The 52,696-nt window shown below is 44.3% G+C and overlaps 2 protein-coding genes and 1 pseudogene across 3 annotated transcripts; 2 read left to right on the top strand and 1 right to left on the bottom strand.

Annotated features, from left to right (window-relative positions):
* Window positions 1–541: 541 nt before the first annotated feature.
* Window positions 542–17,000, top strand: LOC308610692 (BCL-6 corepressor-like). Its single transcript, XM_081259734.1, has 6 exons — window positions 542–1,110; window positions 2,285–2,471; window positions 8,135–8,289; window positions 10,178–10,411; window positions 15,302–15,468; window positions 16,619–17,000. Exons 1-6 carry the CDS (start codon window positions 631–633, stop codon window positions 16,803–16,805), a joined length of 1,410 nt encoding a protein of 469 aa, XP_081115860.1. The 5' UTR covers window positions 542–630; the 3' UTR covers window positions 16,806–17,000.
* A 2,693-nt stretch (window positions 17,001–19,693) lies between these two features.
* LOC308610703 (centrosomal protein of 78 kDa-like) lies at window positions 19,694–50,093 on the top strand (annotated as a pseudogene). The gene is made up of 14 exons: window positions 19,694–19,802; window positions 20,852–20,961; window positions 23,190–23,364; window positions 25,357–25,470; window positions 27,467–27,501; window positions 30,459–30,537; window positions 30,642–30,997; window positions 32,993–33,237; window positions 34,428–34,477; window positions 35,888–36,018; window positions 45,052–45,129; window positions 46,591–46,757; window positions 47,810–47,981; window positions 48,891–50,093. The product of its transcript is annotated as a centrosomal protein of 78 kDa-like (transcript).
* Window positions 28,278–30,364, bottom strand: LOC308610705 (transcription initiation factor TFIID subunit 7-like). Its single transcript, XM_081259745.1, has one exon. It carries the CDS (start codon window positions 30,191–30,193, stop codon window positions 29,144–29,146), a length of 1,050 nt encoding a protein of 349 aa, XP_081115871.1. The 5' UTR covers window positions 30,194–30,364; the 3' UTR covers window positions 28,278–29,143.
* Window positions 50,094–52,696: the final 2,603 nt, after the last annotated feature.

The following is a 52,696-nucleotide window of genomic DNA, read 5'->3' as shown; positions in this document are numbered from 1 at the left end:
GCACGTTCTGAGGACGCTCAACCAAAAGGTGAACTGCTCTTCCACAGCATCTTCCCTTGAACTTTTCACTGACATGCTCCTAGTCATATGACTTGCATTCAGTTGAGTAGCTTTTCACTACTTTTCTAAGTTCCATCTGGCTGCTAGGGTCAAAGGAGATACTTTTGCCACCTAGAAAATTTAGTATATGAAGAGGATTCCTGTAGGATTTTGCAGTCCCCTTCCCTAGGTGATGCCCCTTCTTTTGAGAATCAGGAAATGACTCTTATCTGTCTACTTGCCCTCCTTCACTTACCCTGTCATTTATAACCTTGCAACCAAGTGATGAGTAAAGACAACGATCATAGAGCTCTCTCAGGTTAATACTGCCACAGCTACATTCCCACTTGGTGCAATTTTAAGATTTGGACGTTTGGAAATGTGAGATCCTTTCCCAAATCTTTGGCTCACTCATTCTGTTATTCTCACCCCTTAAAAGGATGCAACCCATTTCCAGGATCATGATTTCCCTTTTTTTTTTTTTTTTTCCATGTTTTTTTAAAGCTAATATTGTGTGTCCTTACGTTATGGGCCACCTTGGATCCTTTATGGAAACATGTGAACATATATTAAAAAATAAAAAAGTAAAATATGGCCCTACAGCCACACCGGGATTTCATTGCCCTGAGAGAGGAGTTGGGGTGCATCAGTGACTTCCACGAAGCCTATACTTTCAAACAGGCTCCGGGCCAGCCAGTTTCCGGCTTAAGCAAGGAGAATGTTCCAGCGGTAACCAACAAGGAGAACCTGGTGACGCCGGTCTCGACTGCATTCCTGGAGCCGACCCTGGGGAGCGACGGCTCTGCGGTCACGTTCGGGAAAACCCAAGAGGATCCCAAACCATTTTGCGTGGGCAGTGCCCCACCGAGTGTGGACGTCACCCCCACCTACACCAAAGACGGAGCTGACGAGGCAGGATCAACCGATGGCAAAGTTCTGAAACCGAAGCCATCTAAGCTGGCAAAGAGAATCGCAAACTCCGCTGGTTACGTGGGTGACCAGTTCAAGTGTGTCGCTACCGGACTGTACGCAGACTCCCGTCAGCTCAGTCGGGAGGAGCGGGCATTGCAGGTGAGCCCCCACCACCCGAATTTCAGGAGCCTGACCAGTTGTCAGGTTTTTTTAATGTGTGAAGAGGAGGGGGCCGGGGGTATGATAGGGCAGGACACTGGGCTGATTTGGTTAATGAAGCTTAGGATAATTTAAATGTTTGAAATGTGTCCAGTAAGGGGACGTAAGTGGATACTTGAAGTTATTCTGTAGATTTTAAGCGAACTCCACTCGAATGCTGATAACGGAAGTTTTAATTATTGCGAAGGATGTCTAAAAGACTGCATGACATTTACCTATCAATCGCTTTGATTTCTCTGCTGTTACTGTACGTTAACAAATATACCTAAAAGCGCTGCTTAGAATGCCTTACGTGATACTTGGTGGAGGTGTGTAGCGGCCGCATGTCTGTGAGATTCGTGCAATTTTTTTTTCCACCCAAAAAACAAACAAACAAACACACAAACCTTGCTTAATGGGATAGAGTATGTATTTAACTTGCTAGTGAATGATAGATGTTGTATAGGAATTTCCTTAAGATATTTTACTTTTAATTAAAACACAAATAAAGCCAAATTGTTTTGCAATGTTAAGAAAAAAATTGGTTTATGCTTATAAAAATGGCTGAAGTTATCTAAATGATCCATTGAGTGCCCATTTTAATTACATAGATGGAAGGATTACAAGAGGACAGTATTTTATGTCTACCCGCTGCTTACTGTGAGGTCAATTCTTCAAATTTTTATTACTAGAATCTTCCATAAGCCTTTTGAGTTAAATTTCATTTCCAAATATACAAAGGGAAGTTTGTGGGCCATGGTCGTCTTTATTCACTGTGCATTTGTTTTCTTTTCTGTTGTGTTTTTGTTTCGCTTTCTTTGCGTTGTGTTTTTGTTTTGTTTTATTTACCTTCGAAAGAGAATGTCTGTCTGTATGCCACAGTGTATGTATGGCTATATATACACACCACATATATCTCTACATACGTATGGCTTTACGAATAAAGAGTGTGTGACTAGTTACACATAGACACTCTTACGTTTTATCGTTCAATTTTAAAATATCTCAGTTGTATCATAAATTGTGGTTGGTTTTGGGCAAACTTTTCTTTGAAGATACTTTCCTTTAAGGTAAGGGCAGTGAAATAGCTTTGGTGGTAAGGTGTGTCTTTTTTCCATCTCCGTTCTCTTTGTAGCGTGCAGTGATGCGCTTCTCAGAGTTGGAGATGAAAGAGCGAGAAGGTGGCCACCCCACGACCAAAGACTCCGAGGTGCGCAAATTCAGCCCCGCTGACTGGGAAAGGCTGAAAGGAAGTCAGGACAAAAAGCCAAAGTCGGTCACCCCGGAGGAGGCCATTGCCGACCAGAAGGACAGTGAGAGATGTAAGTGAACCCAGGCGGCTCGCGTGTGGTACCACGTCGGTGGGAACGGGGCGGTTCCGCTCCCAGTGCCGAGGGAGGTGAGAGGAAGCAGTACGCTTCCGACGGCCCAGCGTCTGGGTGCTGGCTGTTCGGAGAACGGGCTGCTCTGGCCACCCTTCCCAGCTGTGGATTGCAAGGCTGGCTGTCCTTTTGAGCGTTGCGGCATCCAGGAGTGAAGCACCTATGAAATGCTGTTTCCTGGCACGCGTCTCCTTTTTCCGGAGCAATGCTAGTCCTGTAGTTAGTCATAGTCTGATACAGTAGAGCAGAGGAATGGCAGTGCAGGACCTCCGGCGTAGCAGGTATGTGTTCTGTTGTGTAGCAGGTACGGACACGGGTTTTTGGTAGCAGTGGGATGACACTTGCAGCCAGAGCCAGACCCTCCAGAGTGACAGTGTCCTGTGGGAGGGAGTGGAGAGTACTCGGACTCTCCCTCCAGAGGCAGAGGTTTCGTTCACGTGCGATGAGGGCTGATGAAGGCCCCAGAGAGATGAGCATCATTGTGTTCTGTGGAGGCTCGTTTGCAGTCATGAGGAGCTGACACCACGCTCCCAGGCCGTGGGATCAGCGAGGCCGTTCTTCCCACCAGACGGCTGTGTTCTGTTCTGGAGGCTGAACTGGAGAGAAAGCTCGTGTTGGCCTCGAGTCACACTCTGCGGTCCCCTCGGCTGCTCCCCCACTGGGGTTGACTTCGGGCTTTGCCCTCGAGACTTCCTGGGCTAATGAGATGCGTTGGCAGCAAGTGGAGGTCTTTCTCCCACTTTCTTCAGTGTGCGTGCTTGTGGCCTGTGGCCTGCAGCCTGCTCCGGACCCCAGAAACCTCACCGGTGATGGTGAGTGAGGGCACCTAGGTGAACGTCGAGGACAGGGTGGGCGTGCAATCCTCCTGAGACGGGACAGTCGGGGGTGGTGGGCACGTTTGGGAGGCCCAGGCCCTTGGACCCAGTCGTAGGGTCGGCGTTGGCCCGCACGCTTAGGTCGTGGGTGCCTGATGCAGTTCGGGAAAATTGTGGTCAGCAGCAGCGTGTGCTTCTCTCTGCTGCTTGGAGCACTGCCCTCCCCCAGCTCATCTTTGGGGTCAGACAAAGGCCTGTGGCCAGGGTTCTGGGTAAGCCACACCGGGACCGGTGTGTCCCACGTGGCTCCCGTAGAAGGGGATTTCTGGGGCTAGTCAGTGGCGGCCTTACCCGAGGGATGGGGCTCTTGATGTGCCTGGAGTAGACGATTCCGAGCTCCTCCCCCTCGGGATTGGAATGAAAAACGGAGGGTCCAGGCCACCCTGGAGTGAAGCAGCAAGAAGGCCTCCCTCCTTGCCTGTGCTCACAGCTGACACGCAGCCCTTACCCTCCTGAGTGGCCTCATAACTCAGCTCCTAGGGAAGTTTCTCAGAGAGATGTGGTAAAAGTGGGCAAGGCCAAGTTCACGGGGATGCACTTTTCTGAGGAGGGAATCTGCCTGTTGCGGGTGGATGGTGAGGGAGGCTGGAGGAAGGGAGCGGGCAGTTAACCGGCCTCGAGTCTTCTCGCCCTTTTCTCCAGCAACGTGGCCAAACCCAGGGTGGCTGCTGCCCTTCATGTCTCAGTGGCCTCACCCACCCTTCTTCCCAGAGACGTTAATGTGCGTCCTTCCCAGTCTTTCCTGCTGACCGTGGAGACGAGAACTCGGTGTGGCTGATGGGGAGCAGGGCCTGAGCCCCAGATGATTCCGAAAGCCCCCTCCCCCCACCGCCTGCCTCCAATCTCAGACCGACCGACGGGTCTCTTCCTGGAGCACCCGGGACGTGGCCCAGTGAGCCATGAATCGCCACCATGGGAGGGCAGCAGAAGGGTTGGGGAAGGTGAGGGGCTGCGTTTGAAAGGTTGGGGCAATGGAGGTGGGTTCCCCACCCACCCTCTGTCTTGTAGAGACGTGGGGTTTGTAAATAGCTGGTCAGGAAAGGTCACCTGAAGGGGCCACTGTTCTTACTGCAGCCTCCACGTCCAAGGCCCAGCAGGTGTTCATTCCATTCAGCTGGATATGAACGGGCCTTCTTGTTCTTGGGCCATCACGTCTTCAGCTGATATGGGCTCAGGTCCTTCTCATGGGTGTCGGTGTGGCCGAGAGCCGAGCTGTGAGCACATGGGAGCTGGGACGGGGATTTGGGGCGGGCATGGGTCCCAGAGAGGGTCCAGGACGCCTTCAAGATGCCTTCCCCCTTCTGAGGCAGCCCCTACCCATGGAGGGCCCAGGAGCTTCTAAGGTGGTGGGTGCTGTTTGCAGGGCCCTGGTTGTCCTGGCGCGGGTGCATCTTGTTGCTAGGGGTTGTTTAAAAAAAGGAATTAACTTGAAAACACAGTGGCCGAGATACTCATTTATTCTTTATGATCACATGGGTGGCTGAGTGAAATTTTTATTTTGGAAGTTCACCAAATGAGTTTGGAGGTTCCTCAGACTTGGAAGTTCATCACTAGGAACCCTCAGTGGCATTTGAAGATGGGGCGGGGCAAGGAGGCATTGGTCCCTTCCTTCTCAAACTTGGAGTAACCATCTCCCTTGCGAACCACTTGGCTGGGACAGGCCTAGGTCCTGCTCAGTGGCAGTGCCTGGCCAGGAGCTGGAGGAAGGCTCAGTCAAGGGGCTTCATGAAACTTCTTTGCTCAGGGAACTTCTCTTCCAGCTGAGCACCTGCACGTTTGTAAACTACTTTGGAACAGAGATCCCCTGCACTCCTTCTGTAGCGGGTGTAACTTTGAACAAGGTTAGCCCTGACTGGAGGTGCTATTACAGTTAAGCTACAGAGAAGGGGATTTTAATCCTGGGGAGCCTTGCAGCGACTCAGAACCCTCTCACCTTGTTTAGGCCTCACTGGGCATGGCTCAACAGTGGTGAGGGTGCTTTGTTGCCACAGTGACTTGTAAATGTTGCTGTGGTGATGCTTCTGTGAGGTGATGCTATGGTACAACCATAATGAATTTGGGATATATGTGCTGTGAGTCATAGGACCATGCTGCAGGGACCACGTTCACATCTTGCTTAGACTGGGTGACCAAGGGCACATGGCTTCCCACTTTTAGAAGGGCCAAAAGTAGCAATGATGGCAAAGCCTGATGGTTAGGATCCCCGTGCATCTATTTATCTCCCCATCTCTTTTGCCCTCAAGGGTCATCCTCGTGTGGGTCGTGGTTAGAACAGTCTTTGAGAAGCTCCAAGTGACACGGAGCCTCTACCCCATAGCTGGTGGCCATGGGCATCTTGGGCAGTCGGGGTGGGTGTCCTTCAGGGTTATTACTGGCCTGGGTAAGGTCACACTAGCGTAAGGTCTTGGTGGGCCTTAGCTGAGGGGAATTGAGATCTTTGCCCTAAAAGGCTCTGGGGTTGGGGGAAGGGTGGATGGACCTAGTTTGGAAAAAGAAACTTTCAACTTGGACATGGGGGTTCTTAAGGTAGCCCTTCCATCCCTCCATGGATCCCCTCCCACAGAGCTTTTAGGGAAGGCTGATTGGACCAGAGAAGTCCAATGGTGTAACCAGCAGGGCTCACCTCTTAAAATTTCCTACATTTCAGGCCTGAGATTCAGGCTGGTCTGAAAGTCTTGGCATCTTTTGGTTAAAGGGATTTTTCCAGCCTTTCTCTGTGCTGAGCCCGGCCCGTGATTATGAAGCCCACCCTGGAGGGAGGCCAGCAGTAACATTCCCACTTTTTTTTTTTTTTGCGGTATGCGGGCCTCTCACTGTTGTGGCCTCTCCCGTTGCGGAGCACAGGCTCCGGATGCGCAGGCCCAGCGGCCATGGCTCACGGGCCCAGCCGCTCCGCGGCATGTGGGATCTTCCCAGACCGGGGCACGAACCCGTGTCCCCTGCATCGGCAGGCGGACTCTCAACCACTGCGCCACCAAGGAAACCCAACATTCCCACTTTACAAGTGAAGGGGGCCGAGTTGTAAAGCGGCGCCATTCCTGCCCGAGTGTTTAAGAGGGTCACAGAGCAGCCCGAGTGAGAGTTGCAGCACGCCGTCTTCACCGGGCCTGCGGTAGCCTGTGCTGCATCACCCGTAAGCACAGGCCAGGAGTTTGGTGTTTCTCCTGCTGCCATGGCAGGAGACCCTCGCGGTTGGGGTGATTCCACCATTCCGGCAAGACTAGATGGGGATCTCTCCCACCTTGGGATACCCTTGGAGAAAAGCTAAGTGTGTTCCACCCTTGAGAACACAGGTCAGGCTAGCCCAGGCCAGGGTGAGGTTCATCCCCACAACTGGCTGCCATTAAATGCTGGGAATGCTCCCAAGAGAGGCTGATCAGGGGACCAGCCTGCTGAGCAGAAGTGGGAGTGATACTTGAAGTGGTCTAGGGAGAGGAGGAGGAATGCGAGCAGCATGTGAGGGGTGTGTCCATGATTTCATCTAGAAAAACGGGCTGTGGGAGCTTAGCTCAGGTGTTAACGAAATACCAAACTCATACACCCACCCCCACCCCCGGCCGGTGATGGACACAGGGTCATCTTCGGGGAACTCTTTAACAGCACAGTGATCATTATGGAATTATTTGTGTGTTAGAAACAATGTGACTAGCAAAGCAGTTGAACTGTTTCTTTGGCTAGAGCAAAAGTGAGGAGCGATGTTAGGCTGGGGTGATTGGAGGAAAAGCCCTAAGTGGATGCTAGATTGAGCAGAGGGGCAGGAGCAACACAGGCGGAGCTGAGGTGTGAGTACTTCAGCCCTGCCCGCCGCACCCCCCCACCCCACCCCCACGAAGGGGGTTGGAGTCTTGTCTTTGAAATGTCCTTAGATGCTTGTTGCCTGGGAAGGAAGGCGTGGAGACGTGCCAGGTGGGTGACTGGTGTCACTGTGGGCCTTCTTCCTAGACAGGAAATAGGAGCAGCCCCTCGATGGCAGTGAAATGCTTTCCCCCCACGGGTGTGGAAAGAGGACAGACGGACTTGTAGCAATCTGGTTGAGTTCTTTGAAATTGCCCTTGACCCTTGTGTGTGCACCAGGAAGCCTTTCCTTTCCCTTTGCCAGGCTCCTCTTGCCTTGGTCTCCCCAGCTTCCCAGCTTCCCAGCCTCCCACCATTCTTTCCCTACCCTTTTTCTTCACCCTCGCCCCTGCTGACCCAAGTGAACATTGGTGCTATGTCTGTGTAGATGGCAGTTGGGGGCTATTTGGTCTCTTGATGACATCAGCCTTTTTTGTTGACTAGCAGCTGTTTCCATAGTCATTTGTAGCTCTGCCCTGATTGGTTGGATCTTACTGTGAGGTCACTCACCCCCCGTTGTAGCTCTGCCCTGATTGGTTGGATCTTACTGTGAGGTCACTCACCCCCCCTTTAAAAGTAAGCCACCTTGGAGAGTTAAGCAGTTAGGGAGTGATCTCACATGCCTATAGACGGATGGTGTAGATGCCTCACCTTGACCCTTGAAGGATGGATTGTGAGTGGGCTACGCACCTCATTTTCTGCTTTCTTTGCTGGTTGTGTTCAGCTGTCCTTCCTTTGGGACGTCTTTCTGAGGGTTTTGTGCTTGCGGCGTGTGAGGCCCCTGGTCTCCAAAGGGGGGTGGTCTGTTGGTAGCAGATTGCCTTGGGCGTGGGGGTCCTGCCTGCTCCTGGTGACCTTTGTTCCCTCCTTTCCGGGTTGTCTCCCCTCCCCTAGGGGAGTGTTATGATGGAAGCAAACCTGACCGCTTTGAAGCCCCAGAAGACAGTGATCTTCCTGAGGATATGGACACGGAGCCCCCCAGAGAGTCCCCCGCCGACCAGGCGGCCCCGGACGCGTCACGCAGCCCCACCCTCCGGCTGAACAGAAAGCGCAAGGTGTCTGGCAATAGAAACCACACTGAGACCACTGTGCTCCCGGAGGACTCTCTGCTGAAAGCCAAGCGGAGACGGGTCTCCAAAGGTGAGCTCGGTTTGGCTTCGGGCCCGCAGGGCACCCTACGGAAGTCCTGGAGCGGAGCAGTGGAAAGTTCCAGTCCCACCCTGGATCCCTGGGGGGAGCCACTCACACCTCCCCACCCCCCACCCCCATCCCACCCCCCACGCCCCCAAAGCCAGGTGGCGGGGCTGGAGCCCAAAGGTGGCCAAAGGCAAATAGACCCCCTCCCGAGACTTGGTGACAAGTTCCAGCCAACACAGTGACCACACCCCTCCCCTCCCCCACCCCTGTTAGTGATGTGTAAGACAGTTTGTTCCCCGCACCACCACCCCCGCCCCGGGGGGCTTCTTCATTAATTTGTAGTTATTTCTCCATTAGCTGACTGGCCTGAGAGGGAAATGACAAACAGTTCCTCTAACCACTTAGAAGAGCCACATTATAGTGAGCTGACCAACCTGAGGTGTGCATTGAATTAACAGGGCTCCATCCCAGAAAGCAGCGCCGCTTGCTGCACCTTAGAGAACGGCGGGAGCAGAGAGCAAACCTGGCCGGCAGGGCAGGAAGGAAGTGATCCAGGCGGTTCAGCCTGCGGTCACCCCCCAGGGCAATAGCATCTCCGAAGAGAAACCTGGCAGGAAAAGGGCAGAGGCCAAAAGCAACAGCAGCTGGTTGGAGGAGTCCCTTAAATGCAGTGACAATGAACAAGGATACGCACGGGGCGGGGGGCGCTCCTGGAGGGTGGATCACCCGCCCTCTGTGGGAAACGGCCCTGGAGGGGACCTGAGCGCCATCCAAGTTGACAAGAGTAGCGTGTGGCGAGCGGGGAGTTTTCTTCCTGAGGTCCTTTCAGCCTGCACACTTCCTTATGGAATGGACAGTGAGGCTGGAGCTCGACTTCCTGGGCTGCTCCTCATCACCCAGCCCGCGGCTGGGCAGGAAGGGAAATCTTGGGTGACCCCGGGCGCTTGTCAGTGCCGTCATTCGAGCCTCAGGCTGTCCCCAGTCGCCCTGTCCCGAGCACCCAGGCCCCCCACGGGTGGGGACGGGAGCGCACGAAGGGCTGGCTTCTGCCCTGTCTTGCGGCCCTTTGAAGCGACTTGCCATTTGGCGTTTCGTGGGTTAGCCTATTTGCCGGTTGAATGTGGGATGATTAACATATTAGCGCTTTGAAAACATAATTGGTATATCTTTAAAAACTGAAGCTGCTCCAACGATCAGTGCTAACAATGGGCTTTTCTTTCCTCACCGGCTACAACTGTGTAACGCCCGCTGCTTCTCCCCCTGACAGATGTGCTGTGCATGGACGAAGAAATGGATTGGCAGCCTTCGCCCCTGCCGCAGAAATACACCGACAACAGCGAGAAACCATCCGGGAAGCGACCGTGCAAAACCAAGCATTTGATCCCTCAGGAGCCCAGGCGGGGCTTGCCGCTGCCAGGGGACTCCTAGGTGGACAATGCGGATGGCAAGGTACCTCTTGCCCCTGGCTCTCCCCCGCCCCCCGGGCCCATGCAGGCACATCCCGCCTGCCTGCTTCTCTGCTTCTGGGGACAAAGCTTTCCTTTTCCTGAACCCCTCCCCCCAAAACGTCCCTGCCCCTTCCTAGGGGACGTGTCTCCTGGGTGGTGGTGAAGTTTCCAGCTAGTAAAAATGCAACCCCTTCCTCGCGCCCCGCCTCCCCCAGACTGAGAGGAGGAAAAGTGCTTTCCTCCACTCAGGTTTGTAACTCAGGGAGGAGGCGAACCAGGCGGGTGGAGGAAGGACAGCCTGAAATGTGTGCGCTGCCTGGTTTCGTGATAGGTGACCGTCCGGAGATTTTGAAAGCGGCCTGAGCCCAGTTCCGGCTATGATCTTTCGCCGGCCAAGCAGGACCAGAAGCCCTTGGACTGTTTGCAGCAATTGTTACCAGCTTCCCAGGCCTCGCAGCTGACATGGTCAAGCTCCCCTCCAGAGACCACCCAGTCCCGCCCGATGCCACCGGAAGCGCGGAGACTTATTGTCAATAAGAACGCGGGCGAGACCCTCCTACAGCAGGCCTCCCGGCTTGGCTACGAGGTGAGCATCCTTATGGGTGCCCCGGATCAGGATCCACCGGCTGCTGCTCCTTGGGTGGGGGACACACTGGCTGGGGATGGGGGGCGGGTCTCAGAGCCCAGCCCCCTCCACGTGGCGGGCTGGGCTGGGTGTTCCAGCAGGGTGTTTGCGTTGGCTCCCGCTCACACTGCGGGCTCTTTGGTGGCTTGTTCAGTCGTGGTGTGAAAAGAAAGGCAGGCCTCTCTGATGTTCCGTTCCCGTTCAGGCAGGCAGGCTGCTTCGGCCAGTCTGGCTCACTTATCTCTGATATAAAATCTGACCTAACCCAGGGCTTGGCGACCAGGGGAATTTTAATGAGCCCTTTTGGATTCTGAATAGCAAGAAGGAGAGTAGTTATTAGCTCTACTAACTTGTGCTGTTTGGGGCAGAGTGATGCCCCTGTGGGGTAGCGGGTGGGAAGTGTCTGTGCAGAGTAGGGGTGGGAGTGGGGCAGACCTGAGCAGTCTCTTTCTGAGAGGGCACGGGAGCCGAGGGCTGATGGGCGGGGAGCAGGGGTTGAGCCTTGCACAAAACTCCCTGTCCACACTGCTGTATCCCAACCCAGCACAGCTGATGACAGTGATGGCCTCTATTGCTAGAGCAACATAGAAAGATAGCTGATATCTGCCTAAGCCCGTGTGATCTGTAGTAACTCCTTTCACCCTGTTAACATCTTCACTTGGGAGTAACGCGTACTAGCCCACTCTCGGATGAGGAAACTGAGCCTCAGAGGGGTTAGCTGATACCCGTACAGGTAGCAATCCAGCAGTGCTCCACAGCCCACCACGCTCCTCAGCAAGACTGGCTCACACTGGAATTGCCCTTTTTACAGTTCAAAACCTCTGTGAGACAGATGACTCTCCATGCCGGGTGCAGTTCCCCCACCATACTTGTCAGTAGCAATTGTGATGTAATAGCCCACAGGGCAAAGGCATTTTTCTGTGCTGGCATCAGCCCTCTGGGAGTTGAATGGTGACAGTAAAACGCGGTTCAGCAGGCTGAGCGTGGAGGTGTGGATGAGCACTGGGGTGGCAGGACCCAGGCTGGCCCGGAGCCCTGGCGCCCACACCCTCAGCCAGCTCTGTGCCCCTGTCCCCCGTCTCCCGTCGTGTCCCCCCACCCCGGTCCATAGTGCCGTGAGCCCTTGGAAGTGTGCCTGCCTTGGCCTTAAGGCATGACTGTGGGTGGGAAGTTGGAAGCACTAGGGCTATGCTTAGTTTGGGGTGTTTTGTTGTTGTTGTTGTGGGTTGAATGTGCTGTTGTTTATATCTACACGTCTCTTGGAGACCTCTCCATTAGCTAGAGAGCACTTTCTGGTAGTTAGCGCAGTTACTTGCAGGTGAAGTCCAAGGAGCACCCAGTTGGTTTCCCAAGAGCTGAGAGCGGGCGCCTAGGAGGACAGAGCAGATGTTGCACATAGTGTTGAGCTAGACCCCCCCGTGGTTGAGAAGATAGTCTCCTTGCTTCCAGCAAACGCTGGAGGTGGGGGGGAGACCCCTAACCCCAACTTTTGGGTTAGGGTTGAGAAAGTAGACTCCCGCTTCCAGCAAATGCTGGAGATGGGGGGGCGGGGTGCTGCTGCACCCGCCGTGGAGGGCGGGGCTCCGAGCCCCACCTGTGAACTTGGCATCATTTCCAGCAGCCTCCCTTTGGGACCAGAGAGGTCAAAAGACCCTCGTTGGTCCTCTAAGACAGTTTCCATTTTGGTTTGGTGGCTCTGAGGCCTGGACCAAGGGGCACTTGATCCATCCTTTTTTAGGCTACCTGGCCTTTGATTGCACAGGAATCCTTGGGAATGTTTACGGTCGGATTTGTTTTTTTCTTCAAATGTAAATTTCAATATGTAGATTCCACACATCACCAGTGTTGATGCTGAACATTGTGACAAGTAGATGAACGCTTTCAACTTTGAATCCAACTTTCTGGGATTTCTCTGGGCAGAATTTTAAATGTTGGGATGATGGCCCATTTGGGAGATGTGGCAGCTTCAACCTTTTCAAATTGAAGGACAGTTTGCTTAAGCAGATAAGGGTGTGGTTTGGGAGGGTTTTCCTGAAGTTTTGTCTTCAGCATTCTTGGTTATTTTCTTCTGCTTAGCCAAAGATACCATGTGCAGTATAAAGGCTGTCTGAGCTTTATGTCATGATAATGTGGTTCTGGAAGTTTAGAAACACACTCTGGCTTCAGATCCGTGTTAAATAGATCACTTGCGTGGCCAAAGACCTCAAACCTTTCCCTCCTGGGAAAAAGGCTTCTATTTCTTAGGCTAAAACGCTAGTGTGCAACCACATGCTTGTGCCTTTAGCGGTGATGGTTAAATTTTCTATGAATTGAATAAGTCATGTTTTTAAAAAAGTTAATGAGGCATTTAATTAACTAACAACGTCGGGCTTATGGCCTTTATGGTTACATTTTGCGGGTAGTGGCATTCGGCTTATAGCCGCTGAACAGAGAGCTGTCCGACAAAAGCAGTTTGACTTTGCTCTGGAATGGCTGGGCTGCCCTTTAGACACTCCCGTTTATTTCTAGCGGAGAAAATAAACCAAGGAATGTGTTGCGTCGACAGACTCGCCCCGCCTCTTCACCTTTCAGTTAGAGAAAGTGCTGGTGGCGACGGTTGCCATCCATTTAGAGGCCATCACCCTCTTAGCTAGGAGAGTGTAGTTAGCCCACTTGACCCCCAACAGAGAAGGCCTGTGGGGTGCTCGTCACAGCTGGATTGCATCCCTCTAACTGGGGCCCTCTTGGGCCTTTTGAATCTTCCCAGCTGACCAGGTACCAAAGACCTGAGTTTTAGGTCTAGTACTTCATGTTAATTGAACTTGGGGTTTAATATCTCTGGGCCTCAGTTTCCAAGTGTTGAATGAGGATAGTACTACCTTCCTTTCCTGGTAGCTCCTGGGTTCCTGTGGGTGACAGAAGACGTCCTCATCTGGGGAATGAGAAGCACTGTGTAAACAGTGGGATCAACGTGGTTGAGTTAGGACAGCCCGTGGCAAAAAGTCTGACCTGGCCGTGGGGCTACTGCTGCCTTTGCTGCCATCTTCCAGGAGAAGAGAGTTGACTTACCCACCAGCTTGGACGGCCTTTCATTTCTAGGTACCCTTGAATCTGCCCTAGTAGTGATGAAGGTTTCCAGGTGAAGGCCATGATTGTCACAGCAAATAAACCCTGGGTTGAGTAAATGGATGTGTGCACAGCAGTTGGTGGCGTTCAGACCTGATCCCAGAGCCACGTGACAGGGCCTCTCCGTGGCTGGCGCACACAGCTCATTAGCTTGCAGCCGTCCACTCAAGTCTGGCTAGTGAGGGCCTGCTAAAAGAGCAGCAGCTTCATGCGGTATCCTGGATACCAGGGCTCGGGGCAGGTGGCCTGGGAGCCCAGAGGATTGTGGGCTTTCTGGCAGGTTGGGATGTAAACGGAGAAATGCATTCGTGGGCGTGCCTTTTCTCTTCCTCCTCTTGTTTTGGAAGGGAGCTGCTGCAGTGACCTGAAGTAACAGGGCACCAATGGCCAGGTTTACCAGCATGCCCCATTAGGTTCACGTGGTAAGCAAATGGAACATTCTAGTTCGCTCCCAAGTGAGTGGTCACCTTTGATTGGCGTGTCCTCCAAAGGGCATAAAAGGTTTTACAGAACCCATCTCGCACTTATGGGCGGCTAGAATGACCCCCGTTTTAGGTTTAACAGATGAGTTACCTGAGAGATGTCACAAGGAGGCCTGTTCTGACCCCATCCCATCCCCCCTTACCCAGCAGACCATGTGTTGGGCCACATGCACGTTCTGCCTACTCCCAGCTCTCAGAACCTGACGGCTCTCTGCTGGGCACGACTTACCCAGTATAAACAGTATAATGTGTTTTCTGGTGGCAAATGCTTTCGATGTGTCTGAAAACTTTCTTAAGGTAATAAAACATTGAATAAGTTCCTGCTCTGCTTACTGGGAGTGGTTCATATTAATATTTTAACAAGCCAAAGAAATAAGGTTAATAACAGTGATTCTAATGCACAGTGTTGACACAGAACATCTCCGGGGGCGGGGGTGAATGTTTTATTTGATTCTTGAAATGTGGAGGTTGCAGCCTGTGGTGTATCAGGTTCCTGTCATTAACTTGAGTAAATATGAGAATATTAGACTGATTCTGCCCCGAGAGGGTGGAGTGAGGCAAAATAGAGGGTGGGGTTATTGGAGGCATTTTGTGTCATTCCTCGAGGATGGAGGGAGAGAGCTTCTCTTTAACTCTACTTAACGTACAGACAAGAGCATCTGAGGCCCAGGTTCTGATTTGGGGTCTTAACAGGGGGCGCGAGGATGTAGCTGACCTGTGTGTCCCTGCTTCTCTAAGCTGGGGAGTGTTCTCTGGCTGATTTAAGCTCTCTTTAAGTGTTGGTCATCCATACTTTGATCTAAACTTGTGTTATCGTCCACTGCCACTGACTGAACAGACCCATCAAGTGAGAATGGTCTGTGCTTGGCAATGTGTCATCTAAGATGTTAGCAGCTGTGACACTTCTGTACTGGTCACGTCGGCCCCTGGGCTGAGGGCTTTCATCGCTATCCGAATGCGTCCTCTCAGCAGCCCTGTGGAAGCTTGGAGAAGTTCAAGGGTAACTTGCCCATGGCCAGGCCACTGGTGCAGCAGAGCCTTAGACAACACTGTCTGCATCTCCAAGCCCTTCTCACACACTCTCACCCCCGACCAGGATGCCTGCCGCCTGCCCGCGCTATGGTGGGCTTTTGGCCCCAAGGATGTATGCCTTTGAAAGTGGGCACCGCCAAGCTATGGGGAGGTCACCCTTACAAGGTTCACTGTATGGTTGTCTGATGGTATCTCCTCTCCTCTCCTCTCCTCTCCTCTCCTCTCCCCGTAGGAAGTGGTCTTGTACTGCCTGGAGAACAAGATTTGTGATGTGAACCACCGCGACAATGCGGGTTACTGTGCCCTGCACGAGGCTTGTGCAAGAGGTTGGCTCAACATCGTACGACACCTCCTTGAATATGGCGCCGATGTCAACTGCAGTGCCCAGGATGGAACCGGGTCAGTGGCGGTCTTGCTCTTGGCCTGGCCCTGCTGGGGCATAGGCAGTGGTTCTCAGGGTGTGCGGGGAACCCCAGAAGGAAAGATGGAGAGTGAGTGCCATGTAAGCACACTGGTGGTGGAGTCCTCTAGAATGGAATCGGACAGATCTTTCTGGCAAATTTACATAGAACTTTAAAACTCTGTGACACTCTTATGGACAGAGGTCCCTGAAAATGTTGAGCCTGCATGAATAATCAGGGGTGTTCTCTTTTAAGACCCTGGACTCTTCACCAGCCTCTGTTGAATCTCACTCTTGAACATATATGTGAGTTGAAAGTTGCAGGAGTACAGACAGGTCCAGTGGCAACTGGCTTGATAGGACCTGCCGTGTCCACCCACATCCCCGGGCCTGGCCCCCACTCTGTCCTTGACCTCGGTTTATTGGCCAGAGGCCCAGGTCTGAGTCAGCCCAAGCATCTTCCTGGTTGTACCTGGGATGCCACCACGAGGCAGGGCACTGGGGCTTTCCTGACGGTCATAAAATGAGCAAAACCGTAAGGTATTTGGTGGTTCGTGGTTTCCAAATCGCATCCTTTCTGGATGGGACTGCGGACAGTGTTCCTGACCCCAGCGGACACGGGCAGGAGGACTCTGTATCCTCCTGAGAACTCGCCCTGCCTGTCGACTGCTTCTGGGCGAGAGGGTTGATCACTCATCTCCAAGTTGGTTTCAGGAGAGGTTCCACTTTGCCCCCAGTTTCTTTGACAAACTGCACTTTTTGGGTTTTGTTTGTAATGGTATAACAATGGCTTGTCGTATCTGCTTCCGTGATGCTGGGATTCTTCCCCCCACCCCTCCGTACGTTACCTTCTTACAGTCTGTCACTATTTAAGTTCATTGGAAACGTTTTCATCGTGGCCTGAGTTCCTCCTTGGGCCATGCATTAAGAGAGATTTGCATTGAAGAATTAGGCCTGAGATGGTCCCTTCACCTGTCCCGTAAAGGGTTATGTGTGGAAATAACAGAGTAATTTGTCGCAGCGACCGTACACTCACCTCCTCGGTGAAATAGCGCGCCTACGAGGCTTGGCCGCACACGCTCGATTTTGCCCCGTGTCCTTAGAAGCAAGCGTCGCGTGCACGGGTGTAATCCCCCGCACCTCTCCTAGGCCTCTCCACGATGCTGTCAAGAATGATCATCTCGAAATTGTCCGCTTGCTCCTCTCCTACGGTGCTGTTCCTACCCTGGCTACATACTCAGGTAGAACCATCAAGAAAGTGAACCACAGCGAACTTCTGGAGAAGTTCTTAACAGGTACGGCAGAGGTCAAGACACGGTCTTGTTCAAGCATCTAGACGGTGACTTCACAGCCTTTCACCTGGGTTCCCCCTACCCCCACCCCCCCGTTTACTCTAAGTGACCCTTTACTGGGAAAAGCGGCCCAACGTTAGTCTGTCAAAGAAGAGATACATACTTTGAGTTTTGCGAGGTGGGGGGCTGGAAAACTCTTAGCTAGCCAGGCTAGCTTTTGTTTGGCAGGCTGGGGCGGTGAGGCGGGCAGTCCCTCAGGAAGGCGGGTGGACGCGTGGGGAGGTTTCAGTCACATACCTGGAGGCGTGTGCAGTGGGACTTGTCAGGAGGTGACACCAGCCCCAGCGTGAGATGTTCCCGAACTCCAGCAGCATTTGCCTCTTACCAGCAGGCGTTATCTTGTTTCTCTCTCTCTCTCTCTCTCTCCCCCTCTCTCTCCACACTGTTGAAATAACCTGCAGGCTCCTGACGACGGTAACCCCGGTTGCTCTTCGGAGTTCTCTGGCAGCTGTGTGTGTGGTGAGCAGCCTTGTTCGTTTCAGTTGGGCTTGTGGGGGTGGGGGTGGGGGTGGGGGTGGGGGTGGTGCTGTGAGCAGGGCTTGCTTGGGAAAGAATTTTTCCAGGGTCCTTTTTGGAGAACAGCTGGAATCTTGCTCCAGCTTACTGACCTCTCTCTTGTTTGCCCCCCCGGTTAGAACCAGATGATGAAAGTGGTTACGATGTTTTAGCAAATCCCCCAGGACCGGAGGACCAGGATGACAGCAACGAGGCCTATGGTGACCTATTGGAATCTGAATTTTCCGAAGACCCCGTTTTGCCGTGTTATAACGTCCAGGTGTCCGTCGCTCAGGGGTGAGCGTGGCCAGCGTGTGGTCGAGAGCCAGCCCAGCTGCTCTGTGGGGTGGCAGGAGTTAGAAATCCCCTTCAGCAGATGAGGGTGGATGGGTTGGGGGGTGAGTGAATTCCTCACCAAGTGTCCACCGACCTCACATAATGCAGTGGAACTTTTCCAGAAAAGTTTGGGGGATGGGAGGGCTCCCCAGCCAACTGCCCTCATTGGAACACACCCCTAGAGCCCAAAGGACACGGGAGTCAGCGACTGCAATTGCACAGTTTCAGTCACTAAACTCTTGGGGAAGGGATCCTCCCCAAACGGCTACCATAGGGGCCTTCCAAGGCGCGTGAGGTCCACGGGACAATACTGATGTGTACCCTCTTCTCGTATAAGATTAGAGAAAGCCGTATGTGGCACCTGGGATCTTATGTGTCTTCAGATTTGCTTAGATCGAGTCTTGTCCCCACAGTCGGGCCACTGTGCCCCATGACCAACCCTTCGGAGTGAACACATCAGGAAACCTTGCTCTGCTGTGTGTTGACCCCGGTGCTTAAGGAGTAGCATCCTCCTTGGACTCTGAGGCTGGGACCGTGTCTGCCTTTGTGGTGACATTGTATTCGGGATAGAGATGATAAAACGTGGCAGGGTATCAGGAAGGATTGTACCACCTCCCTTCTCGAAAAAGCCTCACTCCCGGCAGCATTGAGGGGCGGGTTGGAGGTGTGGGAAAGGCAAGGAAAGCCAGGTGACCTCGAGTGTTTCTCATGCTCTCTCCGTGAGGGCCGGAGGAGAGGAGAGGTCAAAGAGGTGTTTGCCATCTCCCTTGGGTTGGCATACAGACTGGTTTTCCCCAGTGACTAGAACGGGGTGCACTTACTTGGAGAGGGGTGACCTGAGTTGTGGCCAGAGCCAAGGCAGCACTGGGGTGGCCTGCAACGAGGCTGGTTCAGGGGCGCTGCTCCTGCTTTTGTCTAAGTTGGCTGATCTGCCCTAGGTGGTCTCTTAACACATGCACATGAGTCCAGAGTTCCCCCGCTAGAAGTAGATCTTCCGGGCTTCCCTGGTGGCACAGTGGTTAAGAATCCGCCTGCCATTTCAGGGGACACAGGTTCGAGCCCTGGTCCGGGAAGATCCCACATGCCACGGAGCAACTAAGCCCGTGCGCCACAGCTAATGAGCCTGCACTCTAGAGCCCGCGAGCCACAACTAGAGAAAGCCCGTGCACAGCAACAGGCCCAATGCAGCCAAAAATAAATAAATAAATTAAATTAAAAAAAAAAAAAGTAGTAGATCTTCTAAGGACAGTGAGAAGTGGGGTGGAGGTGGGGTAATCAAAGTGGAAGTAGCAGGCCCTTTCACCGCCAGGAGACGGGTAGTTCATAGTTGGGAGCGCCTCTCATTTTGCCGGAAACTCAAACCACTGTCCTTTCTCTGGTGTAGGCCTCGTAACTGGCTGTTGCTCTCAGACCTGCTCAAGAAACTGCAAATGTCCTCCTGCATATTCCGCTGCAATTTTCCAAATGTGGAAATTGTCACCATCGCGGAGGCCGAGTTCTACCGGCAAGTGTCAGCAAGTCTCTTATTCTCTTGCCCCAAAGACCTGGAGTCCTTTAATCCGGAAAGTAAGGAGCTCTTAGATGTGGTGGAGTTCACGAACGAGCTTCAGACTCTGCTGGGCTCATCCGTGGAGTGGATCCTCCCCAGAGACCTGGACTCAGACGACGCCTGGTGAGCTCGCCGGGGCCCGCCGTGTACAGTGTGTCATGGTGTTAATCCTTGTGCATATGTGTCCTAATACGACTATTTCTGTAAAGAAAGGACACGATGAGACACGACTCCAGTCGGAAGGACTTTGAAACATGTTTCTTTCTTTTTAAAATTTTAAGTCAGTTTTTATGAAGTTGTTAATAAAGTTTCTTTACTTTTCAATGTACACATGCTTCGGAATATGTTTGTTTTTACTCGGAACAATTGTTTCTTTTCTTTTTTAAGGAGAAAAAAAAAAAGGCAAAGGAGCTCCACACTTTGACTTAATTTCATACAAAGCTCCGACGACAGAGGCCATAACTGTTGAGAGTTGCTTTGGGGGCAAATTAAACCAGTAAAATTTTAAACTCTTCCTCCATATTAAAGGGATTGAATAAATTGGCCACTTTGGTGCACCTGTGTCCTGCGAATTGTCCAGTTGGAGATGGAGGTTTAGGAAGTGAGTTTCAGTCTTGTTTAAGTCTCTTCCCATCAGACTGGTGTCGTGATTTCCTACACACCATGTTACTTCCTGTCTACCTTTCCTTGGTGTTGTTCATGCCTGGATTGTCTCCTGTACCTGCTCAAACCTTGGTCCATTCTCATTTGTACCATGGAAGTTTGTCATGCTGGATACTGTCAGAACTAATTTTACTTAAGTTTGTGTTAAGGTGCAAAGCACACGTTTTGTATATTTTCTGTTTTTTGTGTTTGTCTATATTTTATGGTTTCGCTTCAAGAAATATTATGGGAAGGGAAATAGCAAGATGTAAAGAGCAAAAAAGTCATCATTCTCTTTCAATTGTTAGAACATCTATCTGCAATCATAATTATGATGCACTGTGGTATGTGTTAAAATAGTAAATACATGTAACGTCCCGTAGGAGCAGCAAACTCTGGTGTTGGTGAGGGTGTGTCATGGAAGTAATCACAAAGCAGGTGACTGTTGGTTGGGGTCCTGAAACATTAGTGTGCCTTCCCTGTGTCCAGTAGTGGTCTGGAGGGGTCAGGAAGCCTGCCTTTGAATTTGAGGGAACAGAGGGTTTGTGGTCCTCTCTCTTCTATTGCTCTAGTACACTGCATAGCAGCAGTATACTGGGTTTACAGTTGACGTTTAAATCGCTGATTGATCATTAAGATTGGGATGTATCTTTGGAAATGAAAATAGGAAGAATCGTATGCTTTTTTTTTTTCTTTTTTTTCCTATATCTGAAAAGGTATGTAGTACTTTGCTGAGTGGTTGGGAATAAAGTTTGCAGTATTCAGTGTATTCAGTTTTAGTATCTAAATAGAATTAAACTGTTGCTGTAAAGTGGAATAGCACTTTGTTACTGACAAGTTTTAGAATGCATCTGTTCGTCAATTACCTGTTTGGGAAGATTGTAGTTAATGATTTTGAGAATGTGGCTATAAACCTCCAACTGACTCAAGAAAAGCAAATAAGTCAAGATTGACAAATGTATAGGCTCTTCATCTTTTGTGTGTGTGGGTTTTTTTTTTTCCTTTTAGTTATTTGTCAAGGTATAAAGAATTCTATCACACTTAAGACAAGTTAAGTAAACGTCACGGGGTGTATTCTGACATGGCATGGAGCAGATCACATGGCCTAGATCTTAAAGGTGATTTTATGTTTAAACTTTCATGAAAACATATGTGATTGAAACACATTAATATATTGATACAGAGGGCAGTTAATTTTTGTCTTTTTTTGTGTGTGTGTGTGGTACTGTTGTGGCCTCTCCCGTTGCGGAGCACAGGCTCTGGACGCGCAGGCTCAGTGGCCATAGCTCACGGACCTAGCCGCTCCGTGGCATGTGGGATCTTCCCGGACCGGGGCACGAACCCATGTCCCCTGCATTGGCAGGCGGACTCTCAACCACTGCGCCACCAGGGAAGCCCTAATTTTTGCCTTTTGATACATGTGAGCGCAGCTTTCATTTTGCTGAAAGAATATGACCAGTTTTCAGTTTGGGATTCTACCATTTAGGAAAGATAGTCCACTTAATTTTAGAAATAAGAGATTTAATATATAATACCTAATAATACTTTTATGTATTTTTTTACTGAAAACATTTATTGTAATACTGTGAAGAAACTATGCCATTCTAGTCTTCAAGACTTAAATGAATCAAGTGTTTATTAGCTGTTGTAGTTTTTAAACTAATAAAAGTCAGTACATCAGCAATTTGTAAATACAGTTTTTGAAATAATGCCTTAACAACTTTACAGTGGTTATAATGACTGTATTTAGGCCTAAAGTTAGTTAATAATTTGACATGAAGGCTTTTTAATAGTTTGATGGTGCAGATCAGGGATAGGTAAACTCTGGCTGGTGGGCCAGATCCAGCCCGTCGCCTGGCTTTGTAAAGGAAGTTTTTCTGGAACATAGTCGCACCCATTGTTTACGTGGTAGTTATGGCTCCTTTCACCCTACACCAGTGGGGCCGAGTAGTTGCAACAGAAACTGTATAGCCCACAAATCTGGAAATGTTTAAATTTAGATTTTAAAAATTGAAAACTTCTTTGAGCCTATACAGGGCAAGTCCATTGACCCCTGAGGTAGAAAACAGGAACTTGGGTGCGGAAGCCAAATGGCCTAGGTTCAAATTCCCTTTCTCCCATTTCATAGCTAGTGACCATGGGCAAATCACTTAACCTCTATGCCTCATTATGAGGTTTAAATGCACTTATTTGTATAAATAGTGCCTGGCACATACTAAGCTCTGTGTAAGTGATTGCTGTTGTTTCTGCTTGGAGCTTTAATAAGTTATTGTTAATAGAAAAATGACACTAATGATTTTCCTTATAGAGTAACAAAGGCACTTTGAGTCTTTTACATTTTCAGGAATGTAATAAGACTTTTTTCATTGACAGTCAGTGTTCCCTGTTACCAAAATTTACTTTATGAATATAAAGAATTGAATATCTTCAAGACAGTACTTTTGCTTAAATGTCAAACCATTATTTTCCCAAGGCACATCAAACTGGCTCTGCATAGTCCAGGGCTCTAAAGCTTGTGTGCACACCCTAGGTAGCATGTGAGATACATTTTGTAAATATAGTTTTTTAAATAATGCTTGAGACTTCCCTGGCGGTCCAGCAGTTAACACTATGTGCTCCCAATGTAGGGGGCTTGGGTTCGATCCCTGCTCAAGGAACTAGATCCCACGTGCCTGCCATAACTAAGAGCCCACATGCCACAACTAAAAGATCCGGCATGCTGCAACTAAAGACCCGGCACAGCCAAACAAACAAACAAGCAAATAAATAAATAAATCTTTATAAAAAAATAAGTAAAATAAAATAATGCCTTAGGAGTTAGGAAAAGAAAATATTAGAACATTTTTACCTTTGTATTATTTTTAAAAATCTGTGTAGTTTATCATGTACATAAATTCTATGTATGGAACTTTGTGTATATAATTTGTTAATAAATAAGATGCATATTAAAAAGTTTTCTTATGATTTGCCCAGTCAGGTGTTTGGAGGCCATTGGAGGACAGGATGATGAAATATAGGGCCTCAGCAAAGATAGAATTTAGAACCAATTCCCTGACTTAGAAGATAAGGAAAATAATTCATAGACTGTAATTGAGTTGTCCAACTTTACATAAGTGTTCAGAAACAGGAAATGCAGTGGCTAGAATCTAATCACTGACCGAGCAGAATCTGGGTCACTCACTGGACTCGTAAACCAGAAGTGACTGTTGAATTTCTCAGGTTGATGCTCCTGGCATATATGCTTGATCTGTGTGTGTGTGTAAATCTCTGACATAAGAAGCCATACTCAGGCACACCCTGTTTCCTTATTCAAGCATCTTAATTTCATCCCATTAAATCTTTGAAGTATCAGACTACCAGAAGGCATGAAGAAACCTGGGCTGAGAGTCTTCATTCCAGGAGACGTGATCTTGACTGCATGGCTGGTTTGAGGCGCATCACTCTGAACTGCAACACGCTCATTGGTGACCTGGGTGCAAGTGCTTTGGCAGAATCTCTTAGTGAGGATTTATGGCTTAGAGGGAAATTCTAAAATTGAAAATATTGAATTTTTAATATGCTTAGCTTTTGGCATGATACTATTGTGATAGGATGTTTTAAAGCCTCATTTTACTGATAGCTTTTATTTTGCTTTTCAACTTTCTCTAAGAGTTGCATATATCCTTTACAGAAAATACAGAGTTACAAGAGAACCTATAATTTTAATACCCAGATATAATCACTGTTCATTTTGGCGTATATACTTTCAGTCTTTTTTTCTTCTACAAATATATATGTACACTTAGGGATTACAAAAATAGAATTGTAGTATACTTGCTATTTCACATTCCTGCTTTTTTCACTTAAAGATGTATCATGTAGTATTGCGTCGTATTGATGTCCCATAGTTTAATCAATTCTTTGCAATTCTATTTAGACAGTTTGCTTTTCCCTGTCAGAAACAATGTGAATACGTTGTATATACATCTCTGTGTCCATCGGGATTACTTCTGTAGAATAAGGTACTACAAGTGGAATGACTAAGTGTGACCTATTTTTAAGACATTTGATACACATGGCCAAATTACCACCCAGAAAGGCTATGCCAATTTGTAGTCCACCCCAACAGTAGATGGGAAGCCTGCCTCTCACAAACACTGGCCTGTAGCACTTGTAAAAAAATGTGAAACTACAAAAATGAGTACCTCTCCATTTTCTATGCAAGTGGGATTACTCCAAATTTTATAACTTTTTTCAATTAATTTAGTATGAGCATTTTAGCAAGTCAGTAAATTTGCATCTCCTACATCATTTTTTGTGATTGTTCAGTATTCCATTATACGAATATGCCACAGTGCACATAGCTTATCCATTCTTGTATATAAGCTTTGTCCAGTTTTTCAGTTACAAATAGTACTCTGATATATATCCTTACCTATATCTCTGACTATTTCTTTTGGTTAAATTCTTAGAAAGAGAGTTGTTGGATCCAAAGGGTATAGACATTATTTAAAGGCTTTTCTTACAGAATCTTGGCTTCATCTGATAGGACAATAACCACATTTTGTTTTATTTTGTATTCATTTGATTGACTGGTGAGGTTTACTGGCTGTTTGTATTAATTTGGCTATTTGGTTAATTATACCCTGTGTCCATTCTTCTGTAGTGAGAGTTTGTAAGGGTTGTATCATATCCTGTCAGATCCGTATGTCTGACTTGCTATTTCTATGTGTCATGGGGGTGTTGAAAGACTCCAGTTATTTTAATGTGATGGTCCACACAACACTTAAACAAAAGACTCATCATAGTTTCCTTTCATGTAATATTTTTTAATACCTGTGCTTTAGTGATGATCCCTTTGGTTTAAATGAGTAGGTTGTTCAGCCCCAGAACTACTAGAATTCATGATCAGTTTTTCTGGGTTTTGTCTGACCTTTTACTGCGAGGGTTCTTGACCATCCTACTTTCATGATAGGTTTTTAGTATGTATTCTCTATTCACACATTGTTGAAAGTTTTTATTATTTGTATCCTCTTAGATTTGTCTTTTTTTCCTGTAAAACTAACAGTTATTACATTTCTTCTATTTTGTTTTCCCCTTTGAACTAGTTTCAAGTGTGATTTGGAGCTGAAGATCATGATCAAAAGAATGCAGTGCATTTCTGAGCTCCACCAGGTTTTGCTTGTGAGGTTTACATGCCCCTGCCGCCCTTGCTAATTATGAACTGAGATTCATTTTGTGATGCTTTTTGCTCATAGGTTATATACAGTTATTCTTCAGTTCTGTAATTGTAAAATACGTTGTATGATTTATTGGTACTAAAGCCAGGGTTATCACTGCACATCCAAGAAGAGGTTTTTAAATTGGATTATGCATTATGTGTGTGCATATATGTTTCTGTTTTTTTCCTTACCCAAAATTACAAACCTGCCATGACTTGTCTTGTGCAGGACTCTTCCACACGTGAGAAAATGAGAGTTGTCTATATGTTAAATCTGTAGAGTTAGCAAGTGACGTTTGTCTTTCATCGAAAGCACTTGACCTGCAGCAGTGCGGCCTCACCAGTGAAGGAGCAAAGGCTTTACTAAAGGCCCCTGAAACCAACAGAACTCTGCTCGTTCTGGATATAAGAAAAAATCTGCTTGTTGGTATGTGGTCACTTTTTTTAAATTGATGAACACATAGCAAAACAAAAAGAATTTGTTCAGGTATTGACAGTTTTTTAAAACTTAATGTGTTTAACTTTCCTCATCATATACAGTTGGCCCGTGAACAACGTGGGGTTAGGGGTGTCGACCCCTACACAGTTCAAGATCTGGGTATAAGTTTATAGTCAGTGGTTCCACATCTGTGGATTCAACCAACCTTGGATCATGTAGGACGATAGTACATATGTATTGAAAACTATGCGTGTGTCAGTGGACCCGCGAGGTTCAAACCCATGTTGTTCAAGCTTCAACTGTACTTTTCTAGTGTTGCACTTCCCTTATGTTTTTAGCAGCTACTGTACTAACTAAAGTGAATTATACTTGTCAAGTTTTCTTATCTCTACTCTGAATAGAGGTGAACCTAGATACTAAGCCTGCTTCCACCAAGAGCATTCTTTCTTTCCTGTGCAGCCTCTGAATTCTTGCCAGGAGTACTTTATTCATTTGTCAGATTCACAAGTAATTTTGTAATCATCTTCTGTGTGCCAGATACGGGTTTAGGGACTAGGGATAAAGCAGTGAACCAGACAGACAAAAGTCTTGCCCTCATGGAACTTACATTCTAGTGAAGGACATCAGATAGAAATGAGTAAACAGATAAGTCATATAATTTTAGAGAGTAGGAAGTGCAAAACTATCTTAATGTAAGGAGAGTGAGGGAGAGCAGGTAGGACTCCATTGGATAGGTTTGTTAGGGGACAGCTTCACTGGAGAAGTGGCATTTGAACGGAGACCTGAATGAAGAGAGGAGCAAGCCATGGAAGATGTGGAGTAAGCACATTCCAGGACAAGGAGGCAATGACTATGTAGGCATGTAGGTGGGTGGAGTATTTAAGGAAAAGCAAGGAGGCCAATCTGGGCAGAGTACCGAGTGAAGAAGAGTGTGGTATGACATGAGGTCAAGGAGCTAGCCAGGGGTCTGCTCTTGTAAAGTCTTGAAGGCCAGAGTAAAGATGTGGATTATTCTAAATGAGTAGAGGGGTTTGAACTGGAAAAAGGCATGATCCAAATCGTATCTGAATAAGGTGACCTGGTATAGAGAAGGGACTTGGGAGGATAAAGAAGAGGAACAGGGGGCTTCCCTGGTGCCGCAGTGGTTGAGAATCCACCTGCCGATGCAGGGGACGCGGGTTCGTGCCCCGGTCCAGGAAGATCCCACATGCCGCGGAGGGACTGGGCCCATGAGCCATGGCCGCTGAGCCTGCGCGTCCGGAGCCTGTGCTCCGCAACGAGAGAGGCCACAACAGTGAGAGGCCCGTGTACAGCAAAAAAAAAAAAAAAAAAAAAAAAAAAAAGAGGAACAGGGAGACCAGTTAGGAGACTATCACAGTGCTCCAAATAAGAGATGTTTATGGCCTAGGTTAGGTTGGAAGTTTACAGCAAATGAAAAGTGGTTGAATTCAGGTTGTGTTTTGAGGGTGTAGCTCTCAAGACCTGCAGATAGATGTGAGGTATGAAGGAAATAGTAACAAGGAGACAAGTCGTTGATGATTATGTGTGCAACTGGGTAGTATCACTTAGAAGAAGGGAGCTGATGGGAGGAGCAGCTTTTGAGGGAATATCAGGACTTGGTTTGTTATCTTGGATGCCCTGGTTTGATATCTTAGATGCTCTTTAGGTATCTAAGCGTCTGGACGGTGCTCAGACTGTACTTTGTATCCAAAGGTATCCAAAGCCACTTCAGATGCAAAATGTTTCAAGTTGACCTTTGCTGCTGCCAAAATAGTAGCCACTGTGGGCAGTCTGCAAGATGGCATCTTAGGTTTCTGAGGAAGAAATTAGAATACACAAAGGGGGAAATAAGTGTATAATTATATAATGTAGATTTCATATTTAAATGTCTGGGAAAAGCAATAATTAGTTGGCTTTTGGTTTTAAATGGAAATAGCCACTCATTGGAAAATAATTACTCTAATTTCAATTCATTTTACTTTAGATCATTCTGTGATGAAAACAGTTACCAAACAAGTTCTCCAGATAGGAGTGCCAAGTCAGAGGTATATAGCATGTTTCAGTTCTCTTGGAAGAATTTCTCTTTAATGGCTTGGTTTTCTTTCTTTCTTAAAAGAAAATTATCAAGGTACTTTCTGCCATCTTAAAACTAAGATTTTAGTCAAATCAAATGGCTTTTCTGTTTTTGAAAATGTTGTGTGATGCTTTAATTTAGGTTCCCAGATATGCAGATTGAAAACCTTTTAACTTTTTATTTTCTGTAACATATTATCGTTAGTCACAAATAGTCTTTTTTTTTTTGGTGATAAGAATGAATAGCAGGAGCAGCATTTGTGAAACCAAATCTAATATGAAACTGACTCTTTCTTGTGAGTAAATTTGAATATTGAAACAGCAAAACAATAAGGTTTAATAAAAAGCAAAATAAATTTTTTATGTTTATGATCTGCCAATTTCCCAGAAAGGGTTTTGTGGTGACTTTAGTTATATACCAGATACATTAAAATCACCAGTGGACAACACATCTTTTATTCAGGTGCCCTCTGAAAGTTTTAAAAATTTGTTGACTTCATATCAATGAACGGTCCACTTTAAAATGGTTAAAATTATAAATTTTCTGTTTTGTGTCGTTTACCACAATTTTTAAAAAATGTGTTGTTTGAAGATTTTTGGGTTTTATAAAGGTATTAGCATAAAAATGAAAAATTTAAAAGACCACCTCTAATCCCATTATCCTATCAAGCAATATTTACATTTTAATTTTCTCTTCCTGCTGTCTATAAACATAATTCCACATAGCTTCAATATAATTTGCCATTCTTATCTTTTCATACTAAATTTAAATTCTGTGATTCATAGTTATACTTTTTAACATTGCATTCACATGGTTTCATTGAGTAGGTCAATTTTTTAAATTGGTGAAAAATTGGAAATAACCTCAAATAAACTATTGTAAACATCTTCATAAATACAGCTTTTTTTTTTTTCTACTTCAAGTTGTATGTTTTTGATTCTCTATTAATCAACTTGCTTGGACAATAGTGTATTAAATAAGTTGTTAAGAGTGTTTATGAAGTCAAAAAAAAGCTTATGATCGTCTGCCAATTGTTATTTCAAGAGTGATATTTTATTTTTTTTAAGGTGAAAATTACTTGCTTTTATTTATTGTTAAAACAACTTTATGAAATGATTTGCAATGCAAAATGTGGAAAACTGCTTTGAATAACTGGGAAAATAGCTACAGCATGGGAAAACGTATGTAAACAAACTTCACTGCCACCAAACTAGAATCTACTAATTTATCTCAGATGGCATTACAGAGTAGCAATGGCAGCTTCTGGTAAACGGAGAAACAGCAGCAAAGTCCTGCAGTGAAGCTGTGATTAATTACCAAACTGAACTGTTCACTCCACTAATCCTACAACTTCCCTACATTTATCTGTCTATACATTCCTACTTACTACAGGACAAACACCCACCGAAGTGGTTCCAAAAAACAAATGAGATAGAAATTCACAATTATAAAACAAATCCAATAGAAGGCAGTGGAGGAAACTGGGAACTACTGCAAAGTTTTACTGTCTAGTCCAGGTGATGAAAACAAAGTTTTTCTTTCAAGGCTGACCACTGTCAGGAATGAAATTAAGTATCAAAACTCTCCTCACTTCTCTAGGAGTGATTCTAGCTCTTCTTGCAAAGAGCTGAGCTGCTCCTTTTCTCGGTCTTCCTTTTGTTTCAGTTCATCCAGCACAGCCTGAAATCTGTTCTTGAGAGCCAGGTTCTCCACTTTCATGATGAGATCCTCCTGTCGCTTTGCCCTGTCCTGGGTCTCTTGGAGCTTGCCTTTCATGTTATCAATCTGTTTCTGAATTCCCATAACCAGCTGATTAGTTCCCTCGTTTTCTTGGTGGTGTTCATCTGACTCATTTAGCTTGTGCTGTAGCTGCCTTTCCAGATCTTCCTCAGTGTCAATGATGTTTATATCTTCTTCATCTTGATGCTGTGTCTCATCTTCATCTTCACTGCTGCTGCTGAGGTCATTGAATATCTCCCGAAGCTCATCATGTTCTAATGAGTCATGGCCCTGCCTGTGGCCAGACATTCCTGGGGAAGAGATATCAAGGCCTTGACTTTCTGCTTCTTTTGTTTCATCTTCAGCAATTATTTCCCAACGGGTACTGACAGCTTCAGCATCTGTGCTCAGCAACCGCTTTACTTCTTTTTCCACATCTGGAGACTCAATATATTTCTTCTTTGCTGTCTTACGGAACCTTCTCTTTCTGACATTTTTTAGAGGCAGAGTAATTCCATGGTTCCATATAAACTTTTTCTCTTTGTCCTTATCCTTTTTCTTGCTTGCTTTGGGATCAGCAGTGGCAACTGGTTCCTCAACAGGAGGATAGAGATCACCATCAGCTGTACAGACAAGCATCTGAGAGATATCAGCTGTCTTGTAAAAGGTTTTTTTATCAATGGTTTTCAAACTTTCCATAACACATGGCAGATCTACCAATTTTGACGCCAATGGGACCTGGTCCACTCTGACAATTCCATGACGCCCATCAGGGTGTAACTCAATTGTCAGTCTGTCCTTCAGGTTGACATGACCAGACTGTATCGCCCGCCTCACAGTAGAGGCATACTCCGGAGGTAGGCGTAAGATAAACTGGCTCTCTACTTCGTGAGGAGCATCATCTTTGCTCTTACTCATCTTTACTTCTTTGTGACTCAGTTTTTCTCTAATAACCACTTGTTGCACTAAAAAATTTCAGCTATTTCAACAGAAAGGCCAGTTCTTTATAAATTGACGTCTTTAATTACAAAGAGTTCTAGGTAGAAGAGCAACTAAGCGTCTATTCGGAATTAAGTTCCAAGTCTTTCTAAATATGCTGTGACAATACCAGTCGTTAATGACGCATTGCCTTACTCAGGTCCATTTAAATCTGTTAGCTGCAATGCCAAGTTCCAACCTCTAGATAGAGGTTGTCCTGCCGCTGCAGGACAACGCAGGGAAAGCAAATGGCGGCTCCTACGGAATGATTTTCGGCACAGAAAGTAAGGCTCAGCAGATACTCCCAATCCACAAACTCTCCCGGAACAAAGATACGCAAAAAGCGGGGCGTAGTGAGCTCTCTTCGCCTCGGGTACTTACAATCCAGTGACGGTTATAAGTCCAGTTTCTCCGGACAGGCGCGAGCGGGAAACGAAGCCACTCAGAGAAAGGCGGCCGGGAGCCGAGAGTCTCCTTCCGAATTCCTTTGTTCTTCCCGGCACTTGGCAAAGCGATCCGCTGATTATCGGTGAAACGGCTGAGGACGGGCAACGCGAAATCTCGCCAAGAACCGCAGCTCCGAACGCCAGATTCTGCAACTCCGCAGCTCAGGCGGCCTCCGTCCGTTACAGCAGACCTAGCCGAGAAAAAACAGCTGCGTCACCACGCGAGACCGGCAGCTGCTGTGAGTCGCAACACGCCTCGGGCGGAAGTGCGAGCTGCCCCAGCGCGCGCAGGCACAACGTGCGATTAAGCTATCCGGCGTCTTGTTGTCTCGCGAGAACTTAGCCTTAAAGGGATGAAGACTTTCGCCAAGAGCTGTTGGTTTAAAAGTATTTAGAGGGAACGGTTCTAAGAAGGACATGGATTCTCCCGCGCGCCTCCGCTACCCCCTCCGCTAAAGAGAGTGATATTTTAATAATCAAATAGTACATTCAAAGAAGTTAAGATTTGTGATATCACACTAATTAGATATTATTATTAAAAATTTATATCCTATGTAAAGCATTCTTAAAATAGCTACATTGACTTTTGCTATGATATTAGAAATGGAAGGATATATAAATAAAACATGTATATGTACAACATATTTGGAATTCTGTAGAATTAGTACAGAATAATAGGGCATCATGGAATGAGAACAGTTAAACATTTTTTTTTAGTTAGCATGATTAAACAAAGTGGAAATGTAACTGCAGTATACAAGCTCATTGAGCTCTTTTAAGAGTAATTTTATTTCTTGGGCTTTTTTTTTTGTATTTGCCTCAGTTATTTGGAGACATAGAGGTAAGCCAAATCAGTATCTGGGTATATACCTAGATCCAGGGGAGTATAGGGGTGAAATAATGGTGTGAATTGTGTCCCATTTATATTGTACTTATGTATGCCTAATAAAAGATGGGAACTTTTATTAGAAATTTTTTAATCTCCTAACAAGAAAAGTGTAATTTTAAAAAATTTTAATACATATATATATATATATATATATTTGTGTGTGTGTGTGCGTGTGTGGTACGCGGGCCTCTCACTTTTGTGGCCTCTCCCGTTGCGGAGCACAGGCTCAGCGGCCATGGCTCACGGGCCCAGTCGCTCCGCAGCATGTGGGATCTTCCCGGACCGGGGCACGAACCCGTGTCCCCTGCATCGGCAGGTGGACTCTCAACCACTGCGCCACCAGGGAAGCCCTCCTATATATTTTTAAGAGGCATGTAAATCACAGAGGATCGTGTGGTGATTATCAATAAGCTACACTCTATGAAATATTTGTCCTATATTACCGAATACACTCCATTTTACCCTGCATCCTAATGCTGCTAAAATATAGTAGAAAGCAGCAGCATAGCACAGGGAGATCAGCTTGGTGCTTTGCGATGACCTAGAGGGGTGGGATAGGGAGGGTGGGCGGGAGGCTCAAGAGGGTGGGATATGGGGACATGTGTATGCATATGGCTGATTCGCTTTGTTGTGTAACAGAAACTAACACAGAATTGTGAAGCAATTATACTCCAATCAAGATCTATTAAAATAAATAAATAAAATAACATAAAATATAGTAGCTTTGAAGGATAAATATAACCATTTTAACCTATGATGTTTGTTTTCAGTAAATTCAAATTAAATATTTAAATGTGAATTTTAATATATGGCTTGTTCTAAGTAAAATATTAACACGTAGGTCTAGTTTTTGCAACCAAATGTTTCCTATAAAGATACTTGCCTCTTTACTACTGAAATATAGGGTAAGTCTCCACATTTCACTCTTTCATCCAGTGGGTTTCATTTGTTTTTTTGTGCGTTTTCTATATGAAATCAAAGGAGCAGTGAAGGTTGACAGGCTTATAGGAGGGTAAAATTGACTCACCTACCCCCCAGCAACTTGCAGCCTTATAACTTGTATTGTTTTTACATAGAAAAATTCATCTTAAATTTAACTTTTGGTCTACTTCTGAAGATTCTGTTTGGCAGAAGTCATGGGTGTATCTGTGTTTCTGTGTCCTTGAGATTCAGAAATGCCAAAGGTGTCCTAAGATTCAGGAAACTTGAGTGTTTCTGCATGATACATAAAATGTATCATACTTTGGGATTTTTTTTAAACTTTTATTTTTGCATTTCTGCACATCTCAATACTTTTGTTTTAGTTAAAATAACTTGTTACTGTAGAGAACTTATGTTTTTTAAAAATGCTGGCTTATGGAAAACCTTTGTACAAAACCGATCCTCTTTTTAATGGGCTTGGCATCGTTGTCAAGTGCCTTTTTGATTCCTTTCGACGTGTGCACGTGTGACATTTGCTCTGTAGACCTTTGGTGCATCTTGATTCCTTCTTTTCATGCTTTGTCAAACGTAGTCTTGGCCGCAAAGAAGCCTGTAAGTAATGGAAGGAAATACTCTGCTGGTAAAGAATGTTACCCTCCTGAAGCGCTACCACCTGGAGTGTCTGGTTTCCGGCCATTGTGTCCTGCAGAAAGTGCAAAAAGCAACAGGTAACCTGTTTGCATTCCCTGTCTTTTTCAGTCATTTAGAGTTCTTTATTTTGGAACTTGTATTATGTGGGTGGTCTCTGGTATTTTGTGTAGAGGAAAAAAGGTAACTCACACATGGCTTCTGCCTAATGAGCCCTCTAAGGAAGAAAAATTAAAAGTAATTGGGAGTTTCAAGTTGTTTCTCAGGTGTCACAACAGAGGTAACTCCGTGGGAGTCTTGAGGAGACTAAAATGATCACCAATTGTGCATGTGAGAGAAGTTTGATTAAAGGCAGGTGTAGTTGAGCGAAGCCCTACAGCACAGAAGTAGGAATTTGGATACGTATGAATGGGAAAAAAGACATTTTAGGCATGGGAAATAGTTTAATGCAGAATGGATGAAAAATGTGCATTAGACCTATTCTAAATCAACTGGCTTATTAACTCAGTAAATCAGATTTAGTGAGTCAAACTAGCATTAGCTGATTTCTTATCCAGGGGATAGCTGTTCATAGTAATTTTTGTCACAGAACAGTAAATAAAATGGTTGAATTATAGCTTTAGGCTTGCTAAGTGAAATAGATGGCTCTAGATGATCTTCAGGTGACTTACTTGGTAGTAATCAGGAAATTGGGGATTAACAATTGCTTAAGAAAACAAAGAGAATTGATTTTAAATAGTACTTGAAGTAGTTCCTGTGTAAAATATCTGTTCAGTTGCTCATGTTAAATGGATGTTTCTAATCCCCACTGGACAACCGACTACTTTTTTGCAAATGGTAATGTGAATTGCTGTTGCATAAACTATAGTGTTGAATCCCCAGTGTTTGCACTTGAGTTTCACAGCTCTGTGGTTTCCTGTCTTCTTCCTGAGACACTTAATCGCAGGTCCATCCTCCTCACACAGGGGGGTAAATTAGAGAACGATTAATATCACCATTTAAAGAAGAGAGACTGAAATCTCAACCATCCTGAACATAGGAGCTGAAGGGGCCTCTCAGCAGTTCAGAGAGTGATTACCAAGCCAGTAGGCTGAATTCTGTTCTGTTTTCTCTGTAGCAGAGCCCTCCAGGTCCTTGTTTTGAGCTTATTTATTTTTATACACAATTCTGTATGGATACTGTTCATACTACTAAATAGTTGTATTAACTGGGTTTAACTGGTGATGTATTTACATGAAGATCTAACTTCGTTTTGTTGCTATCTTTTTAGGGGCTTTCTATTCATCAAAGCTCGTGATGTATGTAATCAGTTGGTGGTGTGTAGCTATCATATTTATGATATATAGGGCTTGAATTGGGAAAGGTGGATGGTCATTCTTCTTGCTTTTTAAACTGACAGAGCCTTACATGAAGCATTTCCCTCTCTGAAATAAATCCATGTAAAACATGTTTGGTCGCTCTCCCAATGCAACTGTGTAGTTGTGTGGATTTAGTGCACACCTGGCAGCCTTGTGGTGATGTCTGTAAACAAGGAAGCCTGTTTTCCAGTCCGCAAATCAGCTGTTACCCAGTGAAACGAACTTGACTGCCATTTCTGACCCCTCACATGGAGCTGTCATACTCAAGAATGTTCACGTTTTCAAGAAACGTTGTTTGCGGGCTATATGTACAAATTCCTGATCTGAAAGCCAATATAAAGCAACATCTCCCAAACCTCTGCTCTCTCACCAAGACCACACACATTCCCTCGCTTATGGCCTCGTGGCAAGCTAATACTGTCAGTATCAGACTCTCCTTCCCAGTGGTCTTGGGAGACTGCATAGTTGCTCTGTGAAAGGCACCACTGCTGAGGTTGAGAGAAGAGCATCTTGGGTGTCAGTCCTGGCCTTGCATTCCCAGAGAGAGGGGTGTGCACCTCGTTCTCCTGTTAGGGTTTTCCTATGCTGCAGGGTTTGCTGCTTGTTGTCAAAATGATGTCCTAGTGACTTGTCTTCTGCGTGGTTTATAATCCCAGCACAGTTCTTTATGATCTGTAGACTTTTATGGGGTTGTGGCCAGGTCAGTTTTTAAATGTTTGGAAATGTCCTATTGAACAACATTGCAGTGGCAGTGAAGCTTGCTGGGAGAATTGTTGCCCTAGTTTTGGCTTAAGGGTGGTGAGAAGATGAAATTTTTGATGGGTCAGTTTTAGTTGTGTATGTGTATGTGATTTATTTTTTTAAATTCTAATGTCTATTATTCACAGCTTAGATATGTTGACTTCCTGATTATTCATCAGTCCCTTTACTGATGTATTTTCCTCTGAAAAACTACATTTTCTTCCAGACTGTTTTTGTCTGATGGTGAAGAATAAATTTTTCATTTGCAGTATAAAGTTGATCTGAGAAAAAATGTTTACCTTGGATCTTCACTTGGCTTCTGTGAAAGAAACGTAATAAAATAATATGGGCAATTCCTATTACTAATCCTAACCACGTACAACAGAGGTCTGTACAGTAACATAGCAAAAATAAGTTCCTGTACTTTTACTTAGTCATTGCCTGTTTTACACTAAAGAGCAGTGAGAGACATTTATAAATAATGATACCTCAGATCACTTTTGTTAAATGTCCTCTAATATTTGGATATTTGGTATCTGGCTTGTGTTGTCTTTTATACAATCTTGTCTTCTTTCTTTGCACTTTAGTGTAACAACTCTGTGGTTTCCTATCTTCTTCTTGTGACACTCAGGTCCATCAGAATTTCCTGTGACTGTGACAGTAGAGAGTCCTTCCTCCTCAGAAATCGAAGAGGTCGATGATTCCTCAGAACGTGTTCAGGAGGAGCCAGAGAAAATCCGTTTGAAACAAGAAGCATTGCAGGTACAAAGTTATCACTTTAAAGCTCTAGAGAAGATTATTTTTCAAACGGAAGGCTGATTGCAACACAGCACAGCTTGTGTGAGGGTTCTGTTTTCTCCTCCCATCTGCGTTGTATCCCCTTGAATGGTTCCTTAAGCTTAGACCAAGGTGAATGGTGGACATTTGAACTCTAAGAAACTAAAATCAAAACATGTCGTTAGTAATATATTTTTCTTTGCTTAGAAGCTTAGTATTTTAGATTTAGGGAGAAGCTTAGTGATCATAAGATAAGGAAATTGAGTTCTGAATGAATACAGTCAGCTGATTCAGTGCTCTTGTTTTACAGATGAGAAAATAGACAGTTCTAGTTGAACTCTCTTTTTATAAGAGGAAAATATGGCCTCATTTTAAATAAAAGTAAAGTTGAAAAAAGTTTTGATGTTGATATTCTCCTTTCCTAAAATCAAAAATATCAAGAAGCTACATTCTATTGCCAAATAAACCTGACCTCTAATGTCATTCCATACTTTTGTTTGTATGGACAGAAAAGAAAAATTGATTTTTATAAGAAATTTTTGCACCTCAAAATTAATATATTTATTTTATTTCAACTTTAATGCAGAGCTGAACATTTCTAGTAAATAAAGGAACACCATTTGGGGGGGACCTTGTCTTTGTGCTACAAAGTCCATGTTTAATTTTTTAAAATTATTTAATATGATTTTCTCTTCGTATGAAACATGACACTTGACAGGTTTCAGAACTAATTATCCCATTATTGTAGGACTACGGGAACTACTCTTTGATTTTCAAAAGAGAAAGTTAGATTTTTATTTTTTAATTAAAATTAATGATAATATAGAGAAATTTTAAGAAAATAACTTAGAAAATTATGAAATGTTAGAGTAGGAGAAATCTATAGTTCATGTAGAGTTACTCCCTTTCGTTTTATAAATGCGCACCTACAATTTGTAGAACGTAAGTGGTTTATTAGTAAATGGCAGAGTATGACTAGACCCTAGAGCATCTAACCCGCATTCCTTGTTATTTTAGATGTGGTGTATTCATTTCCTTCACGAATAGACCATGAGATTGTATTTGTAAAAGCAGTAATAGACAGTGGGGAAGTCCAAGAAGTTTAAACACTGGGACCACAGAATAGCAGATTCAGAATGCACTGAGAACCCTTTTAGCTCTTCTCTGTTTTGACAAGACACTACAATGATGGTATCAAAGTGTTTAAGTATATATGCACACAACTATCAAGAGATTTCAACATAGTTTTGAAAGAAGACAGGTGGAAGAGTGTGAAACTGAAGCAGTAGAACAGAGGAAAAGCATCACCTAGAATATGCACAGGGACCACGTGCAACTGAGGAGGATTCTGACCCCACCTGAAAAAGTAGCCCCATGCTCAGGTGCGCATGTAGGAGAGAGGGTGGAGTTAGTTAAAAGTGTGACCAATAGGGGAGCTCATTGAAGGGATGTGTTTGGAGGAGTGGACTCCCTGCCCCGCCCTAACCCTCCTGAAATGAGATGATTTCATTTTGAAGACAGTGAAACTGGCGAGAACTGGGGCAGCTACTGTGAGTTTTTACACCCTAGAAAACTGTTTTTGGGGGAGATCCTGTTACAGTTACTCCCCGCTTCTTCCTGCATAAGAAGCCAATCAATCGTTGACTTCAGGGAGCTTTCTGTGCTCATTCTTAAATAGAAAATAACTGTCATTTGCCTGTTAGTTGAGTAAAGCTTACAACATGAGAGAGGGGGAAAGAGTGCAAACATATCCTAGTAGGACCAGGGACAATTTAGGGCACAGAATAATTTAAGAAAAAACCCTAATTAGCATCCTGAGAGAGGTTTAAAAAGAGCTAGCAACTATAAAATAAGACTAGGGTATTAATGAAAAGGAGAATGGTCAGAAAGCAAGAGAGGTCTCCTGGAAATGAAAATATGGTTGCTGAAATAAATTCAGTAGGAATTTAAAAAATTTCTCAGTATATAAAAAAGAAAGACACAATGGAAAATGTGATAGAAATATGTTAGAGAGGCTGCATCTGGGAGATCCCACATGTTACTATTAGAAAGTCCAGACCCAGAAAAAAAATGGAGGGAAGCTGTCAAAGGGCAACAAAATTCCCCACAGCTGAAAGTAGACATCAGGCCTCAGATTGAAAATAGTTATGCAAGATGAGTAAGAATAGACTCATACCTAGGCACCCTTCATTGTGAAACTTTCAAATACTGAAAAAATAAATTAAAATAGAATAAAATACTGAGAGGATACATCCATTCCAGAGAGAAAAATACTGGTCACCTAAAAAAAAAGGTTACAATCTGACTTTATCATACTTGTCATGAGCACCATGGATCCTGGAAGGCATTAGAAAGATACCTCCAAAGTTTTTCAGGCACATAATTTTCACCCTAGGGGTTTGTATCCAGCCAAACTATCAGTCATAAGTGGAGGCTGAAGAAGATATTTTGTACCCAAAGAAATTTGAAAAATTGACCTCCTATGCTACACCTTAAGCTATTTATAGACATAATCCAGCAAAATGAGGCAATAAACCAAGAAGGAAGGTAATAGGGGATTCAGTGCAGATTGCAGCTAGTCTAGAGTGGAGAGGCTTCTATTGATTGTGTGATTGAGAGCTTAGAAACACCTTGAGGCATATCGTACTTACTAGGTGTTAGGCACTGTTGGAAGGGAGGATGGAGAGGAAGAGGAGAAGGAACTTGAACTCCAGAGGAGAAAAGGCTATACGGACATAAAGCTGAAGCACACTGAACTATGGTTGATTTTTAACCTACTATTGGTGAGGAAGGGAAGAATCCACTTCAACTTGACACTATAGATGTCCCCCTTTTCAGTGACACACAGGGGTAATGACCACCTATATAATTTGTTGTCCAAACCGGAACTTGTCCAAACTCCTTACACTTCAATAGTGTAAGGAGGCATTCTAATGCTGTAACATCAGGACAACAGGTATAAACTGGAACAGCCCAAGGCGGCTTGGGGTATGTGGTCACCCTGCACAAGGGCAGTGACACTGGCACAGTATGGAACGAGGTATAGTCTATACACAGAGACACAGTACATCTGCAGTGGGCAATATTAATTTCATTGTAATAATGGCAATACTGTCTTGGTTTGCAGCTTTTATTGCCAACTTGCATGTAATCACAAATAACTAAAGTAAACTATACTTAGTATGTATTAGTATTAACTTGGTATGTACTGAAATGTATTGTGTACTAGTATGTACTTAGCATATATTAGGCTCTAAGTGTTTTTGCATATATTAACTCATTTAATCCTCTGAATAGCCTTATGAGGTTGGTGCTAATATCATTCCCACTTTTGAGAGCAGGAAGCTAAGTCAGGGAAGGAACTTGCCCAGGCTGTACCTAATTTAAGGTTGGATCGAGGCTTTGAGTTTAGGCTCTCTGCCTGTTCTCTTAAACCTTACTCCGTACTGACTCTCAAGTAACAGAAGACTTAACTGCACATAGAACAGAATATAAATTTCAACTTTGACAACGTAACAGCTGGGTTTGGAAGGTAGACAGGAGGTAGAAAAAAGGGAAGATGGTAAGAATGTCCTCATTTTACAAAGCGTGACGTTGAGAGAGCTTCTAGTTGATCAACAATGTAGGTTTTTAAGTATATGACTACAAGTCAAAGAGATCATGAGCAGTGGAATAACTCATGATGACATAACTTTACTGAGCAGTGTGGACATAGGAAAGAGTGTAGAGGAACTAAACCCTTACTTATTAGTAAGTTAGAAAGTGAACTGATAACGCCTCCAATTTAGTGAGAAAATAGTCATGTAAGAGTATTACTTGGACATGGAGAAGAATTCAAAATAACAATAGTTGGACCTCCCTGATGGCGCAGTGGTTAAGAAACTGCCTGCCAAGGCAGGGGACACGGGTTCGAGCCCTGGTCCGGGAAGATCCCACATGCCACGGAGCAGCGAAGCCCGTGCACCAGAACTACGGAGCCTGTGCTCTAGAGCCCGTGAGCCACAACTACTGAGCCCACGTGCCACAACTACTGAAGCCTGCGCGCCTAGATCCTGTGCTTTATAACAAGAGAAGCCACCGCAATGAAGAGTAGCCCCCGCTCGCCGCAACTAGAGAAAACCTGCACGCAGCAACGAAGACCCAATACAGCCAAAAGTAAATAATAATAATAAAATAATAAAAAATAACAATATTTGATGTAAACCTCATAAAAAAGGAAATCCATACAGCCAGTAAACACAGAAAAGTGTACGACTTCATGAAGTAATAAGTGAAAAGTGAGTCAAAACCAAGGAAACTACATGTCAATCAGATTGACAAATACATAAATAAAAAGTCTGGTAGTATCAGGTATTGTAGACCTGAAGTACTATGGGAATCTTCTACCCTGTTTATACTGGAGTATAAATCGACACAACTACTTTGGAAAGCATTTAGCACTCTCCATCAACTGGAGGTATATAAATAGCCTGTGAGCCAGCAGCCCTCACCCCCGCCCTGTGTAAATGCACCAGAATAACGGGTACAGCAGGATTCCTGTCCATGATTTGCATTAGCACAAACTGAAAACAAACCAAATGTCCATTAAGAGTCAAAAATTAAATAAATGATGTGTATTTGTACAGTGGGAAAACTATCCAGCAATAAAATTGAATGAACTAGAGCTACAGGCAGCAATGTGGATGAATTTTTTAAACCAATGTTGAGAGAAAGAAATAAGATAGAAAAGACTTCATATACTATGATCCTGTACATAAAGTTAGATGTTGACACAACTAAACTCTTTTGTTAGGGATGCATGCAGGTTAAAGGAAATGACTGTCAAGAAATGAGGTTGGTGTTTAACCGGGAAGAGGGAAGGAGCTTGTGATGAGAAAAGGATATGGGGGGTTTTTGCGATGCTGACAGATTCGAGTAGTGCTTATGTAAGTATTCTCTTTTTATTTGTCACATTGACAGTTTTGTTCTGTGCACTTCTCAGTACCCATATCGTATTTTACAATTAAAAACTGCGTAAAGAATCGGTCGCTTCTTGAGTGCTGGATGTGGGAGTGGGATGAGACCGTTTCATTTGAAGCCCTTCACTACTGTTTGCATTCGCATGTTCATTCATTCAGCATTAATTGCACATATTCTATGTACCAAGCACTCTTCTAATTTTATATGTGTTTTAACTCATGTAATTCTCACAAGAGCTCTGTAATATGGGAGCTTATGTCCATTTTATAGATGAGGAAGTTGAGGCCTAGAGTTATACAACTTGTCCAAGGTTATGTAGCTAATGGGTAGTGCCAGGCCCATTTGCCTCAGAGAATCTGAATATTTACAATATAATCTAAAAGAGAAATTTAATTACTAATTATAAGCAAAAAAATTGCACATTAAAGAAGATGACAAGTTTTCATCTATCCAGTTAGAGAAAAACACACAGTCTGTCTTTCACACACGTACATCTTATATGTACGTGTGTGGCAGGGATTTTCCTTATTAAGCAATTATTTATTGACCGTCTACGTTGTGCTAGGCACAGGTGCTGGGGATAAACACTTAATAAAATACACCCCCTATCTTCAAATAACTTGCACTCTAAGTGAGGAAGTAAGCCAACAGTTACAGTAGAGGTTATATACCAAGTGATACATCGCTGATGGCAGTGTAAAATCTCAGAAATCTTTTGGAAAGAAGTCTGGAGATAGGTACCTCAGAGCCTTAAAAATGTTAATTTGCTTTGATCTCAAACTCATTTTTATGGATTTATTGTAAGAATGTTATTCTCAATATGGAAAAAAGCCTTCATGCATAAAAACGGTTATTTTGTCTGATAATACTGAAAAGTTGGAAAGAATTTAAATCTGTAAAATGGTTAAGCAGTAAACCCACTCAGTGGAATATTTTGTAGCCCACACAAAAAAATCAAGGTTATGAATCCCCTGATTATATGAGAAATGATTGATTACAATGTTAAATGGAGAAAAGTTGAACATAAAATTTGATATCCAATATGATGGGAGCTTTGCCCCAGAAAAATCACCCTAGCTGGTGTACAGAAGGGTGGAATGGAGAGCAGATGGAAGGAAGGAAAATTATTCCAAAGCCTTATCATTAGTCTTACTTAAGTAATAGAATATCAAGCAATTTTACTTTCTAACTTTTTTGGTTCCATATTTCCATGTAAGGGACATGAATTCTGAATATTTTGTAGGAGGAGGGTACACTTTTTCACAAAAATTGAACACTGTGTTCTAATTCCCTCCATTAGAGGGAGAAACTGTTGCATGTAATTGCACTTTGATGTGCTATTTAGAACCAGTCAGGAATTTTAGTCTACTTTCCTCTGACCGTGCTGAGGGTTTTTTGTTTTTTTGTTTATTTGTTTAGAATTTCTTTGAAATCAGTTTTAGAAGATTGACTAAACCATTATATTAAAAGTAGAGGAATTTTGCAATTTTTTCCCCTTTTTCCCCATTGAAAACTTGACTGGCTTTAGTAATGAAACATTAAAGAATTTGAAGTTCTTAGACTGTCAATTTTTTAAACATGTTCTGAATATAAAAATATATGTTCATTGAGCAAATGTTTGAAAACAATGAATAACTTCTTGAAGGAAATAAAAGCCACCTCTGCATGTACACACACCTAATCTGTTCTTTTGTCTTAAAAAAGTATCAGAAATATTTTGCCATGTCACTAACTACTCTTCTACATCAGAGAATTTGATTAAGCTTATGCATCATCTCCCAGGAAAAACGCACAGATATATTTTGAATGTAGCACTCCTGAAGCCCATTCATGAACTCTGGTTGAGACCTCTTGTCATTCTTAGTGGCTTCATAGAGCATTCCTTCAGACGATGAGCTCTTTTTATTTAAACCAGTCCCAATTCGGAGGCTCTTAGCTTTCTTCTAGGGTTTGGTTATCAACAATCTTATGACATCATGTTGGTAGATAAATCTTTGCCCACATCTTTGATTTCCTTAGGGTAAACTCCTGATGTAGGATTGTTGTTAGGTACCAAAAGCTACTCTCCAGAAAGTGATACCAGCTCCTCTCCCAATGATGGCAGGTAATAGAGTTCCTCATTCTTTAAGTGATTGTTCAAAGCAGTTAACATGTATAAATATACCTTACTGTTTTCATAAGTATAGGTATTATGATTGTTTATCACTGCGTAAGAAACCACCCCAAAACAGTGGCCTAAAACAATGACAATCATTTATTTTGTTCACGAACCTGGAGGTTGAGTAGAATATTAATTCTTTTACTACACTCTTACTGACTGAAAACAATACCTATTTGACTAGCTCAGAGTTCTGTAGGTCAGAAGTCCAGGCACAGCGTGACTGGGCTTCCTGCTCAGATACACACGGGAACATGTGGGTTCCCTCCTGAGAGTGTTAAAGCACGTGAAATTTAAGTGTAAGATATTGAGCCCCAAACGTTGGATGTTCACCATAGTTTGTGTGGGCCACAGAGCTGAAATCAAGATGTCAGTCTGGCTGTGTTAGCGTCCAGAGGCTCTGGGAAAGAATGCCTACAGGCTTCTTCCGGCTTGTTGGCATAATTCAGATTCTGGAGTTGCAGGACAGAGGTCCCCATTTCCTTGCTGGCTGTCAGTCGGGGGAGAGTTTCAGCTCCTAGAGGCCTCTCGCTTGCCTTCTCTGCCGCAGCATTGGACTTCTTCAGAGCCAGCAATGGAGAGTCTCCCTCTTGTCCCTTTTGTACTTCAATTCAGGAAGAGTTCAGGTCCTTTTCGTGGGGTGCCTGAGTAGGCCACATCCACCTAAAGTAATCTCCCTATCTTAAAAGATCAACTGATTTTGAACCTTAATTCCATGTGCAAAATCCCTTCACTACAGCACCTACATTTAGAGTTTGATTGGATAAGTGGAAGGTTTGTGTACTTCAGTAAGTGGTCATCTTGGAGGCTCTGTCAGAATTCTGCCTATTGCAAGCAGTGTCCCCACTTCAAGGACCGAAGTGTCTTAGCTCCTAAAACTCCTAAGATAGTTTATCAGTGTTCATTTTATTTCAGTGACCTTGGTGAAGGGAAGACTACCACCGCCGTGAGCAGGAATGGCAGCCAGCTTCCTGAGTCCACAGTGTGGCTCTGCTACTTAGTGGTGTGACCTTGGCTGTGCTGCTCTACTTACTCTACTTCTCTGCCTCTGTTTCCCTCATCTGTAAAATAACATGGAGTTAGTGATCGTTCTTTCCTTGTAGGGTTTTTTGTTTTATAAATTTATTTTTGGCCGCGTTGGGTCTTCGTTGCTGCTCGCCAGCTTTCTCCAGTTGCGTCGAGCGGGGGGCTACTCTTCGTTGCGGTGCGGTGGCTTCTCTTATTGCGGAGCACAGGCTCTAGGCGCGCAGGCTTCAGGAGTTGTGGCACGTGGGTTCTAGAGCGTAGGCTCGGTAGTCGTGACGCACAGGCTTAGTTGCTCTGCGGCATGTGGGTTCTTCCTGGACTAGGGCTCGAACCCGTGTCCCCTGCACTGGCAGGCGGATTCTTAACCACTGTGCCAGTAGGGAAGCCCCCTCTTAGGGTTTTGATGATTCGATTATTTAATACCCAGGGAACTCCAGGAACAGTGCTTGACTGTAAATTGCTTTAAAAGTGATTACTTTTTTAAAACATGCTTTTGAATCTGCAATTATGCAATTCAGGTATGCTAAGCAGGTTCGTTAATAGGACTTCCTGCTATAAAGAGACCCACAAATAAAAATAGAATTTTTCTTTCTTGGTCGTAATTTCTTATTTCTGACTTACTATGTTATATGCATATGCCTTTTATGGTGGGCTGCCACAAATTTATGTTGGAAAGAGTGGAATTTAAATAAATCTTTGCAAATTTGATAGATTTTGATCATTCATTTCACTGGCATGGTATAATATGACCAGTAGCAGACTAAAATCTGAGTTCACTTCTGGCTCTGCCCCTAAATCCTGATGAGACCAATAGCTGGAAAGGCTTTTGGATATTATACTATGAATTACTTATAATATTGACTCTGTTTGTTTAGGAAACCCTGGAGGAGTGCCTAAAGCAGTTAAAGGAGGAAAGAGTAATAAGACTGAAGGCTGATAGACGAGTCAGTGAGGTAAACACGTTTCATCTGCTTTTGAGAGTGTTTTGGTTTTATTTTGATTTGATTTTAAGCCATATACACATATTTTGTAAGCTTTAAAACTGTAATATGTTGCAAATCGGTGGTATCATATGGACTTTTGCATTTACTGGTATTTAGTGATCATATGATCTATATTCCAGAAAGCATGTTTTTAAAGATGTGAAAATCTGGTTTTGTGTATGTGTGTGTGTGTGTGTGCTTTTATATGACATTAGCTTATTTCCTGTTCATGATTCTTTGATGCAAGAAGGCACTTTCTGTGCATGTATTGTATATACAGTAACATAAAAGACATGATGAGACTCTCCTGGCAATGAATTAGGAAAGTGAATCATTTAAATAAATTTAAGATATTGGAAAATTTCTAAGAATGCAATGAAAGATAAAAATATATACTATGAGAATTACATTAGGTAATGTGCATGAAAGCAGGGCATAATCTAAAAAGTTCTATCTAAATATAATTTATCACAGGGTGAGTGTAGGGAGGAATTTTTAAAAGTGCATCCAGTGGATTGGCAGACACTCATTCAATAAATGTTGAGTACCTGCTCATGTAAGGCAAAAGGGGCATCATGAACATTAACGGCCTTTCTGAGAAATACGAGAGTTGAGCTTACAGGGGGTTTTAAGTGCGTAGATGCTGAGCGGAAGGGGAAGAGTGCACGGGGGTGAATATGTTCAAGAAGCCAAAGAAAATATTGGTGATCGTACATTTAATAAATTGGGTTGGGTATGATTTAGGACTTTTAAACGTAAGCATTAGATATTTTACTCACTAAAGTTAATTCTTAACATTCATCAGAGTTGTAATATGTTTTGTTCAAATCAGATTCTATAATTCACTTTCTAATTTAAGGGAAACTTAAAGCAGGTCATTTTCTAATGTGGAATGAGGCTCCATTATGAATTGAACCAGTTAGAAATGTGATCTTTTGTGAAAGATCATTAATAAAACGGTAACTTGGGTTTATTTATATACCACCTAAGTGTTATATAAGAAACTTTGTTGGGTGCCTGTGGGCTTTGGTTATTATGTGATATGGTCTCTGTCTTTACTGGCGGAGGGTTACATTAATTATAAAATAATTACATTTTGAGTGTTTTAGTTTTGTTCCTTGAAACTAGGCAAGACTACTTTTTCTTTGTTTGTTGTTTTTTGGGGTTTTTTTTGCGGTATGTGAGCCTCTTACTGTTGTGGCCTCTCCCGTTGCGGAGCACAGACTCCGGACGCACAGGCTCAGCGGCCATGGCTCACGGGCCCAGCCGCTACGCAGCATGTGGGATCTTCCCAGAGTGGGGCACGAACCCGTGTCCCCTGCATCGGCAGGCGACTCGCAACCACTGCGCCACCAGGGAAGCCCAAGGCAAGACTACTTTTGATGACAATGAGAAAAAATCATGTCAGACGTTTTCAGTCTTCTTGTATAGCTGGAACATGAAAATGCCCAGTTAAGAAACACAACTTTCTCTTTGTCTGAAGCCCTTCATGCCCACTCATTGACAAGCATGATCCTGGATGATGAAGGTGTTTGGGGCAGCACTGAGAATTCTTTTCAGAAGTTCCATGCTTTCCTGGTTCTCCTTAAAGATGCTGGGTTAGTTCATTTCTCTTCATGGCATTCTTCTCTTTGCGACTCTAATGGTAGTTTGCTGAGGAACTGGAGCAATTTTCATCACTTACATGGCTATATTTAGCCAAATTTAGTGTAATTATAGGTAATATAGTTGACATTTTAAAATGAGGAATTAAATTTTTTAAGAAATGCAAATAGGGAAGCCTGCTTTGGTAGAGTGGGGAGCCCATTATAAAAGAGTAACCTGTAGACAGAGTAATTAGTAGGTATAGTTGTTTTGTAAAGACTAAATTAAAGGCAGTTTTCATTGAAAATAGTCGGGAATGCATAAGAATTTTCCTATCTTTCACTTCTTTTGCTTGTTTGATAAGTTTGAATTAAAGTTATCTTTGCCTTAGACATAAAAATGATTATTAATCTGCAGGGGAGATATAGGTCAGTGGTTCTCAACCGGGAGCAATTTTGCTGAAAGAGGGAAGTGGAGATTGATAGTTGATGGAGTGGTGTTTTGTCAGTGAATGAATTGGTGTTGGTGTTGGGAAGGAAGGAACAAACACATTCTTGGAAACTGGAGGAAAGGTGGTAAAGAAGTGTAGGAATGGAGGTGTGACAGGCAGTGGACAGGGTGCATGGAACATATTGAAGCTTCTAGTGAGACAGTGGGATGTCTCCTAGAGGATGAATCTGGAAATGGCTGAGGATTTGGGGGAGAGAGAGGCTTGTAGTCTGGAGTAGGATGTTAGCTTTTAAGATTTTAGAAGTAGGGCTTCCCTGGTGGCGGGGTGGTTGAGAGTCCGCCTGCCGATGCAGGGGCTATGGTTTGTGCCCAGGTCTGGGAGGATCCCGCATGGCGCGGAGCGGCTGGGCCCGTGACCATAGCCACTGAGCCTGCGCGTCCGGAGCCTGTGCTCCGCAATGGGAGAGGCCACAGGAGTGAGAGGCCCGTGTACCGCAAAAAAAAAAAAAAAAAAAGATTTTAGAAGTATTTCATGATTGTAAGTCTGGGGAAATCTAAACTGCTCTTCTGTGATTATAATAACCTTTGTCTTTTCTCCTTTCCTCCTCTCGTCTAGCCTTGGGCAGTTGGCCACAATGGCTGGTATAGATCAGTCAGATTTTCATTTACTAGGTCGTCCCCAGATGAATTCTCCTGTTAGTAGTCCACCTAAAGAAGAAAAGAAGGCACTTGAAGAAGGAAAATCAGAATCAAAACAGGGTGCCCCATAACAAATGCAAAATAGCCAAGTAAATGGACAGAACAGCACTTAATGATTCTAAGAGTGATTAGCAAAAAGGAAATGACCAAGTCAGCGAGAAAACAATAACGATCAGTCTCTAATAGTTCACATGCCCGGGAGCTAGAAGACTCTGGAATCCTTTCGAAATCTGAGATTAGTAAATGTGGGCCCATTTCATGATACTGTACTTTTGTAAATAAGGAGACTGGAAGTTCTTGAGAAAATTTATGAGTTAAAGCAAACTATCCTTAATGAAGAAAGAAGACATTAGAGAAAATATATCCAGATTTTAAATTGTATAAATGTCTATTCTGTTCATATTTTATCTAGGTTTCTATTTGTATGCAGTCAGCTTACAATGAAGGAACACTAATGAAGGTACACATACTGATATAATTTTTAAAATAAGTAGTCCAGACATAGCTAATAGGTAACATATTAGAGTGAATCACCTGGTTATGGGAATGGGAGGGGAAAACCTGTCAGCTTTTCCTCTAGCCTTACTTGGAGCCCCCATCAGCCCATCTCAGAGTGGTCTTGGGAACTGACAGCTTGAGAACACAGTCTGGTCACAAACTATATACGGTTTACATGTGCCTGGAGGATAGAAAAGACATTAATTATCCTACAGAATAGGGTTTTATTTTTAGTGAGGGAAAGGAAATGGGTAATAACTACCCCAATCACCAAAGTCTGAAAACGTAGCGGACATAGCCTTGGATATAGCTAGGTTAAGCTGAGAATCACTTGGCAAGATATAATTACAAAAAAAACTGGCTCTGAAATCTTCTGATTAATCAATTGACTGTGTTAATAATAAGATTACAGAGTAACATTGAAGTTTTGAACTCTACTTTTTAATGGTTGGCTTTGTTCATCACTGAATTTTTGTCTTGTCTTTTGTCTTCCCCTCCACTTTCCGAAAATTACAGGTGATGCTAGGATTCCTTTGCCTCTCGACTCCTTCCGTGTCCCAGCGTCTACTCAGGAGGCCTTAGAAACTTCCAAAGACAACCTGGGGGTCCCAGTCACAGAGCAGCGGCAGGAGTCTTTTGAAGATTTCATTGCTAGAACATATTCTCCTTCAGCAGACGTCATTTCTGGAACTGGAAGTCAAAGAAAAGAAGAGGAATTATCTAGAAATAGCAGGTCTTCTTCAGAGAAAATGAGCAAAGCAGGTGAATAGACCAAAAACTACTCTGCTAAGAAACAACCTGGGAAGGACCTGCATTCCTGCTCTGACTCACCTGTAAAGCAGAAAAGCAAAGGAATTGGGCAAAATAATTCTTTGGTTAATAAACCAATTAAAAGTGAGTCTTCGAGAAAACACATTTCTGTTAAGAAAGAGAGTAGAATAGTGACTGTGTCATCAAAGACAACTAAAAGTAAACTCAGTGTACTAGAACAGTCTGAAAGTGATACTCTTGGATCTGATTGTGAATTTCAAGAAAGCATCCATACTCTATCACACCTAACGTAGGTCTAAATCTTTTAAAATTATGTTTTTGCCTTCAAATTTTCATAAATTACTTATGTTATTATTATAGCATATGGTGTTTTCAGTTACTTGACTGGAAGCCATTAGAGAAAGATTTTTTTATCTATACTTTTTTATTATAATGAAAGTTTGGGTGTACTTTTCCTTGTAACACTTTGCACCATTCATTCAGCTAGTGTTTACTGAGGGCTTCATATGTACAGTACTTTTCTGGGTGCTGTTGCTTTCAGCAGTGAACAAAATAAAGCCTTTACTCTCCTGGAACTAGCACTCTGTGGTGGCAGAAAACATAAACAACAAAGCAGGCTAAGGGTTAAAAAGAGATGGGAATAATAAATGGAATAGTTTTACCATTTGGTTAAACATCAAACTATTATAAATCACACGGCCAGAAGCCATTGACATATTTTAATTCATAATAACCAGAGAGCCTCAAACATTTACCAAGGCACTTAACCGTGTTTATGGATTACAGCAACGCTCTGAGGTAGGGAACTCTTACCATCCCCATTTTATAGATGAACAGTCTGAGGAGACATTATGTGAGTTGCCCAGAATTACACAGCTATAAGTAAGTGGGAAGTTGCAATGTGACCCGAACCCATGCTCTTTTTTTTTTTTTTTTTTTTTTTTTTTTTTTTTTTGGCTGTATGTGGGCCTCTCACTGTTGTGGCCTCTCCCCTTGTGGAGCACAGGCTCCGGACGCCAGGCTCAGCGGCCATGGCTCACGGGCCCAGCTGCTCCACAGCATGTGGGATCTTCCCGAACCGGGGCACGAACCCGTGTCCCCTGCATCGGCAGGCGGACTCTCAACCACTGCGCCACCAGGGAAGCCCCTTTTTTTTTTTTTTAATGTATGGACTTTATTATCTTTCATTTGTTTCTGATTTATGTGAATTTTTTCTTTAAAGATTTTTTATGCTGTCAACCATTTTTAAAGTGTTTATTGCATTTGTTACAGTATTGCTTCTGTTTTATATTTTGGTTTTTTGGCCTCAAGGCATGTGGGATCTTAGCTCCCCGACCAGGGATTGAACCCTCACCCCCTCCATTGGAAGGCAAAGTCTTAACCACTGGACCACCAGGGAAGTTCCCCTTATGTGACTATTTTTCTGGCAATTTTTTTAAATTTTATTTTTTATTGACATACACTTGAATTACAGTGTTGTGTTAATTACTGCTGTACAGGAAAGTGACTCAGTTACACATTTATGTACATTCTTTTTCATATTCTTTTCCATTACGGTTTATCACAGGATATAGGATATAGTTCCCTGTGCTCTACAGTAGGAACTTTTTGGGTTTTTTTTAAATACATGCACTTTTTAAAAATAAATGCATGTATGTATTTATTTTTGGCTGTGTTTGGCCTTTGTTGCTGCACTCGGGCTTCCTCTAGTTGAGGTGCACATGCTTCTCATTGTGGTGGCTTCTCTTGTTGCAGAGCACGGGCTCTAGGTGCCTGGACTTCAGTAGTTGTGACATCCGGCTTAGTTGCTCTCTGGCATGTGGGATCTTCCCGGACCAGGGCTTGAACCCATGTCCCCTGCATTGGCAGGCGTATTCTTAACCACTGCGCCACCAGGGAAGTCCCACGTAGGACCTTTTTGTTTATCCATCCTGTATATACACCAGTTTGCATCTGCTAATCCCAAACTCCCAATCCAACCCTCTCCCACCCCCTCCTCCTTGGCAACCGCTAGTCTATTCTCTATGTCCCTGTTTATGTTTCTGTTCACACATAGGCTGTAACCAGGCTCTTAATTACTTTGTTATCCTGTTCCCTTGTTAAGAAGGGTTTAAGGAAGGCACAGAGAGAAGCCAGTGACCACTAGAAGTGCAAAAACAGTGGGGCTGTCAGAAAGCACACCTGTCTCCTTCCCCCATTGTGAGCAGAATTTTTAAACGGCAGAGTATGTAAGAGTATGTGATGACACATCTCTGGATTAAATTATGTCTCCCTGGTAAAACATGTACAGATAAGTCTTTAGTTCAATCAGAGTGAAAGGTGAGATCAGAGAAAAGCTGGAGTGTCAGATTTCTTGTAGAAGGTCCTGCCTGATTGTTACTAAGAGGGCTACTACAGTACTAGTTAGTTCATTAGTCATGGGTTGAGTGTTAGAGGAGTGAAACAATGAGCAAGATGTAGTGTTGGCCCTTTAGCAGTGGAGTCAGAGGGGAAGACGCACAGCAGATGTCTCATCCTGCACGTGACCTGCTGTGACGGGCATATTCAGGGCGTTTAGTCAGTGTTTGTGGAAGAAGAGGGGGAGCCGTGAGGCAAAGAAAAGTCATCAAAAGGGGCAGTCCCTAAGCTAAGTCTTAAAGGACTCGTGAGAAACTGGTGAGTCAACCGGTGAAAGGCAAGGATACTCAAGGCAGAGTGGACAGCGGAAGTCCAGAGCCGTGAGTGTGCGAGGGGTGTGTTACAGAGCCACAGGCACAGGCTCTGGAGGATCAGTGCAGTGTCCCCAGGCAGCGGCAAGTGCCCCTAAAGGAGGCAGCGAGGAGGAGGAGAGCATGTCTTAACCAACCATGTGCGTGGAGCTGGTTTCCTCAGAAAATAGCTAAGAATGGAAAGGACAAGTTCGGGTGGCATTTTAGACCACTGACGTCAGTATGGATGAGGAATCTGAAGAAGCCTGGAGATAATTATGCCCCACTCTTCTGAGGAGCAGTGCTTTATATTTTCAAGTGGGATTTTCACGCTGCCACCTCCTCTCCTGTCCCTACTGAAAGGTTTATAGGCCGGCAGAAGGGAGAACCTGGCTTAAGTAAAGTTAATCAGGTTCCTTTACTGTACAGCTTCTCGGGGCTGCTGTAGGCTAATGTTCATTCTGGATCGTCACAGCAGGCGTATGGTACACAGCCATCCTCAAAGCTATTTGACCCTAGAGTCCTTTTTTAATAGAATGTCTAACAACTGGTTCCACCGAAGAGCAATTTCGTAACTTCTAGACCAGGTAATAGCAAGAAGAAAGGGGTCTGAAATAAGGTATAAATGAAGGGAGGAAATAAGTTCTAATTGTATTTAGGAAATTACCAGCAAGACTTGACCTTGGGAAGTAAGGAAGAAGTAGGAGGCGGAGGCTGAACCCCCATCTGTGTGACTAAGGTTGGGTGGTGGTATCATTGAGTTTGGAAATAGGGGATAAAGAACTGAAGTGGGGAAAAGACTTTAGTTCTGGACATGTAGAATTTTGAAGCACCTGTAGAATTCAGAA

This window comes from Mesoplodon bidens (assembly GCF_964165515.1).
Source record: "Mesoplodon bidens genome assembly, contig: HAP1_SCAFFOLD_205, whole genome shotgun sequence".
In the NCBI taxonomy this organism is placed as follows: domain Eukaryota; kingdom Metazoa; phylum Chordata; class Mammalia; order Artiodactyla; family Ziphiidae; genus Mesoplodon; species Mesoplodon bidens.
The sequence above is the reverse complement of the archived record's forward strand: the minus strand, read 5'-3'. Positions and strand labels throughout refer to the sequence as shown.

Coding starts and splice junctions, on each gene's coding strand:
- LOC308610692 (XM_081259734.1), top strand. CDS start 631: ATGGCCCTACAGCCACACCGGGATTTCATTGCCCTGAGAGAGGAGTTG. Junction 2,472..8,134: donor CCAGAAGGACAGTGAGAGAT/GTAAGTGAACCC, acceptor CCCCTCCCCTAG/GGGAGTGTTATGATGGAAGC. Junction 10,412..15,301: donor CCTCCCGGCTTGGCTACGAG/GTGAGCATCCTT, acceptor CTCTCCCCGTAG/GAAGTGGTCTTGTACTGCCT.
- LOC308610705 (XM_081259745.1), bottom strand. CDS start 30,193: ATGAGTAAGAGCAAAGATGATGCTCCTCACGAAGTAGAGAGCCAGTTT.